The following is a 64,702-nucleotide window of genomic DNA, read 5'->3' as shown; positions in this document are numbered from 1 at the left end:
GGCCGCCTCTCCAGGGACTGGGCCCAATCCCCGAGCAGCTCCAAGGCCTAGACCTTCTCTAGAAGAAGCTCACAACAGTACACCAGCCCCTTCAGGATGAGTGAGAGACAACACAGGGAGAAATGCTTTCCCAGGGCAAACTCCCAGCCCAGGAGGAGGTGTTACAAGCTCCTCTCTTTTCAGGCGGGATGGGCGAAGCCGACTACAGCTGCGCTGACTTCCACCAGAGCCCGGACCGACCCAGATCGGACTCCCTCAGCCCACCCTGGCCCGCTGGAACCCCGCGGCTGGAATGTGCCCCCACCGCGCAGACCACTCAGGCGACTTCTGCCGGGGACCCTCACCCACAAGGCGTGGGATCTTGGGCCTCCGGGGGACTATAGGGACCTTGGGGTCCTTCGCATACACTTTGGTGTCCTATCTAGGCAGCTCAGAGAACTGACTCGGTGACGGGTTCTGAAGTAGCCAGTGTGGAATCCAGTTCAAAGCGAGGTGCAGTGGGGGCTCCTTCCCCAAGGGGAGATTCAGGGAAGGTGGAAAGAATTTCTGTACCTGCCCTCCATCGCCTAAGTGGACTTAGACGTTAGTTCGCTTGCTGTTGGCTTTCTCGCCAACACTACCAAGTCTTCAGCCTGTCTCTCCTCCCTGGGGTCCTGTCACCTTCTTTCCTAGAGGCCAGGATTCTGCCCCTCATCCAGCCCCTCCCTGCTTTCCCTGGAGTATATAAACAAGCAGGAGGACTGGCCTCTACCAGATTGCTGATACAGGAAGAAAAGCCTTAAGAGAAGGAGCCAAAATTCAAACAGCCTACAGGGCCAGCAGTAGAGGCTTGCCAGAGGCCTGTTTGTTTTCTGTTTGTGAGAAGGTCTTGCTATGTAGTTCAGGCTGGCCTTGAACTCACTATGCAGCCCAGGCTGGCCTCAAACTCATGGTGATATTCCTGCCTCACCTTCCCAAGTGCTGGGATTACAGGTGTGTGCCACCAGATATTTTACATGTTGAAGCAGGGAAAGGAAGGGGAGGGGAAGGGATATACTGAAAGAGGATTGTTCATAAGGGATTTCCTGTTATATTTAGTAAAGCAGTCACCAGTTAAAGTACAATTAAGCTGACATTTTGTCATATTCATGAGACTAGAAGTTGGTATTTTTTACTGTCTTACATGCCAGCAGTGAAGAGTGAGTACCAAAGGCAGCATTTGAACCCTGGCCTGCTCAAATCTTAACTACATCCAAGAAGGTCAATTGAAGAAGACAGTGTGGAAACTTGTAACATGAACAAATGGGGGAAAGACAAGACACAAGCTTGTAATCGTGCCCTAAGCTGTAAATTTCTAAACATGAATGAAATAAATATAAGGATAACTATTGTCTAAAAGTGAAGACAGTAAATAGAAAGTGTTAGCAAACTAAGAATTCTAGTACTTGTTTTCTTGTTGATTTGTACATGGCACTGTTGGAAATCATTCTTATTCTTGGGTTATTCTGAGGGGAGTACAAGATAGGATACCATATGTTATATCCTGTATCTAGATGTACCCACAAAGCCTTATGCAGTCATAGGTGGGGCTTTCTGGAGGTTGCTGGATCTAGGGTGTGATGCTGGGATCCAGGATTGATGCTGAGTGTGAGTGCTATCTGCCCTAAGGGTGGGTAGCCTGGACAGGATATAAGGCACAGAAAGAGGACTGCTGCTGTTGCTTGCTGCTCATTCCTTTTGCTGCCTTCTGCCTGCCATGAACTGTTTCTCCTCTGCGATGCCCTCTGCCATGCCACCCTGCCTTGGAGCCAGCCAATTATGGACTGAAACCTCTCTCCCTTTAACTTTGGGTGTTGGGTATTTTGTCTCAGCAACAAAAAAAGTAAGACACCATATGATACAAATAAGAGATATCAGTTTGCTGACTGGGGCTGTCAGGAGGCAATTCCTAGCATTTATGTATAAATTCTCCAAGTCCTAGGTATCTCTCCTTAGACAATGCCAGCCTTTTTCTTTGCTCATTCCCTTTTTTAGACTTAATAGTCACTCATCTAATTTATTGGTTTTTGTAACTTTTTGACCACTTAAACTTTGTAACCAGTACTCTATATTAATCATCTAATTTAACTTTCCTAGCACCATTATTATGTAGATGAGAAAATTAGAGGTTAGGGCTGGGGATGTAGCTCAGTGGCACCGCACCTGCCTGGCAAGAGCAAGGTCCTGAATTGGATCCCTGATACCAAAAAAGAGAAAGAAAATTAGAGGGTAAATGAAGTCACACGCTAATGAACAGTAAAGAAAAGCTTAGGTAAAGTATATCTAATTCCAAAGTCATTGATTTGACTAAATTAACCTGTACAACTATTCGTTTGACTATATTAACAGCACCAATTGGCTAGCATTGGTATCTTAGTATCTCGCAATTATATTACTCAATGAGTAAATGGATGAGGTTACATTTTCAGAGGTGGGAATCCCACTTTGCTGAGATGACTCTCTGGGGCCCTCCTTTGAACTTTGTCCTTAACACATTCATGATGTGGCTGTAATTTGTATGTCTCACTGCCAGGTGGCTTGAACTACTAGTGGTATATGCATAACTGTCCCATTGGGTGGCTTATTAATTTTATTAGTAAAAAGACTGATAAAAGCAATTAGATCCATTTGTACCACTACTGGTACAAGCCGCCCAGTGGCAGTCATGCATGTATCACTGGTGGTTTGACCCAGCAGGAACATGTTCAACCTGCTCAGTTGGCAGAGGGACTTAGCTTAGCTGTAGCACACTTGCCTAGTAGGCGCAAGGCCCTTAGTTCAAGCCCCAGTATGAAGCCAGGGGGATGTGAATACAACTGCTCAGTTGCCCATCTATTTCCTAGGGTAAGCCTTTTGTGTAGAGAGCTCTTCTTCCTTTCCTTGAAAACGTAATACTCTCATCTGTAAACTGGACATTCTATTCCTTTTGTTTACTCTCACTGCTCCTCTTCCAGTGCTCCCTGCCTTCCCAGTCTACCTCTTCCATCCCCTATCCCTAGGAATCAAATTTGATTCTTTCAGTTACTCACTTTGCTCCACTGCTATAATAGTAGAATGCATGCCCATCAGCAAGTTCTGGCTAGCAGAAAAAAATAACAAATTTGGGGCACTGAGAAATGGAAAAGTGTAACTAGTATGGAGCAAGGGTAACTCCATAGAAGACATGAATCTGGGAGCTTTGACCTGTTAATCTATCACTGTCAACATTGTCTAAGGAAAATTCAAAGGGGGCCCCAGGGAGTCACCTCAGCAAAGTGCAATTCCCACTTCTGAAAATGTAACCTCATCATTCACTCACTGAGTAATACAATTGCAAGATACTAAGATACCAATGCCAGCCAATGCATGCTGTTACTCTAAGAAAGTTGGACCAGCTCCTCATAAAATCCTCAAGATACTCTCTCCTAGAATCCCAGACAGCTCTGGGAGGGAGGCTTTGGGATCAGTCACAAACTGATACTGAATCACTGAGGATGTAATGTGAGTTATCGAAGAAAACTTCTTTGAGTTCTAAGATGTGTTTAATAACTAACATCATAATGATGAAGAGTTTGGGGGTCAGAGATCTAACTTTGAGCCATTAACTTGCTATGAGATCCTAACAAGTTAACATCCCTACACCTCAGACCCTCTATAATATGAACCCAACTTTCTTGCAGAATTGTGATGAGAATTAAGTTTACGTATATATGCATATGTGCATGTAGGTGGGTGGTTAAAACAATAAGTAAAATAAAATTTGGTGTCCCTCTACAGATTTCTCTTCCCTCCCTCTTAAAAGCTAAAAGGACTAACACAAACTCATGTTAATTGGATTAAATTATCTGCTTACTTGGATTATTTTGGTTTGTCATTTTAAAAATGTGTGTGGGGCTGGGGATGGAGCTCAGTGGCACCATGTCTGCCTGGCAAGTGCAAGGTCCTGAGTTCAATTCCTGATACCGAAAAATAAAAATAATAAATGTGTTTTACTTTCCAAACCATTCTTCCTAGTTCTACTGAAACGTCAAACTATTTACTCTTATTTAATATACCGAAATCCCAATTGAATAACTAAATCCTAAAATTCAACTGGGTTCCAGAGGTCTGTGGAAAAGCAAGCTTTGTAGCAATACAAAAGAAAGTGATCCATTCTTATTGTGAAGCAAGTGTCAAGCAGGAAGAGTTGTAGCCAGAAAGGTGATTCCAAGATTCCCAAATGCTTCTGACTGAGGCCTTCAGATTTTGTTTGAAACAGATTCTCAGAATATCAAGCATGTCTTTATTCAAGTAGAGGTACAAAAGCACATTCCTAAATCAAACGCATACATGTGATTTGTACATATTTTGTTATTTAGGCATTACTTAGTCCTCTGTTTCATGGTCACCAGAGGTAATTATTGATCTCTGTTAAGGGTATACATGTTTGATAGGGAAAAAAACATGCATTTTTCATTTGCTTTTTACATTTAGATTACTTAATTATATATCGATTTCATTTAGGCCCCTACCTTGCCCTGATGAGAGCCTATTCTTGCTGATGGAAAGATGTAAAATATACTGGTAGAACTATCCTAGAGGTTAGCCACAGGAGGCTTACAATGTATTTTCACATATTTTTTGCAGATCCCTAATGAATATTATAACATCTGAACTATGAAAGCCTCAATTGTTGGACTAGAATTTTAAATAACACTTGTCCTATTCACAAAATGTTATGAAGCTTAAGATGGAAAAACTATTAAAATGCTTTGACATCTAAATAATGATGAACTCTTTTTTAGGTACATGACAATAACCCTGAACTCTGGAGCCAACATTTAAGATCATTTTCATTAATCACAAAAGCCACATTCTTTCACATGTGTAAGTCCCATTAAAATACAAAATTATACAGTCCACACATGTAGTCCAAGCTACTCTGGAGGCTGAGGCAGGATCACCTGAGCCCAGAAGTTCAAGGCCAGCTTGGGCAACAAAGTGAGACCCTATCTCAAAAGCAAACAAAAACATGATGATGCACAAATAATTACACACAAAGAACCCACACTTCAAATACTGTCCTGAATTGATGGAGAGTGGGAGAGGAGTCCAAACAGATAAAGCAGCAGTCCTAATGGTTAGATTTTAGCAGGAACAGATCTGCCATTCTCCTAAAATAGTCTCTAGATATATTACATAAGAACAACATATTTTATATTTACTTTGGAAATTTTCTGGGTTTTGTATTGTGTATGTGTTTTTTGTATGAAGAGTTCTGGTATGTATATGAAGCTTTTTGAATGTGTTCTTAATGTTTTTCCTATCAAAAGCAGACCTGAGGGTTTTTCTGGACTTCAATAGCGGCATATAAGAGAACTCTAAACTTAGACATGCAGAACAGGCAAAGAACAAGTGCAGCTAGGCCACCAGGAGTCTTACTGGCTCCCTGATGTCAACATCTCTTTTAGAGGGCTACTGATGCAGACAAGGCAGCTAAAAGCTTGGATGTCACTTCAAAAAGTTTTAAAAAGTTGTGCCACAAACTCAGGAAGACTGAATCTTCCATACTTACAGATGGGCTGAAGGTGAGAATCCAATTCTTTAAAAGATGCTTCACTGTAGGAAAGATACCAGACCCAAGTAGGAATGGCATATCTGCTAGTGACAAGCTTAAAACTAGGAAACCACCAACTTAAAGTTCATAAAGGAATGTAGGAATCTAAGGTTTGTGGCTATAAAGAAATTGGGATGTAGGGTCCTCAGAAAAGAGCAGGCCTAAGAATCTGTTTTTGAGACAACTTGGGCCAAGAACGGCAGAAAAAGCTAAATGAGCTACTTTTCAGAAGTTGGTATATGCTTTAAGGTGCATTAAGAGTATCTTGGGAAGCTGTGACTAATAAGAACCAATTCCAGGATGAATACAAATGTGTATATAGGCTATATTAAAATGAAAATAGCTTAAATGAGTTCCACAAATAAAATACACATACTTAGGACATATATTAAATATTGCCATGAGCATACAGGACTGCATTCCAAATTATTTTTGAGACTAGATTCTTCCATAATGAAAGACTGGGACTAAATATTAACAATATCATACATAAGAAATAACAATTTTCTGCTACTTTAATGTTGGGTAAAGACAACTTTAAGTACTGAGACAAATTTCTCCATCTGCATTCTCATCTGGTATATTTTGATTACAACAAAGATTTGATGAATTCTTACTGAAAAGATCTGCCACATTTACTACACTCAAATGGCTTCTTTTGGGTAATTCTTTGATGTTGAATGAGCATTGGACTTTGACTGAATTTCCTCACATATGCATTTATTAAACTCATGGGCTTTCTGCATGACATGAATCTGATACTGAAGCAAGGTAGTTCCTTTGATTGCTTTTTTACATATTGGAATTTTATTCCAGTACAAATTCCCCAAATATGAATAAGGAATGAAGACAGTGTGTAATTTACCACATTCAGTATTTTCATAGCTTTTCTCACGGGAATGGATTTGCGGGAGCCAATTAAGAGTTTAACACTAACAGCTTTCCAACATTTATCACAGAGGGTTTCCCTCTTTCTCTCATGAATTGATTTTGAATACAGTCTGAGCTATGACTGAAGCTTTACCACATTCAGTACGTACATGACTTCACCCTGGTGTGAACTCTTAGATGTTGAATGAGGACTGAACTTGACTAAATGTCTTCCCATGTTCACTGCATTCATAAGGTTTCTCTTTGGTATGAATTGTTTGATGCTGAACAAGATGTGCTCTCTGACTGAAGTTCTTTTCCCATGCATGACAGTCAAAGACTTTTTCTCTGGTGAGAACTTCCTGTTGCAGGAGATCTGAGCTGTGACTGAAACTCTCCTCATGATCATTACATTCATATGATTTCTCTTTCCTATGCATTTTGTGATGTTGAATAAGACATGAGGTTTGACTGAAAGCTTTTCCACACTCATTACATTCATGTGGTTTCTCTCCTGTATGAATTCGTTGATGCTGAATAAGATGTGAATTCAATCTGAAGTCTTTTCCACATTCAATACATGTATAGGGTTTTTCTCTGAAACGAATTCCTTGATGTTTAACATAGGCCAAACCACATTCATCACACTCATAGGATTTCTCTTGGTGGTGGACCCTCTGATGTTCAACTAGATATGAAGTGTGACAGAAGTCACTGCAACATACAGTACACTTACAGGGCATCTCTCTGTGAATTCTTTGGTGTTGAGTAAGGTGTACACTACGACTGAAGACTCTTTCGCAATTGTTACACTTGTAAGATTTGGCTTTGGTGTGAATCTTCTTATGCTGAATTACATCTGAACTCTGACTACATGATTTATCAGACTTTTCACAGGATTTATCAGATGCTTCACATTTATAAGGTTTTTCTCTAGTGTGTATTCTTTTATGTCGACTAAGACTTGAGCTCTGACTGAAAGATTTCTCACATTCTTTACATTTGTAGGGTTTCTCCCTGGTATGGATTCTCTGATGTCTAGTAAGGGCTGAGCTCTGATGGAAGACTTTTCCACATGTATCACATTTATAGGATTTCTCAGTGGCAGAAATGCTCTCCCATTTACTAAAGTGGGAGAGATCCATTAGGCTTTCTTTGTATTCACTATTCTGAAAAGTCTGTTGTAGATTTATGTGTTCATGTTTATCAGCAGCTGAGTTCTGCGTGAAATTCATGTCATACTTATTGTCATCAATATTCTGTATTCTAAGAACTCTGTGGTCTGTATCAAGGGCAGAATCCAGACTGAAGCTTTTTTCAGGCTCATTACATTCATTGTTCTCACTGGTGATAGTTTTCTTGCTGATTGTTATTTGTCTAAACTCTCTTTCCAGGAAGAGAAATTTCCTTAGGATTTCCTGAAGCCTTTCTAATCTGTCCTCAGACTCATGCACTTCTCTAGTCTCAGGAACTTGGGAAATATCCTGTTTGAGTCTTCCTACTCTCACTTTGTATGAATGTACTTCTTCCAAATTTTTCTGCTTAGGAATCAACAGCTTGTTCTCTTCTCTGGTTTCTCCATCTGATACAATATATAAATAGAAAATACAAATGTAATCTATACCCTGTACTTAAAAAGAAAACTCAGATAGAAGAAAACTAAGTAATGTAGTATGTGCTAACATAAGAGAAGTTTATTTACTCTGAAAAACAAGCACAAAATCTCAACAGCAGATGTTAAGGGCATGAACAGGAGCAGCCTGGTGGGATCCAAATGGATTGCCGAGTGGCAGAAACTAGAAGTGCGTTTAGCAGAGTAAAGAGGATAACCAGTTAAGGCATTTCAAAACAGCTAATAGGGAAATAGTTCAAAAGGATTTTAGGTAAGCAACTTGAATAGGGGCCTAGTACAACTTGTGCACAGGAGCTAAATAAATACAAAGGGTCAACCTAAACTACAGGCAAAGGCAGGGGCTCTCTATTCCACAACAGACAGAGCTCTTCTTTTTGACTGCCAAAGCAGTCACAATTGACTCAACAATTCAACTTTACTTCCCTACTAATTCCATGTGATTGATTCTGCCTTACTCACCTGAGGAGTCACCTCTTAAGACTTCTCTATTCTTAGTTTCCAGATCAAAGACCTGTAGATCTTGTTCCAGCTGGGAGATCCCATCAGGCGTGGAAATTGGAAATCCTGCTCATAGAGAAGGAAATGGGATGTGGCAATTTATCCCCAGAGGCTACACAAGCCACCTTTTTCTTGTAATTAATGATTAATAAGGAAAGAAGTTAAGTTCTGAGAAGACATTAATTAGAAAGGCCTGGAGAGTGAAAAGGACAAAGATCCTCTATGAGGAGCTCAGATTTATGCTCTAGGAAGAGGTGTGTTAAGCAGTAAGATGATAACTTGCAAGCAGCAGCATTCATTTAAACATTATTCAGACAAGAAAATTTATGCATTGGTGTGTACCTGTCTTCACAGAAGTTATCCTTCACCCTCCATCTGTGACCTAAAGATAAATCCTTATATTGATCTGGCCCTCAAATATCAAATATAATTTTGCTGGACTGGAGAAAGGTGAAACTCAAGTACCTGCTACATGCAGAACTAATGGTCCAAGAATCAATCTCAAGAAACAATCAGAAGTTCATTAAGAAAAATCAAAACACCAGGGATGTAGCTCAGCGGGGCAGCGCCTACCTGGCAAGCGTGAGGCCCGAGTTTGATTCCTGGTACCAAATAAGAAAAAAAAATTCATAAGAACCAAAACACAGACTGATTGCTGGTTCCTCTTTGGCACATTTGGGTAACAGGTTAAAACAGTCTGTAATTCAAACTGATTTAGAAGAGTATGAGATTCCCAACACAGAAAAATGATTATTGTAGTTTGGCATGGCCAGCTACTCAGGAGGTTGAGGCAGGAGGATCTAAGTTTGAGGTCAACCTAGGCAACAAAGTAAGACCTTATCTCAAAATAAAAAGGGCTGGAGATGTAGCTCAAAGGTACAATGCTTGCCTAGAATGTGCGTGCACCCCTTCCCCCCCAAAATCAGATTGTTTCAAAAAAGGGAAATGATTACCTTGATTTATTACACTATGTTATTATATTTTATATATATATATATATATATATATATATATATATATACACACAGAATCACCCCAATAAATCTGATAGAGATGCACAAATAGTATGTTTCAAAAAATCTAGGGCTGGGGATTTAGCTCGGTGGCTTCACCACCTGCTGCACAAGTGCAAGGACCCGAGTTCGATCCCCGGTACCAAAAAAAGAAAAAAAAAAAAATCTCTTTACTCTCAAGAAATCAAAAAAAAATTAGTTTCTAAGCACTTGAACAAAGTCTATGACAACCTTACCATTAGCTTACACTCTGGTTTATTCAACAAACATTTATAGAGTGCCTCTTATGTATGAACAGTGGAGGGGATGGAGAGCCCAAACAAAAGTCCATACTTTCTGTAGCTTGCATACTGGACTGCTAGTTACCTCTCTTTTAATGCTTTTTTACATTTTTATTTTTTTTAATTTTTTTTTTTTTTTTGGTACCAGGGATCAAACTTGGGTCCTTGCGCTTGCCCAGCAGGCAACAAAACCACGGAGCTAAATCCCCGGCCCAGCCTCTCTTTTAATGCTAAAGCAACAGGCAGTCCTTTTTTTTTTTTTTTTTTTTTGTGGTACCGAGGACCAAATTCAGGACCTTGTGCTTGTGAGGCAGGCACAGTGCCACTGAGCTAAATCCCCCGCCCAGCAGTCTACTTTCTTTATATATTGAGCCCAGAAAGCATCTAAAAGTACACACACAAGGCCTAGCTCAAGCCATTCATCTCCAAAAAGCTTTCCCTCCACTTACTGAATGACTACAAAACGTATTTTTGTTCCCCTTATCCTACATGTCACATATAATGGCATTAACAGATTCTTAATAAGTGGTTTCAGGGCTCATCATACTCACTCAATTTATAAACTTTTTGACAGCTGGGACTATGTGTCTTTTATCTTGCACTTCTTTTGATCTGCTTAACAGCTACTTATTGAGTACCAACTCTGTGCCCAAGTGTCAACTTATTAACAGCTACTCAATTTTATAAAAACACAATGGTCCTGGAAAATGTGATGACCAATAGATGCCCCCTTGGGATTCTATTTGACAGCCTATGAGTAAGGAGATCAGAATAGATACATGAAAGGCATTTACTGGTTTCTGCACTCCAGCTGGGGATTGAGAGTCAGTTCTCCTTCCAGACACTTATTTTATTTATTTATTTATTTATTGGTACCGGAGATCGAACTCGGGTCCTTGCACTTGCAAGGCAGGCAACGGAACCACTGGGCTAAATCCCCGGCCTCAGACACTTATTTTAAAGTCTTCCATTCAAGTAAAATAGTTTTGCTAGAGTGGGAATGCAGCCCAGAAGTGGAGTGCTTGCCTAGCATGCACAAAGCCCTGGGTTGGTTCAATCCTAGGCACTGAAAAAGAAAAAGGTTTAAAAAGTAGTATAACCTAGAGATACAGGACTTGCCTTGTGCACACAATGGCTTGGGTTCAGTCCCACACCAAAACATATATATATACAACGGTACCTCAGTTCACAATCGTGGAACAAATTCTGCGACCAGAATCATGGAATTAATTTAAGTTCATAAACTGAGGCACCCCTGCATATGTGTGCACATGCAAACACACACACACATATACACATATACATGCATATACACACACATATATACATGTACACATACGTATGTAATGAGTGCTACAGCACTTGTCTAGCATGTGTGAGGGCCTAGATTCACTCCCCAGCATGGAAAAAAAAACAAAAACATAACGTGACATGAAGGAGCAAACACTGCGTTCAGAATTCTACTAACAATTTACAACTTTTAACTTTAGATATTTACTAAGGTGTTTCTCGGTATTTAATATTTAAGACAAACTGGCTATTTGCTTTATAGTTACATTTAAAATACAAATGCACAACAAAAAAAAGGTTGCATCATGTGGGATGAGGAGTTTGATATGAGACTGTATTTAAGAAAATATAAGAGAAAATGTCTAACAAGCAGTTAAGAGATAGGACTACAGCTTAGAAGAGAGAAAAGGGCTTGCAACAGACTTAAAGCCACTTGTAACATAAGTATTATCACAGTATTAAGGGTGCCATGCCAAGAGATTTACAAATTTTCACTGATTTAATACTCATTACTTTATAAGGTTGGAACATTATTGTTTTCATACAAATGGGAATTTAAGGTGTCAAAGTAGCTTCCTCAAGGTCACAATAGCTGGTGAAACTAGGAACATAGCTTTAAACACTCTACTAGCAAAAACTAATGACAGTGAAATAAAATCCATTACTTCCTTCAAAATACATACAGAAAGAGAACAGAAGACCAACATATTAACAACAGACTAAAAGGTAAAAATAACAGAGGAAAAAGTGATTAGAATAAAGCATGGAGAGCCAGGATTCTAAGAATCTCAAGCCATACAAATTTTAATTAAAAGGGATCTAAAAGATAATTTAGTATAAAAGAAATATAAATCTTTTAATAATAAAAATCCAAACCAATAGGCAATAGTTTGAGCAATATCCAATTTGAGGAAATTGTACGGTAAAGAAATAATTTTGGGCCAAGGATTTAGCTCAGTGGTGCCATGCCTACCTCACAAGCGCAAGGTCCTGAGTTTGATCCCCGGTACCAAAAATAATAATAATAATTTTAACATAATCCTTAAATTTTTATTTATTTTAGAAAATCTGATAAATATCATTTGCTGTGCTTTCCAAAATATTAACTAACTAGCATGAGCCAGGTACTCATATACATAATCTAATTTAATCATCAATACAACTGAAAAAGGCAGACATTATTTTTCATGTTTTGTAGATGAAGAAGTGTAGATTAATCTGCTTGACATATCACAGCTAAGTTTGATTCCACAGTCTTCCCACAGTCTTCCTGTCACAGAAAGGATTAACGGTAGTTTTTATTGCCAATGAGATGAATGCTTTTTTCCAAAATTTTAACTCAAAACTCTACGCTTTCAAAATATGCACTCAATTTAAATTTTTCCTCTCTAAAACTAATTTTTATTCAAATCTTTTAATTTTTTAATGTAAATCTCAATAGTTTTCTAATTAGTTTTACTGTAGTGTGGTCTTTAAGAATAACATTTGAAGCCAGGTGTGGTGGCACATGTTTGTAATCTCAGCACTCAGGAGACTGAGGCAGGAGGATCGCTGTGAGTTCGAGCCCAACCTGGGCTACATAGTGAGTTCAAGGCCAGCCTGGACTATGTGAAACCTTGTCTCAAAAAAGTGGTAGGATTCCAAGCTTAAGGCCAGCCTAGGCCACTTAGTAAGACCTTCTCTCAGAAACTGATGGGGATGTAGCTCAGTGGTAGAGTACTTGCCTAGCATGCACAAGGCCGTATGCTCAACCCTTAGCACCACAAAAATTAAATAACATTTAAATTTTACTTTATTTGGCTTGTTGCTTTTACCAGAGCTGTGCTAAAGATTTTTGCAATTTGGAAGCTTCAGGCTTCCCTTCATGGTCCTTAATAAATATGCAAATAAAATCTCTTCTTAGCAATAGCTGGGGGGCGGGGTTGGGCCTCACACACTAGCCATGCATTCTAGCACTTAGCTACACCCCCAGGCTTTTTGGATTTTTTTTTTGTTTTGGGGGGGTTTTTTTGGTACCGGGGATCGAACTCGGGTCCTTGGGTCCTTAGCTTGCGAGGCAGGCGGTGGAACCACTGAGCTACATCCCCAGCCCAACCCCAGGCTTTCAAAGAAAAATTCTCACTAAGTTGCCAAGTTGCCCTCAAACATGTGATCTTCTGCCTCAGCCTCTCCAGTGGCTGGGATTACAGGCATAGGCAACCACAATGAGCAATAGCATTCTTCTATAGCTACCTCTTGTACTAGACTACATTCCTAGATAGTTTCACTTTCTGACCCCAAACTGTATAAACTGGTCTGTCTGCCCAACTTATCATGGTCATTTTGACTTTTCTTATTATCACAGTACAGATAACCCGGTAAAAATATTTAAAATTCTGAGGCAAGAGGATCACAAGTCCAAGCCCATCCTCAGCAACTTAGTGACCTGGGGAGATCCTGCCTCAAAATAATAAACGGCTGGGGATGTAAGTCAGTGCAAAGACCCCTGGTTCAATCCCCAGCACTAAAAAAAATTTATATGCTATATATGGCTGCACTTATTATCCTAAAAGCACAAAAGAGTAGAAAAAAGTACATCCTTCAGAGACAGATCTGGATCCTAAGCCCATTAACTTCTCTGAGCCTCAATTTCCTTAGACACAAAGTAAGAATAACGTCTTCTGTTCACAGTTATCATAAGGATTAAGTGATATAAATACATACTACCTGGTACCACATTGCTCAGCAAATAGTAAATAGTAGAAAACATTCTGTGGAAAATCACGGTTGCATCCCATGACATCAACTTCAAAAAGCCATTGGTATGTATAAAACATTCCTGATTTACTGATTCATTTATCACCAACTAGAATTTTGATAAGCTTGTTTCTAATGCCATCAACTATGATACAACACCTGGCACAATGACCCACCCCTCCTTCTGGATCTGAAATCTTTGGCACTCACAAGCAATTTCCTTTTGGGTGCAAAAGCCAGGTGTGGTGGCACACACCTGTAATCCCAGCACTCAGGAGGCTGAGGCAGAAGGACCACTGCGAGTTTGAGGCCAGCCTGGGCTACATAGTGAGTTCAAGGCCAGCCTGGACCACATAGTAAGACCTGATCCCAAAAAAACCAAAAAGAAAAGCCAGTTATTTGTTCATTGTCAACAACCAAAATATGCTTCTTTTAAAATTTAATAGTGAAAATTATTTATTATACACTTTTCACTTAGTTATTCCTATTCTGCATATTCTGCATATCTTCTATTCTCCACTGTCTACTGGAAGCACTTAACTGACGTTTTGCTGTGATTGTTTTGTTGTTGTTTTGGTTTTTTGAGACAGGGTCTTGCTTTGTAGTTCAGGCTGGCCTTGAACTACGTAGCCCAGGCTGACCCTGAACTCTCAGCAATCCTCCTGCCTCAGCCTCCTGAGTGCTGGGATTACAGGCATGCTCCACCACACCTGGCTCAGCTGTGACTGTTCATACTCTGTACATTTACTAGCAGACAGTGAAAGCACTTAACCAAAGGACTAAAGTTCTAATGTCTATGGCAAATACAATTCAGAGTTACTGCTATGAGAAAACAGATGTGAACTGTAAATGGAACTGCTAAGTTAGGACTGAATTATAAACCCCTTCTGTCACAACCACAAACAGTATAACCTTAAATTTCAGGTGCAGTTCACTGAGCCCACAAATACAAAATGGCTTCCCATAAAAATAATTTCCAAAGAAATGCTGCTGACCTTGTTGCAAAAGCAGGGTGAGAAGGTAGGCTTCTTGTGTGCACCTGGTATGTCAAAGTATGCATGTGTGTCCTGTGTGTGCGCACACAGAGATGTCATGGAAAATGGAATAAAGCTCAGTCTCACTGCACTTTGTGCTACTAGATAACATTGTACTGTAGTTTACAAGTTTTGCTATGAAGTTTCTTTACTCCAAAAATTAGACAGATTAATGTTGGAAATTCTGTAATTATTAAGTAAAATTGACAATAGTTTACAATTATATATATATCATTTTACATTTTACAAAGTTATTAAATATACATTCATGTTGATGCCCTGAAAGAGAGATTTAACTTCTTTTGCCCTCCCGTTTCCCCTCCATCAAACAGTGCTAAGGAACACTTAATCAGGAAAGGTACTATAAATGCAGCAATCTGTATAGTCCCACATAGTCGGGGGGGAAGGCAGGCCTTTGACGGAAGGAGAAAACTCTGTTGTAAAAAAAAAAGACAAAAAAAAAACCCATGCCCTGTTGTTAAACATAAGGAAAGCCCAGGGGTAGCAGGAGAGTGAGGCAACACAAGGGGCAGGTCCTGCTCACTATGGAAGAGAGGGGCACACACCATATGTGCCACATTATATATAACACAAGGCCACATCTGAAGAGGTGCAGTTGAACTTTTGAACTCAGGAGTTTCTTAGAACATAAGCATCTGACCACCAAGTGTGGTTTCTGAATGAACTGGGTTCAAAATGCACCTGGTTGCAAGGAAAGGCTTCCTCAACTCCTCATATTAGAAATTTAACAAAGGTCATTTGAGAAGCTACAAGTAACACAGTGGTGGTATCCCAGGGAGCATCTATTCCGTCAACCAAGTTTAATATCTTACAATTGTGGAAAAGGAGTTTCCGAGCAGGGACGAGCACTACCGATGGGAAGCCGACACTTGGGCCATCTCTTGGAGATTCCTGCTGAAAGTACTGCAAGTGTTTCTCCAGAGAAAGCACTTGCCTGGGTATGACTCAGAGCTGGGCAGGAATTCACACAATGAATCCGGGTGGTAGGAAGGCGAAGAAGTATGCCTATAAAGATCAAAGAGCCAGGAATGGAAAACACACTAAAAACCTCTCCAGTGGGCAGACTTCCGCCCCACAGTTAAGACGACCAAGTGAATCCTAAGTGTAATCAGGGAAACAAAGAAATGTCCTGCACGCCACCCATCTAACCAGAGCCAATGAGAAATGAAAGCAAAGAGTGCGAGTAAGTACATACACATACCTGCTTACAGAAGCACAGACAGGAGAGAGACAGACAGACAGGGACAGAGGGAGAGGGAGAGGAATGATGCTCATCCCAAGGAGGCTGCCAACAATCCCCTGCTGGGGGCTGTCAAGTGTGCTATGAATGACTAACTCTAGCTGCCTATTGCACCATTCAAAATGACAAAGGACAGGCGTGGCTTAGGAATTTTTTGTTTTCCTGGTTTTCTTGAGACAGAGTCTCACTATGTTCTTCAGGCCGGCCTTGAACTCACTATGTAGCCCAGGCTGGCCTCCAACTCAGTGATCCTCCTGCTTCAGCCTCCCAAGTGCTGGGATTACAAACACACACCACTGTGTCCAGCAAGAATTTACCCTATTTTTGTACGGGGTAACTGTCTGAGACTTCCGCTACCCTGGGAGTAGTTACTTGGGATCACCACCGAGATAACGCATTGAAATGTACTCACAGTGAGTCATGCCATTAAATCAAGTCTCTCAAATTTGCCTGTGTGGAGATGAATCTGGGGATCTTAAGAGGTAGGAGACTATTCAAAAAGGATTTCAGTCGCTTTTTAAAAAGCATTTCTTCTTAGGAAAATGGGAAACTCTCAGATACAGGACAAACCTACCAGAGAAGAAAGAGCCTGGCTGAGGCGGGGAGAGTACTCTAGAGTCTCTTACAAAAAAGAAAAAGACAGAGAAGGTGAGAACTTAAGCAAAGCACAATCAAGTTTCTCTTTGGTAACAGGGAACAGATGTCCCAGAAAGCAGAAAATATGAACTTAGGACAAAGAGTAGAATGTCTCCTCTTGATACTCCCAAGCAACTTTAATTATCCTTTCCAGAGGAGATGTCCTTAAAGATATGAGGATTCAGAAGTTCTAAGACCTGAAATCTGAGCCACACTTTACTAACCCTTCTCAGAGACTTCACGTTTACTCAGAAACAAGTAAAGAAATCCAAACAGGTAAATTGAGTTATAAGAATGTCCTTACCCAGTGAGACCACGTTCCCATAATTCTCTAACATCACTTCTCTGTAGAGGTCCCTCTGAACAGGGTCCAGGCGTCCCCATTCCTCTCGAGTAAGGTACACAGCCACATCCTCGAATGTCACAAACTCCTGAAATAACACATCCTGGCTGCTCTGCGGAAATGAGGCCACTGTAGCGCCATGGCCAGGAAGCAAAGATAATGACAGAGCGGGTATCTGTCCAGTGTGTATTTATGTTGGGGAAGATGAAGAACAGATTAAAATATAGGGAGCTGATCCCACAACCCTTCAATACCTAATAAGTGCCCATCATAGCACCATGGACAAGCAAGATTTACTCTTGGTGTCAGGGAAAGTGGTTTGTGTGAAGTGCAGTTCTCTAAAGAGAATCAGTTCTGCTAGTGAAAAAAAATTCCAGAGAAGGTTTAACAGGCGGACTGAGAGGCCACACTCAATCAGCAGCAGTAGTCTCTGAAGAAAAGCAGAGAGTTCCTCAGCTCACCTGGTACCTGGCTGTCAGGGGTGCAGCTGCCTGGTCTCCTGGGCTTCCCTGGTGGGGAAGGGCAGGCACCTGGGGAACAGGTGGAGCTGAGGGGGAGAAAGGATCAAGAGTAAGAGCAGCCCTAGGGCCGGGGATTTAGCTCAGTGATTTCGCGCCTGCTGCGCAAGCGCAAGGACCCGAGTTTGATCCCCGGCACCAAAAAAAAAAAAACGAGTAAGAGCAGCCCTTCCACAGGGCTCCCTTCAAGAGGCCTCTCTAGCACAAAGGGTGTCAATGGGACCCTCTTTCACATCAATATACTACTAAAACCAAGCGATATATATCAGGTATTGGGTACCTCTACTCTGTCCCTCCTTGGTACTTGTATGTCTTACTTATGCCTGTTTAGGCCCACGATGCAGGATTTTATTAGGAAATCTCCTATTTCCCTTTATCCTTGTAAGCTGACATTCTTCTCACAGAAAGGTAAGTACTGTCCTTGCTCTGTGATGGGCAAAGCATAAAGATTTGTAGTGACTTATTGAGGCCAGAGTTAGTTACTAGGCCTCTAACAGTTTGCCAGACACAGGTCTATAAACTCCATTAAGTTTTCATCTTGCAAACGGGCACTGTCTCAGCAACCAGTGTGTAAGGCTTCCAGGAACAAGAAGCGGTCATTTGCTTCTTCACAATGCTTTCCACATTCCCGCAATGTCCTCACAGCACCCTGCCCACCGTGGCACGCCTCTTGTGGTGCTGGCACACAATTATTTCTGACACCAGAGCTGGCCACAGCAATCTAAGACACAGTTCTTAACAAATCCATAAGAACAACAACAACAACAACAAAAAAGGCCAGCCAACCTATCTATACATAGCATTAAAATGAGACTCTACAGTCAGTAGTAACAGGCACTGTGTTCAAACAAGGGATTAAATGGTTGCTTTCTTAACCAAAACTACATTAGTCACAAACACTGCAACTGCAACAGAACGGCAAGTGGCAAAGCGGCAGACATCAAGGAAGGACACTAAGTGAAGCCAAAAGGGAGCGGGAAAGGTCCTAAGTCTAAGAGGAAGTGAGAGCCAGACAAGAATTAGGAGATGGGGCCAAAGCTGCATAGCTCAGAGATTATTCTAGACGCGGTAACTGGGGTGAAGTGAAGGTTGTCTGAAAGACACAAAGCCACAGAGGGTGTGACCACCACTCTGCTTATTAAAGATGAACCATCCTGAACAGAGGGGCCCGGCCCAGTCCTCCCTCTAGGGGCCACCTTTTTCAAGTTGCTGACCTTGTCATACCAGGCAGGCCCAGGAGCCCCTCTAAGCTTCCATTCTCCTGGATACAAGTGTTGTCTCTGCCTTACCCCGGGTGAGTCCCTGCTCCATGTCCGTGTCCTGCATGAATTGAGGCTCTGGGGAAAGACACTCAGACTGGGTCTCCAAAGACTGAAACTGGACCCTTGGTGATCCTGTAGCTTCTTGGGCTGACAGTTCCTCCATCCCTGTTCTGGAGAACAATGACCATCACTGCAGGGTGAGATTAGGAAAAATGATTGGAATAAGATTTTAAAAAAAATCACATTACTTCATATCCTCAGGACTTAGGAAAATATCTTACACACTGTAAACACTCAATAAAAGTTCATTAATAATGATTAACCACCCAAAAGAAACAAGAGAAAGGAATATGGTTATTATTCAACTTCAAATACTTCAGATCCAAATCATTAGGTCCAAGTAAGCAAGTTTATTTGAACTCTACTAATTTGGAATCTGTGATATTTAAGAAAAAACTCGTAGGCATGCTGGCACACACTGCCGGTAATCCCAGCACTGGGGAGGCTGAGACAGGAGGATCACCCAAATTCGAGGCCAGTCTGAACTACATAGTGAGTTAAAAAAAGAAAAAAAAGTACTGTTGAATAGCGCAAAGCTTTCTGTGGAATGTCTAAAACAGCTGAAATCTACAACTTTCGTTAGAAGCTAAAGTTTGTACCCAGAGAAACATGCTTGGTATGATTACTCATTGTTTCTTCCAAAGAAGGCCCCTGAGGAGTTACTTGGTAACAATTTGGCAGCACACTTCAAATTACTAAATGGGGCTGGCTAACGATAAAACTCCATTTTGGGGAGTCTTGTGATACTGTCAGACTAGATGGGCAGTCTAACAGGAACACAAGGAAAAGCTGCGATTCCGATTAAGTCTGACCGGTGTCCTTCAAACCCAAGGACGTGACAGGGTTGTATCCTCCAACAACCCTCTGTAAGGGCCCTCGCCCGGCTCCGAGCGTGGCCTCCAGAGGCTCCAAACTGGGGATCTGCCCTGCTCCCACTTCCCTCTTAAGCAAAAGCAAGCTCCCAAAGTGCGCAGCAGGCGTACAGACCCAGCGCACACAGGACCGGTCACGGCGCTCGGACTGCGGGGCTCTTTATCCGCGGGGCTTCGGGGCGACCAGGACCGAAGACGAACGGGCTCCCGCGCCGGGCCTCTACGCGATCCAGAAGGTGAGGACAGCCTTCACCCAAGGCCCGGCATCGCCTCCTCCTCCTCTTCCTGGGGAGACGAACCAAGGGGCCTCTCTCACGGCGACCCGAGAACGAACGGCTTCCGGGAGACTCAACGGAGCGGAGAGGCGGGCTCAGCTACGTCCCGTCAGGGACACACTCCTTCGCAAGGCCGCGCCAGCTCTTCCGGGCCGCTCTAGATGGTCGGAGGGCGGCGCGTCTCAGTGGCATTTCCTGCAGTGGAGCGCGGGTCCCGGATGCGGCCCCGGATGCACCCCGGATGAGAGTCCTGGCTGTGGGCTCTGGATACGGGCTCTAGCGCGGGTCCCCGGATGAGGGCCCTGGACGGGGGGATCCCGAATGAGGGTGCCGAGTGAGGCCCCCCGCTTAATAGGTTAGTGTCTAGTAGGTCTTGGATGCTGACTACTACACTTGGCTTCTTCACGTTTTGCAGCAGTTGCACCGCCCTCTCTGCTGATCTGGTGGACGCTTCTAACCACACAGCGATAATGACTGCGACCAACTTCGGGGAAACTGCCCCCTAACCCTTCCCTGACGCCAGCCACCACTGCGTAGAGGGGAGGCCAGCCCAAGTGGGCACGTATTTGGGGTGAGGAGTGTCTAGCCTAATGGTCCGGCTTACCTGAGCTGGTGCAAAATGTGGAATATCACTGACTAATGGCACCTTGGTGATAGGAAGACATGAAGTTGTGGGTCAAAACCTATTAAATGTGGTGACAAAAGGGTTAAAATTCTCAACACCCAAATTTCTCTGCTGATACAATCCTGCCCAGGACATACTGGGGAGTCAGGAGGTATTCTGCTAATCCTGAGTAGATAAACATAATAAAAATAAAGATCTAGTCATCCCAGTGAGCCCTGACCCATTTTCTCTCAAAGAATTAATGTGTGGGCCGGAGATTTAGCTCCGTGGTTCCACCGCCTGCCGCCTCGCAAAATCCCGAGTTCGATCCCCGGTACCAAAAAAAAAGTGCTATCCTAAAACTAAAGGGGCTTCTGTGAGACGCAAGTAAATGACCTTGGCAATTTGCAACTTTGATGTACAACTTCAGTTACAACAAGAGTTTCTGGAAGAGTAACAGGAAACAGCGTGCTCTGGAAAATGTATCTAAGATATCTCCATTTGCCAACTCAGACCCTTTCCCACATCTTCATTTTCTTACAAAATCCATAACCTCTCACACTGAACATGCCTGCTGTCCCTCTTGACAGTGTGTTCAGATCTGAATAAACTCTTGCCTTTCCTATATTCCTTGACTCTTGGTAAATTCTTTTACCACCTGTATCACTGGCCCTCCACATACTTATCTGGCGCAGCATTAAGGATCTTGGGGAATGCAGGAGGGGATGAGGTTAAGTTGGAATGGAAGAGACAGAACTAAGACTGAAAACAATTATGCTCCTGGCTAGAAAGACTCAGCTGTGCAGATAGGCTGGGTTGGCAAAGCACTGGGGCAGGCACCCTTAGGCAGTGACTGTCTGGTATGCCTCCATCCTTACAGACTGTGATGGATTGTGGAGGAACTAGATTTGCAAGACAGTTACCCTCTTAAAGTATGAAAAGTGCAGTGTAGTGTCACATGCCTTTAATCCCAGCACTCAGAAGGCTAAGGCAGGAGGGTTGTGAGTGGGAGGCCAGCTATATACTGAGACCTTGTTGCCAGCCAGCATGGATTCTTGCTTTAGTAGAAATGGAAATTAAAGCACAAATTTACAGGAGAAAAACCTTTATTTGGAAAGTTAGAGGGAAGATAGGATTTCAGTTTAGGTAGCTGATACAGGGGTTTAGATTGACCCACCCACAAAGGCAAGCAGCCAATATTCAAGGATTATTAGTTGGTGGGCTAAGATCCAGGTGACCACAGGTTTAGAACAATGAATGGAAGGGTAATGAATGTCCCTTTAAACCTCTTATCTTGGTATCCTCTGTCTTGGATGGGTATGAGATCAGGTAAATTCAGGGCTACTCAATACTGTCTGGCCAGCTACTAGGCAGACATTCCCTAAATAACATACCCCTATGAAAATCTAAGAAGCAATTTAAACCAAGATGTATAATAATAAAGGTTACAAAATAAAAATCAGGCTTTGCTCTGCTTTTAGTTCCCCACCTGAGAACATCTCAGTTTGTACTCATTGAGTGGTAGGAAATAATTTCTGCAGCAAAGGTGAGCAAACTATGGCAGCAATGCAGTTTGTCCAAGTTATAGCTGACTCAGGCCATTTGCTCCAGTGTGAGGATCACAGGAAGCATCCAGTTAAGAGTCCAACTCCCAGCCAGGCATGGTAGCACACACCTGTAATCCCAACACCCTGGAAGGATGAGGCAGGAGAATTTCAAGTTCAAATTAAGTCTGGGAAATTTAGGATTTAACAAGATCCTGTCTCAAAATAAGGGGGTGGGGGGTAGGGTAGTTCAGTGTGAACTACATTGTGGTTTAATCCCCAGTGTGAAAAAAAAATCCACCTCCCCAGCCCACCATGGATAGGGATGAGACAGGAATACTTAGGGTCTTGTGACCCACTGGTATGCCCATCAATGGTAGTGAACCTATGGTATGCATGCCACAGATGTTTGTTATCATTGAAAGTTCTAAAATGTTCACCATCATTGGGCTAGATCCTTACAGAATGTGAAGCCTTATGGGGGAAGTAATCTGCTAGGGACAGCTAAGCTCTTAAGAGAATCAAAAAAGTAGTTCAGTAATTTGTACCAATAAATTAGAAAATGGACAAAATGGAAGTAGAAAAATATAATTTATTGAAGTTGACTAGAATAATAAAAAAAAAAGTAGTTCAGCATGGTGGTGTACACCTGTAATCTCAGCACTCAAGGGACTGAGGCAGGGGGATCATGGCTTTGAGGCCAGCCTGGGCTACATATCAAGTGTGAGGCCACCCTGGGCTACTGTTGAGGACCAGCCACCATGCGCGTAGATTGGTGAGGGGCCAGATTACAGGCCCACAGGCCCAAGGTAGGTGTTAACTTGCCTTAGGAAAAGAGAAGTATGACTTCCTGTCAGCGTGGAAAGCCATAAACATAGTACTTCTCAGACAAGATAGCTCCTACTGAGGGCAATAAATTATGCAGATATCCCAGTGTGGGGAAGGACCTTAACTTTTCCCTTTGAGATGCTAAAACTTGGTCCCTATCTGGCTATTGTAAAATTACTACAGTCTCTGTTTCTAGGATAGAATACCACACTCTCCCCTGTCCTTCTTAGTAAATAATAAGTGGGCCCACCATGGAGTTTGTGGAAGCCTATACCTAGAGACAATTTCCTCCTGGTCCCCCACTGTAAATAATATACTATATCTGTCTTTTTCCTTTACTCCCTGTTGTTCTCACTACAGGTATTCAGGAGTCTAAAGAGCTCTGGTTAGCTTATACAGTAAGACCCTATTTCCAAAAACAGAGTCTACTTCCCTCCAATATTCACCAAACCCTAACAAACAGTGGGGTTCTATAAGAAACACCAGCTACTATTTTGTTTTTTAGCACAATTTTCTTCCACAATAATTAAGATGGCACTGTAGAAACTACCAACATTAAAAGTGATCATTTTTTTAGCTTAAAGTATGTTGCTGTAAAGAAAATATGGGTTGGTGGTATAGATCATAGTGGAGCACTTGTCTAGCAAGTACAAGGCACTGGGTTTGATCCTCAGCACTGAAGAAAAGCAAATACTGACCCCCCGCAAAAGAACAAAAAATGTATGTGTAACTATTCCAAAGGGATTGATTGAGTACTTCACTCATCTTTCCCATGTGCTCACCATTGCAATCCACATGGATATGTACAAATGAAGTAAAATATCACACTCCTGCTTACACCTTTGTAGTTCAAGATTGCTTTCATGTGCAGAAGTTAAACTACTGAAGAAACACTGGGTAACTAGCATAGATTGGGACAACTCTGTGAGAGAAAATTTTGAGTTGGAACCTGAAAAAAGTAATAAACTGCTATTTTACCTGGACAACTTGCAAGTGATGACATAAAAAAGGTGCTATGGTCCTGGCAAGTGTCCTGAGAGTGTCCCCCGTGTATGAAAGGCTTGGTCACCAGCCTATGGCACCACTGGGAAGTGGTGGAATCTTTAGGAACTTAGACCACTGAGCACGTGCCTTTTAAGGGGATACTGAGACCCCAACCCCTTCCTCTTTCTCTTTACTTCCATGCCACCCTGAGGTGAGTAACTTCCTCACCAGGCACTCCCTGCCATGGTGTGCTACCTCAATGTAGGACCCAAAGCAGTAAGGCCAATAGACCACAGTCTGAAACTAACCCAAAATAAACCTTTCCTTTTATAAAATTTTATCACCTCAGGTATTTTGTGATAGTAATGTGAAACTGACTTAACACCATAGCAATTCCACTATTGTTACCCCAAAACCTTCCTGGAAAGAGCTAAACTCAGAGTCCTACCAACTACCTAGCATTACACAGATCAAGTTTTTAAAGATACTGCGGAAGATGATGGAGAGGTGAGCAACAGAGACAGAGCCTCTCTGAGGTTTTGTGTCCAGGCATGAGAATAAAGCAATGTGAGGAAGAGAAGAAGGAAGGAAGGGAGTTCTGGGACCCAGGAAGGCTCCGAAGCAAGCACTGAAGCCCACAAGGAGAGTGGAGAGAGACTCTCCAACCAAGAAGAGGGCGGCAGGCTGCACCTCAGACCTCCGCTCGCACTTGTTCCACGCGAATGGCAGCTCAGACCTACAAACTGTGACTGCTGGCAGCCCAAGAGACCTCCACAGAGAGACAGACCACTGGAACAGAGACAGTGCGTGCAGCAGACTGCAGTGGTTGCTGTGTTGCTGGGGTTTGGACGTCTCCCAGGAGAGACAAACAGCCCACAGATGTCTTGGAGAGGAGCCAACTGAGCTCAGAACTCACAACAGCTGTGGGCTGGCTCCATCTAATGGCTTCCAGTGTCAAATCGGCAGGAGGTTAGGGAGCCCAGTTTGAGCCAGTGTAGGGTGTGCAGTGTTGCAGGCTCCACAGGTCCAGGCTTGCTGGGATTAATCAACTCAGATCTGTATGCTGCCCATGTTGTCTACCAGCGACAGCAGAGACACGCCTTGAAGTAGACAGGGGTCCCCCCTGCCCCGTTTCTCTCTTATCTTGTTTTTGTTTTTCTTCTGTTTTGTTTTTTGTTGATTGGTTGCTCTTGTTTTTATGAGTGTGAACATAGTTTCTAGTGTTTTTTTCCTGTTAATTTGTTCTGTTCTTGTTTTTCTACTTCTCTTTCTCCCATCATCTTCACCAGTTTCCCAAAGTTTGCGTGATCTTCCTTTGTCATCTAGACTTGTTTCTTTCGTTTTTTTTATTTTTTATTTTTTTGGTACCAGGGATCAAACTCGGGTCCTTGTGCTTGCGCTTGCGAAGCAGGCGGCGAAACCACTGAGCTAAATCCCCGGCCCTTTGTCTTCTATTTCTTTCTCTCTCTCATTTTTTTTTTTTTTGGTACCAGGGATCAAACTTGGGACCTTGCGCTTGCAAGGCAGGCAGTGGCACCACTGAGCCAAATCCCTGGCCCTATTTCTCTATTTTTATCCTCTAGAAAAAATGAAATCAGAAATAATTTCTCACATAACAACAGAGATTGTGTCCACAGTGCAAAACATGATTAATAATGCTAGGGTAGACACAGATAAAAAAATAGAGGAGTTGAGGGCCGGGGATATAGCTCAGTGGTTTCGCTGCCTGCTGCGCAAGCACAATGACCCGAGTTCAATCCCTGGTACCAAAAAAAAAAAAAAAAAAATAGAGCAGTTGATGAACATGATGGAACAAGTGGAATCTATAAAACATGCAAACAGGAGGCCAAGGATTTAGCTCAGTGGTTCTGGCGCCTGCCTTGCAAGCACAAGGTCCTGAGTTCAATCCCCAGTACCAAAAAAATAAAAATTTTTTTTAAAAAGACAAAAAAAATCCATGCAAACAGATATCCAGATTAAAACTCCATTGAAAGTTTACGCTGCAGAATGAGTCAATGTGAGGACAGCATCTCAGATATAGAAGACAGGACTGCAATTAGTGACCAGGAAAAGAAAAATTTCTTAAAAATAGTAAGGGGCCACGAGAAATCAATCCAGCAGCTGCTAGATGATGCAAAGAAGAATAACATCAGACTGATCAGAGTCAAGGAAGAAACAGGAGAGAGTGCAAACAACATAAAAAAACTGTTCACAGAAGGATAGAAAACTTCCCAAACAGGGGAAAAGAACTTGACAGACAGATAAGTGAGGCATATAGAACTCCAACTAGCCATGATCAAAAAAAAAATCTACACCTAGGCATGTAATAGTTAAGATTCCAGAAACCCAACAAAATTCTACAAGCAGTGAAAGAAGCAAATCACAAACAAAGGAAAGCCCTTCAGAATCACAGCAGACTTTTCAACACAAACCCTCAAGGCAAGAAGAGCTTGGAGTGAAGTATTTCAAGCCCTAAAGGAAAACAACTTCCAACCCAGATTGATGTACCCTGCAAAACTATCTTTCAAAATGGATGGAGAAATAAGATACTTTCATGGCAAAGAGCACCTGAGGAACTTCATGAATACCAAACCAGCACTCCAAAAAGTTTTAGACAATACCCTAGGAAAAGACAATGAGGATCACAACCCCAGGAAACCCAGCAGAATGAACCCATCAGGTATGACAAAAAGTTAAATGCAAGGGGGTTGAATCCAACAAAAAGAAAAGGCCATGACAAGGATAACTCAGTACACATCAGTTATAACCATCAATGTTAATGGCCTCAATTCACCAATCAAAAGAAATGACTGGCAGAATAGGTCAAGAAGCAAGATCCAACAATATGCTGATACAAGAAATACACTTAATTCAAAAAGAAACTCATAGACTGAAAATTAAAGGGTGGAAAACAATACTCCATGCGACAGGAACCCGGAAAAAATCAGGAGTAGCTATCCCATGCCACTCCGGTCCATGTGAGCTTCTCACTGGGATCTGCTCACATTCACTTATGGGATGTGGGCGGGCCTTTGGCTGTTGCTGGTTGGCCTGTGCATCTCTTTTCTAAGCTGCCGGCCTTTGTCTGGGGCCTGTGGGCCCAAGCTGCTGGAGTCTACGCAGGGCCCTGGCTGGGACCTGCGCACACCCACACCGCTCTTGTCCACTCAGGGTTCTTGCTCTGTTTTGAGACAAGGTCTCACTGTGTAGTTCAGGCTGGTCCTGCACTCACTGTGTGGCCCAGGCTGGCCTTGAATTTGCCGTGACCCTCCTGCCACAGCCTCCTGAGCGCTGGGATTTCAGGTGTGTGCCATCAGGTCTCGTTAATTTTTTTCTCTTATAAACAAGATTTTACCATTCCCCTAGTGGTTAAGTTTATTTATCTAGACCTAGTGATAGGTTTGGGCTAAGACAGTCATATACTTTCCTGGTCATATATATATTGGTAATAAATACAGTACTTGTAATTTTTTTTTGTACCAGGGATCAAACTCAGAACCTCGCACTTGCGAGGCAGGCACCAGAACCACTGAGCTAAATCCCGGGCCCAGTACTTGTAATTTTCTGCCCAGGCACAGATCAAAGTAGTTGCCACATTGCATCAGACTCATGATTTATTATGCTCATCATTCTGCCATTACCAGAGGCACTAAAGAGGAGACACCTTGTGAAGAGGTAAAATCATCATTGACATCAACTCCAAACATACATGTTCTTCAATTTTGTTCACCCTTGAATAACCCTAATTTATTATCTGCTGTATTTTCAGCATTTCTGTAAGTAACTGCTGCCCAGAATTCCAGTGTACTTCTGTCATTTTCCCCTTTTTACATCATTCTGGTTTCAAGAAATGTCTTAACAGTCCTACTATCCAAAGATCCAGCAATTTCAAATCTACACTCACCGATTTTTGAAGTTTCCTTTCTCTGGAACTCCCCTAGAGCTTGTTTTTTTTCTCATGTCCACCTACTAGGCTTGCACTTTCTGGTGAAGCCATGTCCATGGTTTTTCACAAGGACAGAAAACTGCTAACATCTTTGCTTTATCTTAAGTCAAAAGAGCAAAGCTGGGCTGTGCTCAAGGAAAAGAACTCAAAGAGGGGCTTCTTGACACATTCTGTTGGGGCTAAATGCCAGGAGCAGTAACTAAGCATCTCAGCACCCTAGAGCCCTTCACACCACCACTCCCTACCCATAACCCAGAGCCCAGGGTGGGCACAGAGGACAGATGAGAAGAGCACAATTCTTGACCCTCAAAACACACTGACCAATCAAAGAGCCCACTGGAAGTGAGTCACTGTCCTGCCTTCCTCAATGAATGCTACCCTCCATGGGAGTTCTCTAGGAACCCAATAGGTCTCATCTCAGTGGCTCCCTAAGTCATCCTCTATAAAACAAAGAATTTAAGGGGCCAGGCATTTAGCTCAGTGGTTCTGGCACCTGCCTTGCAAGTGCAAGGTCCCAAGTTCGATCCCAGGTACCAAAAAAAAAAAAAAAACCCAAACAACAAAGAATTTAAGCTCCTCCTCAGCCTGGGGGAAAAGACCAAGTTCTAAAAGAAGGTTCTCATCAACCAAAAGGAAATAAAAGGACTAATGGGAATCTAGCCTCCTGGGTGGAAAGTGCAGGTCACCTCATATAGTACAGAAGCTTAATTTGGGCTAATTCTTGGCCAAGTTTGTAGTAGTCCACTGTGATCTGCCATGATTCCTATTATCTGCCCTGATTCATGATCCTGCTTTTACAAGGTCCAGCCTGGTGAATCAAATGCAGATATGAAAGGGGCTGTTACTCCTATATCTATTAAATATGCAAGGGTAGCACTAATCTCTGCCATTCCCAAGAAAACAATATCCTTGCTTAACTACCTTGACAGAATTGGAGTATTTTCAAGAGCTCCCACCGTATTTCATTATATTCATAGCCTCTCTCTTGTGTAGATTTTCAAGCATGAAGATGCCAGCTAAAACATTTTTCTATTACAACAGATCTCAATCTACAGGTAAAGAAACCAAGGTGACAGTTCTACCAATTAAGTATGTCCAGTCTAATCACACACTGAGGAACCAGGAAACTGACCAAGTGGGCCCACGCAACCAGTGGATCCATAGGGGTATGGACCTCAGTTAAGATTCCATTTACCTGACTCCCATACGCTTCTGGAGGAGGAGAAAAGAGTCTTGGGTATTCTTTGTTTCTAACACAGAACTACCTCAGTAAAAGGCTATGGGTCTCTTTAGAATAAGTAGGGAAATCACTCTATATGCACTTGCCATCCATCACATTGTAGGATCCTTCCTCAAGGCAGCTAAAATCAATGGGCTCTTATGAATACTGGAACTGAGCCAGGGATTGTGATTTCTCATTGGGGTAGTTGACTCCACACTTCTGTTCATTTGTTCTGATTAACTATATTAAGCAAAACTCTTATTAGACATTTCTATATATCCCAAAGTCAGCCTCTAATCTGCCCATTCAGGCATTGCTGCCCATCACAGTAATTGTACCCACTTTGTTGCTGATAGTTATATTCTGCTACATAGATTCTGCTATTCCAACATCTACCATTACCTTTGCTATTGGGAAGCCCAGTTGTCTAAGAGCATCTCTTACTATCTATCAGTCCAGCAAGTGAGGATAGTCAACAAGCTTTTTAGAGATGCTTATGCTCCCATCCCAACCAGTGCAGTCCTTATTATCTTAGTAAAGAGTGCTCTCCAGAACCTCCTAAGAAACATAGTTGGTGGTAGCTTGCTTGGCCTTATATAATAATTTCAACCAAGTTTCTCTATTTATGAACTTCTTGATACTGTTGTCCAGCCTGCCACAGCAGTTCTGGTATCTCTACATCATTTAATATGGGTCTTGTCTTTCCTACCTTTTCTCTTTTTTTTCGACAGTCCTATTATTTTCTCAGGTTGGTTCAGAACTTCAGGGCTCCAGCAATCCTGCCTCAGTCTCCCAAGGAGATGGGATCATATACAGGCATGTGCCACCATGCCTGGCTTTTCTGACCTTTCAAGAATCATCCCAACAGTTTATTAGACTCATTTACCACTTGTCATTTTGTTGAATTCTGTCACACAGAGTGGCCTCAAGTTTTCCAAATTTAATTAAGTCCCTGGTCACCACTCTTAGGATCCACTATTAGGAAGTCTCCAGTCCTGCCAGTACCTCCTAACCAAGACCTGCAACTCCTTTGATGTAGAATCACTGTCCTTCCTTTAGCAGGCCTAGCCCTTGTAAAGTCAGGTTATGGTGAGACCTAATCCTCCTAACATGTCTGGTAGACAGGTAGGGAGGTGGGAGCAGGTTCTGAGGGTCAGCATTGTCTTATACATCACCTGTTTCATTCCGGGCACCTACACTGTTTCAGATAGTGAAAGCTTCTATTTTCCAACAAGATGGACCACTTATACAGGATGAGTTCAAGGGACTTTAGGGATTCAAAAGTGCTCAAGTAGGGTTATTCACATAGTCCTATCTTTTCCACCTCTTCCCTGCCAGAGCCCTGACTTTAACTAGAGCCATCTTGGTTGTGAATTCAAGCTACTATAAAGTTCAGTCATTTTCAGTTAAATCTCATAGGTGAACTTTAGTTATGGGGTTATGTCTGTAGATGAGAGTGTCTCTCACACTCTTTAGCTTGTTAGCTATTCCCTCTCATTTTCTATCTTCAAGGAGTCAGTGGCTTTCAGCAGAAACACTGATCCCATAATCATATTATACTCCTGTTTGACCCAAACCTTACATAAATCAGTTCATCTTTTCCACCTGTATTCCATGCCAGTTTACAAGTCAGTATCTAGTGATTAAACAGGTACCATATGAAAAGACTAGCAATATTCCACTCTACCAGTGATGGGGTTATCATGGCCTAATGAGTGACCAACTCCACAAGCCACTCTTACAGTCATCTTCCTAGGACCACTTAGGGCACCAAGTGTCTTATGTGAGGTTCTCTAGAGTACAGCCTAGGATAGAGACTCAGTGCTACATAGATTACTGAGTGTGCTCCTCAGGAAAAGCCTTGGAGGGAGGGAATGAAAGACAACAATGAAAGGAAAAAGCCAAGCTTGGAAGTGGCCTGATAAAATCTAGCCTTGGCCCAATCCCCAGAGGGTTCTAGCACACAAACTGAGCTAGTTTCCCCCATCAAGGTAAGTGAATCAGCTTTTTTTTTTTTTAAATCCCTGTCAATCATGTCAACCAGTTATTGGATGAAGACACAGAGGAGAAAACTCCTGGGCTGCGGCAGCTCCCATCTTCTAAGAACAATCCCCAAGTCTCTGAAGAAAGACAGCTGTGTGCACTTAGCAGGCAAAACACATGAGGGGTGGGTGCAACACCTTAGTAAAGGAGTCCGGAGAGGGCGACACCATGAGTCACACATACAATCAACAAACACTTCATGGGGACCAAAGTCAGCAGAAGCAGGACTTCAGCAGTACCCCTGAAGCATTCTCATTCTCCACAGCAAACACTCTTGAGTCAATGCTCTTACCCATGTTATCTTTCCCCTGAAAAATTCCTACCAAGACCTTCCCACATGGCAGGTGGTACTGGACTGCATCTATGTCAGCTTCTTGTTAGCAATTCTAGTTGCAACACAAACTGAAACTCATTCTACGCACCATCACCCTATAAGGGAGGTCTATCCTCAGGGTCCTTGGGAACTGGTGCACATACTGCTTAGACTAAGATCTATAATTTAAGGGACATGTGGTGGTACACATCTATAATATTCCAGCCCAGCCGGGGTAACTTAGCAAGACCCGATCTCAAAATTAAAATAAATAAATAAAAAGCAGAAAAAAAAGCCCTGGGTTCAATCCTCAGTACCACACACACACACACAAATCCTTATCTGACTTGGTCCAATTCCCTCTACGGATTTGTGTGTACTGTCATACAGACCACCAGCAGCTTTGCCTTTCTTCTCTGTCTCCCTAAGGTCCTTCTCACATACCTTAGGGTGGGATTCAGTTTCTCATAGATTTACAAATTTAACTTTTTACTAGGTAACCTTGCCACTAGTATAATTAAAATGAAAGTGAGGTAGAGTATTTCATAGATAATTTGTAGATTGAATATGGCAGTAGGAACATGTCTCATCAAGCCTCTTGAACACGAATTTTGCCAAAATATAGATGCCTAAGTCAATTGCTTTTCAAAGGGTTTAATACTCAAGATGGGAACAATAATTGGAGTGTTTTAGTGGTTGGGATAATTGTTTCTAGAAAAGTTCATTGCCGAGGTATCAAAACAGGTATCATGCTGAAGAGTTCTTTCACTGCACTCTTCCCTGAATCAATATGCTGTCAAACAAGGCAGACACTACAAATAAAGATTATTTCTATTGTATTCAAGAAGCTTCTCTTTTTTTTGTTGTTTTTGGTACCGGAGATCGAACTCGGGACCTTGCACTTTCGAGGCAGGCACCGGAACCACTGAGCTAAATCCCCGGCCCTCATGAAGCTTTTCTCAGTGTCAATTTTCTGAAATTCTAATAAAGAATGAGTGTCGTCAGAAGGCTTTCCTGCATCTGCCATATCCAGGGTTCTCCTTTTATCTAGATTTCTAAGCATAAAGATGCTACCCAAAGCACTTCTCAAAAGGGAAAGCAAACAGGCATTTACTCATTGTGGATGCTCCAGTGTTCCTTTAGGATGAATTCTAACTGAGAGTTCAATATATCTGTAGGTTTAATGGTTAAGGTGGAAAAATCCTTCATATTGTTATTACACTCATTATAGGAATAAGGTCTCTTTAGGAAGGCTTCTCTAACATTGGGCTGTTTTTCAATAGAAACACCTATGCACATAAGGTGTTTATGGTATCTGTCCTCTCATGGCTTCTCAGATGCTTAAAGAGGCTACAACTCCAGCTGAAACTCATTCCACATTCTTTACACTGAAAAGGTTTCTCACCAGTGTGGATTCTCTGATGCTGACTAAGATGTGACTTCAGAGTGAAGCCTCTTCCACATTCATTACACTGATGGGGCTTTGCACTGGGACAGATTTTTTGATGTTGTTTTATGTGGGAACACTGGCCAATATTTCCTCTACATATATCACATTTATGGGTTTTCTCTGCAGTGTGAGTTCTATAATGTTGAATAAGGTCTGAACTGTAATTAAAGGCTCTTCCACATATGTCACATTTATAAGGCTGCTCTTGTAACTCAATCTTTTTGTCTTCAATCACAGTCAAGTTCCAACTGTATGCTTCTTCACAAATGCCATTTTTCTCATTTTTCTGACCCACATGGAGCACCTGATGCTCGATTAGGCTGACATACTGAAAGAAGATTTCTCCACATTCATGACATTGATGGGACTTCTCACGGGAGTGGAGTCGCAGATGTCCAGCAAGGTGTGAACGCCTTCCAAAGCCTTTCCCACATTCATTACACTTAAAAGGCCTCTCCCCACTGTGCACACTCTGGTGCTGAACGAGATGGGACCTCACTCGAAATGCTTTCCCACATAAATGACAGGTGTAGGGCTTCTCACCTGTGTGAACTCGCTGATGCTGAGTGAGGTGCACACGTTGGTTGTAGCTTTTCCCACACTCATCACACCGAAATGGCTTCTCCCCAGTGTGAATTCGTTGATGTTGAACAAGATGTGCACTCTGAATAAAACTCTTTCCACATTCATTGCATTTATGTGGTCTCTCTCCTGTGGAGGGTTTTTTGTGGATGTAAGTGACTTCACTGCAATTAATCCTCTTTGAAGAGGGCTGTCCTAGTATCTCCTTCATAGGAAGTCCCTGCTTTCTGTCAGCCTTGCCTTGGTGTTCATAGCCTTCTTGAAAACCTTGAACTTCAGATGCATTCCTTTGGATTTTTTCTGGTACTTCCATGTCTGCTTCTGAAAATTCTGAAATTTTGTTCTTAACATTCAGTTTTGTATTCCTACTTCTTCTGTCACTGCCTAAAAAAGTTAAGAGCAAAAATGCAAATATCAGTTATTTTGCAGAAGAAAAATAAAGTGTCGGGGTTGGGGGAAGAAGAGGATAATTAAATGAAACTATAACAGAAGTAACAAAAGGGAATACATGTAGGTATTTGATACTAAAAAGGAAGAAAAAGAAAAAATTGGGGGTATTTGTCCAGTGAAGAGAGCAAGACAAAAAAGAGATCTATTTAATGGGTAGCAGTAATGCAAGGAGTAAAAGGAATTCTGAAAAGGGAGGGGAGACAGGAATGAGGACAGATTTAGTACCCCAAAAGGAGTTAGCACACTGAATGAGGTGGAACAAAAACACATAATAGGATGGTGAGAACTGACAAAAATTGGAAGAACTAAAAGACAAAGGGTTAAAAAGTGTTTGGAATTAGGAAATATCTGACTAGGAGCCATGAAACAGAGAAGTGAGCCAACAAAAAAATACTATCAGGATGGCAGGTGATACATCAATCCCTGTCCTCCTCACCTGAGCTGACCCTCTGGCTTCAGTTTCTCTTATATGGAACCTCATACATCTCCCATCCTTTTTTATGTTTTCTTTTTTTTGGTTTTTTTGAGACAGGGTCTCACTATGTACTTCAGACTGGCCTTGGACTATGTAGCCCAGGTTGGTCTCGAACTCACGGTGATCCTCCTGCCTCAGCCTCCCAAGTGCTGGGATTACAGGCATGTACCATCACACCTGGTATGCTTCTCTCGTCTTTAACTGCCACACCACCAGACCACAGCTCCATGAGAACTCCAATGGGATCTGTTCTATTCCCTGCCAGATCCTGAGCACTTAGCACTAGGGGCTCTCAAAACAAGTGGCTGGATGAACACATCAAAGCACTCCTCCTCTAGTCCAAAACAGTAGGAGAAGGTTGAGAGTAATGACTGGGGAATAAGTCTGAGGAACAACTCCAAGTGGGATGTGAAAGATACTTGAGAAGCAACTGCTATCAGATGGTCTGTTCAAATGGGGTAGTCACCAAGAACAGGATGAAACTAGCTGAGACAGGTCGGCTCAACACAAAATTCTAAAGACATTATCAACTTCATAAATGTCTATACCATGAAGGAAGACATGGCAGTGATGTTAATGTGAATCACAAGTAGCTGAGCTTGAGGACATTAAGAGCATCAATTTAAAAATTAAAAGATAAAAACATTCACTAGGTGTGGTTGCGTACACCTCTAATCTCAGCAGTCAGAGACTGAGGCAAGAGGACTGCAAGTTCCAACCCAGCCTAATGATTTTGCAAGACTGTCTTAAGGCAGGGTGGGGGTTGCAGCTCAGTGCTCAGTGTGAAGGCCCTGGGTTCAATCCCCAGTACCACAAATAATTAATTTTGGGGGGAGGGGGACCAGGGATCGAACTCAGGACCTTGCGCCTGCAAGGCAGGTGGCAGAACCACTGAGCTAAATCCTGGCCCAATAATTAATTAATTTAATTTAATCAAAAACTGGCCAGTCTTAGTTGGCTGAAGAATACTAATAAAAGTCTTAAAATTCACAGTTCAGGTAATAGTAATCTCACCCATAGTTAATGTTATTTGAAAAGATTTTTACAAAGTAAACAAACAGGATACTCAACCTTATTCATAACCAAATTAATGAAAACAAACAACACAAAAACAAATTCTCTTCTGGCTACACAAATGGTTAAAAAATTTTAATAACTCTAGCAAAATTTTATTTAAACTGATACTTTCACGTGCAGTGCAATTGTTTTAAAAAGCAATGTAAGGGCTGGGGATTTAGCTCAGTGGTGCCAGCGCCTGCAAGGTCCTGAGTTTGATGCCTGGTACCAAAAAAAAAAAGCAATGTAGTCATAAGTGTTGAGTCACAAAAATGTTTTTTATTTTTTCACCTACTAATCCCACACCTAGGAATCTATTATAAAGAAGTAATCCTAGGGCCAGGGATTTAGCTCAGTGGTTCTGCCGCCTGCTGCACAACCGCAAGGACCCAAGTTCAATCCCTGGTACCAAAAACAAAACAAAACAAAACAAAGCAATAATCCTAAATATAGGAAAATGTAAAGGGGTAATATGGTTGTCAGAACAATAGCTAAAAAATTAGAATTGAACAACCAAAGAATAGTTGAGTAAAGTTAAGTAAATTACAATATCATTAATGATGGGAGGTTGTCCAAAATAACCAACAGGAGGACTGAAACACTGAAAAGTGCACATGTCACACTTAACTGTATTCTGTGGGTACAACTATGTGACATAGGTTTAAAAAAGTATAGGAAAACACACTAAATAATCATAGCTTTGCTCCTTAGGATGGTAGGATTCTGTGTGGTTACTTTCTTTCTTCCTTTCTTTCCTCCAAACTTGATGTACCACTGTTATCATTTAAAAATAAATGAAATAACTAAATTAAAAGAGCAGGGAACAAAGAAAGATGGATGTACAGGAGCCAAATTGTCAATTACTACAGAAAACTGGGCACAGTGGCACAAGCCTGTAATTGTAGCCTGTAATTGTGAGATGCTGAGGCAGGAGGCTCACAAGTTTAAGTCCAGCCCAAGCAAGTTAGCAACTTTGCCAGACCCTGGCTAAAGAAAAAGAATAAAAATGGCTGGCCTTGTGAGGCCAAATGCTTAAGTGACATAAATAGGACACACGTGTGTAAATACTGAACAGCTTCTCTGGTGTGAAAAATCTAAGTTTACATAAGGATCAAAATGTATAATTGATAATGTGAAATAGAAAGAAAAGGTCTAAAGGACTAGGAATAGTGGGAGGGGTAGGGGAAAGGAAAGAAGGGAAAAGAAAAAATATGAGAAAAGGAAAAAATGGAAACAAAGTCTTTGTAATAGGGAAGGGTGGAGGGGGTGAAGGGAGGGCAGGGAATGGGGAAAAAATAAGAACCAAGATGCATCATGAAAGGCACAAATTCCCAGTGATGAATGTAATTGTATGGTATACCTCAAATGTATCAATAAACTTAATAGGAAAAAAATGCCTGGGGATATAGCTCTGTGTAAAGGCTCTGGGCCTCACTTCCCAGGAAATCCCAAAAAAGAATGTCTAAAATGTATGAATCAAGCAACAGCAGTATTAGGTTAAAATATGGAATTACCAGAAGAAACGGGTAAGTGATAAAAGCAAGTACAGTTGGGGGGAAAAGGAAGGTTGAGGGTAAGGGATAGAAAGGAATAGGGTTTTGCCCATTCATTTGGCAATTAAGTATAACTAAGAATACAGTAAACTGTGGTTTTTGTTCCTTCCTATTGCTCCCAGTATTACAACCCATTTGTCTTGTGCCACTAAGCTCATAAAGCAAATGCTTGCCCTCAGGTAATTCCTGAATACAAACTCCTCCCACGTACATATCTGGGACTTCTCCCGGAAATGCCGTTTCAGATGCTCAATCAGGTGTGAGTGGCGACCAAAGCTCTTCCCGCACTCGTTGCACCCGTAGGGCCTCTCCCCGCTGTGGACACTGTGGTGCTGCACGAGGTGGGAGCTCACCCGGAAAGCTTTCCCGCACACCTGGCACTTGTAGGGCTTCTCACCGGTGTGGACTCTCTGGTGCTGAGTGAGGTGCACACGCTGATTATAGCTCTTCCCACATTCACCACACTGAAATGGTTTCTCTCCAGTGTGGATTCGCCGATGCTGAATAAAGTTGGAGGCTTGAAGAAAAAATTTCCCACAGTCGTTACATCTGTGCCCTCTCTCACCATTTGTGCTCTGCTTACGGTTAGTATCTTTGCTAGTGTTAAGATCTCTCTTCTGGGAAGGATTCTGCTTCAGTTTCCCCATGGTGGGATTTACCTGCCACCTTTGTACCATGCCCTTAAAGTCACTAACTTCTGCAAACTCTTGACTCTGGGAAATATTTCTTTCAGTGCTTCCTACTGCCACCCAATGTGAGTTGGGTGAACTGGCTTCATTAGAAATCTGCTTTGCTGTGAGCTCCATATTGTTGTCCTTGGACTCATAATCTGAAATAAGAGAAGGAAAAATGGGGAAATTAGCCATTCCCTGCCTTTGAGGAGAAGATGCAGTGATACAGGATAATTAAGTGAAACCAACATTTGCTAGGAACTTTGTAAAAATGACTTGAAAATGAGGATGCGATAAACACTAAGCAGAAAACCAGACAGAGTAAGGGAAAAAATGCCGGCAAGAATGGGCCAAAGAAATGAAACTGGAGAGCAGTCATCCCACTTAATGAAGAAGGTGCCTGGTATTCTCTTGCTATAATACTTAAAGAATACCTGTGAACACATGTGCAGTACTAAATACAATATTCATCTCCCTTTCTCTCTTTTCCTTTTTCTCTTTTTTTTTCCTGGAAATCAAACCCAGAGCCTTGTACATGCTTGGGAAGTGCTCTACCACTGAGATACATCCCCAGCCTATAAATAAAATATTCTTAAAAAGATGACTTTGGGTTATGCAGCTAACCCTGGTGTTCACTTTCTTCTTCCTGTAAATTCAGAGTTTGAAGAAGAAAGATGATCTTTCTGGTTTTTCCAATCCCAAAAGGATATGAATATGGTACGAACTTGTCTAAATGAAGGGAAAAAAAGGATGTTATTTCTACACTGAGAGAAGTCCCTACTGCTTCAAAGAGCTAGGTTAACATGCAATAGTGATTTATTGATAGATGAATTTTTAAATGCCCGAGATCAGTTCAACAATCAGCACAAGTATTAGAAACTGCTATTTTACTCAAAACACTGAAGTTCAATATGACTTGCTGAGAAAAATCTTCAATAATTAACAATAGGCAATATTATTTTTTAAATGCTAAAGAGATCATGGCCTATAAAGAATTTCCTAGTAAGAGTTCTGTGCTACATCCTGTGGCATATACCTGTAATCATAGCTACTTGGGAGACACAGTCAAGCAGATCCCAAGTTTGAGACTGGCCTTGGAAACTTAATGAGTCCATGTCACAAAATAAAATTCTATAAAAGGCCCAGAGATATAGTGGTACGGTCTTGTGTATAGTGTTTTCCAGACAAATGGGAGACCCTGGGTTAAATTCACAATATCACAAGAGAAAAAAAAAATACTTTAAAAAAAAAAAAAGAATTTTCAATATGTAATAATGGCAATAAGAACTAAATTTGCTGGGTGCTTACTCTAGGCCAGGAATTATACCAACTGCTTTACAATTTTATGACATATGTAATTCTCACAATTAGCTGTTGAGGTACGTACTATTTCATCCTTTTTTGACATAGTCCTAAGTTATAATTTTTGTAGCATGAAGACAATTTTGGTTTTTATTTTATCTTGTGGTGCTGAGCACAAACCCAGACCTCACACATGTAAAGAATACACTGTCCAACTGATCTACATCACCAGCCCTCCATGAAGACAATTTTAATTTACTACATAGCTATTTTATTGCTATTATGATTTTATTTTCTACATTTTAACAGTGGAAACTAATACGTAAAAAACAAAAAAACATACCATAAAACCAGACTTGTATATGCTTTTCTTCTCCCCCATTTAACAAGGTAGATAATCCCAACTACTACAGTACAAAGTATAAACAGAACATACGTGAATGTTTAAATTTTTTAAAATTTATTACACTAAAAGACACATTGTCATCAGTTCCCCTCAAAATATTCAAAGGTTCTCCCTCACTTCAAACACATTCCGTCATTCTTGGCAATGTGTAATAAGGTTTTTAAAACTTAAACATTCACCATAATTTTCAGTCACTACTTGTATCTCTCTTGATTTATCTACCTGTGCTCACACATTTTATTCTTACTAGAATTCTCTTCCATTCAACAAGTCAAACAAGCCTTACTTTTTCCAAGGATGAATTCAAAAAATATCACACCTCAATGTACATCTGATATTAACAGTTAACAATTAGGATATTAACTCCAATTATTAGGATTGGGATATTAACAATTATCCTTTTCCAAGGAGAGGGAGCATATATATTGTGATACCAGTCAACTTATAGACTGGCTTCCTGCCTCTTCATGGTGTAAATGACAAGCTTTCTGATGAGTCTTGGTTTATCTGTATATTCAACTGTCCTTGCTCAATGCTGTGCCAGGCTGCTGAACAATGGGGGGGGGGGGTATACAAAAAAGCTCAATCAGGCTTCAAAATCATGACCTTCAATTTCACTGGTTCCCTGGGTTATCTATCTTTCTAAGTTTGGCTCTTTTTCTTACTCATTTTTTTCAGCACCTATATCAAAATGTTCCCACTGCTATATTTTAAAAGTGGACTAATATATATGGTATGGTATTAGTTTCTCATGAACTTATATCCATGAAGAACATGTCTAGAGCTGGGAGGGGCAGCATACCCCTGTAATCCCAGCACTCTGTGAGACAAGAGGATCCCAGGTTCAAGCCCAGCATGGGCAGCCGGAAGACTTAGCAAGGCCTTGTGCCTAAAACTAAAAGAGGGGCAGGGAGGACATAGCTCCGTATAGAGGCCCCTGGGTTTGATCCCCAGTACCACACAACAAACAAACACGCAGACATGTCCAGAGATATAACAACACCCTAGCCATAATCACTGCCTTGCTGGCTAAGGTGACGCACACTTGTAATCCCCGCGTTCAGGAAGGTGAGGCAGGAGGATTTCCACAGTCCAAGGCCAGCATGGGCTACGTAGTGAGTTCAAGGCCAGCCTAAAAATCTCAAGGTAGGTGCCTTATTTTTCACGTTATACCCATTTATACTATTTGAATTTTTACTATGCGCACATATGAACCTTTTAAAGCCACAGTTCTCCACTGCGCTGCATTAAAACCACTACTGCATCATCTCCTACTCACTCCACTGCCTGCTGAATCACCTGCTCCCTCTCGACAGGTGACTTTCCTATTTCACAGAAAGTCAAAGCTATCCAGCCAAGAGCTCCCTGAATGTCTTACAGCCCCATCTTTAAACTTACTAACAGCCTACTTTTCATCCTCTCTTTGCTCACAATAGAGCATATCTTTCTCGTTAACCAAGATCAATCCTTCCTGCCTCCCATAACCTGGATCTCCCATGCCTTCCTGCTTTCCAGGCAACTCCCCAGATCACTTATTTGTTCTACCTTACTTCCATCTTCTACTTTGTAAGTTCTTTTTGAGTAGCATGTTTTTTTTGGTACAGGGGATCGAACTCAGGACCTTGCGCTTGTGAGGCAGGTGCCAGAACCACTGAGCTAAATCCCCGGCCCAATAAGTACATTTTTTTTTTTTGGTACCAGGATTGAACTTGGGACCTTGCACTGCTTACAAGGCAGGTGGCGGAACCACTGAGGTAAATCCCTAGCCAGTATGGGTGTATAGGTGTATATCACCATGCCCGGCATTCTCTTTTTTTTTTTGGTACTGGGGATCAAACTTGGGACCTTGCGCTTGTGGGGCAGGCAGTGGCACCACTGAACTAAATCCCTGGTCCTTGAGTAGCATTTAAATATGCTTAAAACTTCTCCCCTTTAGAAAAAGGAGCATTCAGTTAGGCATGGCGGTGCACACCTGTAATCCCAATATTCAGGAAGCTGAGGCAGGAGATCACAAGACTGAGGCCAGTCTGAACTGGTCAGCCTGAACTAAATAGCAAGACTCTGCATCAAAAAAAAGTATACAAAAACAATCCATCCATTCAACCCATATACTCCAGTGATCAAGCCTCTCTCTTTCACTTTAGAGACAAAGTTCTTGAAAGTTATCTAGAATACTTTCCTCAAGTCCCTCCTCTTTGCAGTTTTGAAAGACACTGTCTCATGTTCCCCCATATTCCAGCCAATCCATCTTGGAGAAGATACATTTATTTATTTTTTAAAATCTCATTTCCAAATATGATGGATATTTTTTAAAATTCTAACCTACGATGCTGCTAGAAATCCACAAGCATAAAAATAATCAAATGTGGCCTAAGGAGGTAGAAACCACTGAACATGATCTCAATGTAGAAGAGCAGACTGACGTTGTAAAGATGTGGCAATGAAGATAATGAGAAAAATAAACAAAGTAAGAATTGAGAACAGCTGTGAGAGTGACCTAGGAAAGAACTATCCCAAGAACCTCCAACTCTGAATGAAGCCACCAAGTCCCTGTGTAGTGCCTGGAAATACACAGCAATACTAACAGGTTCAGAGTTGCTTTTAGAAATTAAAAGGAAGAGAGTAAAGAAACATTTTCATTAAATATCCTTTTTTTTTCCTTAGACAAAGTCTCTCCATGTAATTCAGGCTGGCCTTGAACTCGCTATGTAGCCCAGGCTAGCCTTGAACTCACAGCAATACTCCTACCTCTGTTTTCCAGGTACTGGGACTACAGATGTGCACCACCACACACCCGGCTCAGTGTAACATTGTTACAATATTAATAATTCATTGAGATAAAAGACTACCCCTAAGATCCCAATAGATCAATGAACAGAGGACATAAAAGGAAATTCTTGAAAATATTAATAGCAACCAAAATACAAAATTTGAAAGAACAAGAGTCATTTTTATACCTTTTAAGTAAAAGCCTGTGAATGAACTGAAATCGTGAACCAATGGCCCCTGCCATGCTTTTCAAAAGAAATCTGGCATTGTGTATGTATTTCACTTGAAGCCCACCAGTGTGCCTGATATGAAGTGGTTGGTTCTTCTATAAGAATGATTAAAAAGCTAAAGGCCACAATCCCCAAAGTGTCTGCAATAATGCTGAGCTTTTTATCATCACTCTAGGCAGCATACAGGACCATTAACTTTCAGGATCGGGGCCAAGGATTTAGCTTAGTGGTTCCACCACCTGCCTCACAAGTGCAAGGACCCGAGTTCGATCCCCAGTACCAAAAAAAAAAGATTTCAACTTTCAAGATCGTAACTTAGTTAGATGTAAGTGTACAAATTCAAGAAGTGATGTAACATGTGAAATGTAGATACCAACACGAACGTCATAAAGTAGCGACCTGTGATCTGGAATGGTGTTGAAGTGTACTAACCACCCATGCACGAGAAGAAAGGAGACAATGCCACTGAGCTGGGCACTACAGTACAAGCCCATAAACTCCACACTCTGAGAGGCTGGTGCAGGAGGATCATAAGCCAAGTCCAGGCAACTCGGCAAGACCCCATCTCAAAATAAAAAATAAAAAAAGGGTTGGGCCAGGGATTTAGCTCAGTGGTTTTGCCGCCTGCCTCACAAGTGCAAGGACCCAAGTTCAATCCCCGGTACCAAAAAAAAAAAAAAAAGGGCTGAGGATGCAGCTCAGTGTTAAGGCCCTGGGTGCAACCTCCAGTACAACCCCCCCCCACACACACACAAAGGGTCTGAGAAGTTTTATAAACCAGAATTATTCTGTTAAGAATTACACAATTTGCCAAGGAATACAATAACCACTTAAAATTTATTAGAATCTAAACCCATTAGTTTTAAGTGTGCTCTTATTTAAGAAAGTTAAAAGCATTTGATGGATTATAAAACCTATCCACCTCAAGTACAGTACTATCAGTCTTCAATCATACCTTTATTAAGGTAGATAATCAGAATAATTTAAATGAGTAAAAAAGAGGTTGACTTACAGGAAAAAAATGTCAAAAACATAACAATTAAAACATGTATGTTTTTTGACTTCGATCCCTGGTATCAAAAAAAATATGTTTTTTTATATGATGTGTTACAAATACTCCTTACAAAATACCAAAATTAAGATGTCCTAATCCATGCAGGTGAAATAATTCTTACCCAGGGAAGTAATACTCCCATAATTCTCCTTCCTGCCATCCCTATAAAGAGACTTCTGGGACTGGTCCAAATGTTCCCACTCCTCCAGGATGAAGGATACAGCCATATCAGCCACATCTTCAATTTTCACCAACTTCTGAAACAGGAGATCTCTGCTAAATTCCCACTCCCTGTGATCAAATCTGGAGCGAGGGGAAGAACTGGGAGCATTACAGCAGGAAATCAGTGACGAGAGGGACTTTGCCTCAAAGAGAAGTGGGAAGTATTGGGCAGAAAGGAAAAAGATAAAAGGTAATGAAGTTAATAACCCAAGATGGGCCTGGTGATTGGTCAAAGAAACAGACTTCCTAATAAAAACTTACAATCAAGGCAGCTACCTGTCAGAGAAGGGATGCAGGTCCTCACAAAGGCCAAAGAGGTACCAGCTCACCTGGGACCCAGCTGAGGGAAGTGAAGCTGTCAGCTCCTGGCTGTCCTTCAGAGGAAGGGAAGGAGCTTGGAGAACAGGAAGGGCTGAGGGAGGAGAAAAAGGTGTGAGTGTGAGTATCTCCATTTGGTTCTCAGTGCTGTCATAGGCCTCCTCTGCACGCAAATCTACAATGACCCCTGCCAAATTCCTCTGGTTGGCTCTCAAGACTCTCTGCATCCTGGCCCCACCCACACTTATCCTTTTATTCCTCCTTCTCCCCAAAAAACCAGACTTGCTGCTTTGGTCACTAATTCCTGCTGGACCATTCTCCTAGAAAGGATTCATTGCATTCCACTCTGCCTGCATCAACTCTACTGGCCTCCAAGAACAGAGTCTCCCACCTTCCATGAAGCTGAAGCATTGCCTAGAGTGCAGGGGTTCACAAGCTTTAATGCAGGGATCTTGGCACACAGCAGATTCTGACTCAGAAGGCCTGAGTGGACCGAAGGCTGCATTTCTATCAAGCTTGAGCAAGTGAACTGGTCTGGCTGGTCCTTGGACCACACCTGGATTACCAAAGGCTCCAGTCCAAAGGCTTCAAGGAATTTCCATAGTTCATATTCAGGCAAGAAGTCAAGAGATATACATTAGGTCTACTCTATTAGAGGAATAGTCAGATAAAACTACTCTTGTCCTGAAAAACTCCAATGGAGAGAACAGATATGTAGGCCTGCTTGCCTTACCACAGTGTGAAAAGTTCTAGAACTGATGTTCCTGACTTTCCACAGGGGCAGAAGCACCTGCAGACTGCACGAGAGAAGCAGGAGTAGCAGAAAGGCCTTTTCTTGGAGGGTGGCGCTAGGCGGTCGGGGGAAGAGGTAGGAGAAGGCAAGCTTTCCTGGGCAAAGGGCGGGCATGTGTGTTGCCTTAAAGGGTCCCATCTCCAGAGGCTGGAAACCATATCAGCTTTTGCTGTCACCTCTACTGGCTCTGTCTCAAGACCATGGCACAGCGGACCTTCCCGTCTGTGTGCCCTGTGATTTAAGGATGGCCATCAGTACATGGGAAAATATGGTGGAGAAAGCAAAGGTGAGATGGCTCAGAATAGGGCAGAAGTCTAAACTGAGGTGGGCATCTGAAATGAACAGACACTTTTCAGATAAAGTAGAACAGGCAAATAAGTATACGAAGAAATGCTCAATATCACTTGTCATTCAAGAGATGCAAATTAAAGCAATGATGAGATTCCAGCTCACTCCAGAAAGAATGGCTATTATCAAGACATCAACTAATAACAAATGCTGGCAGAGACAAGGGAAAAAGGAGCCCTGCTCCACTCTTGCTGGGAGTGTAGATTGGTGCAACCACTGTGGAAATCAGTGTGGAGATCTCTCAAGGAACTAAAACTAGAGGTTCCATTTGACTCAGCTATTCCCCTTCTTGGTAACTTCCCAAATGAATTAAAAGCATCTCACCACAGTGATATATGCACACCCATGTTTATAGCACCACATTTTGTAATAGCTAAAACTTGGAACAGCCCAAATGCCCATTAACCAATGAATGGATAAAGAAGATGTGGTCTTTTTATACAAGGGAGTACTACTCTGCCATAAACAAGGATAAGATTGAGACATTTCTAGCTAAATGGATGCACCTTGAGACTATACTCTTAAGTGAAATAAATTGGACACAAATGTTTATAAATACTTCATTGTTTCTCTGGTGTGAGAAACTGAAACTGTAAATAAGGACCAAAATGTATAACAGATATTGGGAAACAGGAAGAAAATGTTCAAATGAGAAGGGGAACAAGGGAGGGGAGAGGGGGAAAGGAAGGGAGGGACAAGAAAACCGTAAGAGAATAGAAGGAAAAATGGAAACAAAGCCTTTGTAAATGAGGGGAAAAGGGTCAAAGGGAGTGGAGGGGAATGGGAAAAAAGAAGCAAGATCTATCCTGTACAGGTACAAATTCCCTAAGATGAATGTGATCATTACGTGTATCTAAAATGTACCGATAAAATTTTTAAAAAAGAAGTCTAGACTTAGGGCCCGACCACTCAGGTTAAACCTTGGCTCTGTTACTTACCAGCTTTGTGACCTTGGACAAGTTACTCAAACTCTTAGGCCTAATTTTTTTTTCATGTCTGTGTGGGGAGAGGGGAATTGAACCCAAGACCTTCACACTGAGCTACATCCCCATCCCTTTTTGATACGGAATCACTGGTTTTTGTTTGTTTTATTTGGGAGACAGGGTCTTGCCATGTTGCCCGGACTAGCTTCAAACTCCTGGGTTCAAGCAATCCTCCTGTCTCAGCCTCTCAAGTAGCTGGGCTTACAGGCATGCACCAGTAGTAAGAATTATGTGTATACCAACAAAGTCTACTGCACATTTAGTTTTTGAGCTTCTTTTATGAACAGTTTTAAATGTTTTGTTTCATTTTATTTTGTTTGAGATAGGGTCTTGCTATGCAGTTCAGGCTGGCTTTGAACTCACTATGTAGCTGAGGTTGGCCTTGAACTTGTGGCAATCTTCTTGTCTCAGCCTCCCAAGTGCTGGGATTGCAGGAGGGTACCACCATGCCCAGCTTTTATATTTGTTAAGGTTAGTATTATATAGTATTTATTGTTTTTGAAGTCTTCTCAAGAACAAAAAGGAAATTTATTTTACAAACAGACTAAATTCTATATGGATCAATTGGACCTGTGTACAAATCTAAGATACAGTTTGGCATCTACATGATCTTAGTTTTCCTATGCGTTGAAATATTTTTCCATTTCATCCTAAAAATTATTTCACTGTACTAATCACAATTTATTAATTATTCCCAACAATGCCACAGAAGACTAAAGTGACAAGCATGGAAGAATAAAGGAAACATATGGGTGACAGAAGAGTGAAATAAATCATCATTCTTTACCCTTCTCAAAATACTACATACGTTGCCCAAAGCACCACTTCATTCTTCAAGCAGGTAGAAAAGAAAGCTGTTGACACTTGTTTAGTTTTCACTCAACACAACTGAGAATGCACAATTTTTCATCTGCTGCTCAAATTGCCAAAACTTAAATGTACAGAAAAAGACATTTACTACGCAATTCAGAAGATGACAGAGACAAATAACAGCACTCTCTAATAATAACAATAATGATGACAATAAGGAAAATATCAGCATAAGTCTTTAAATGCTAACATCCTACATAAATTTTCTCAAATTCAAGAATCAACAATGCTGCCTTGCACAGTGCCACACACCTGTAATCCCAGCACTCAGGAGGCTGAAGCAGGAGGATCACTGCCAGTTCAAGGCCAGCTTGGGATACACAGTGAGTTCAAGGCTGGCCTGAATTGCATAGTAAAACCCTATCTCAAAAATAACAACAAAGAATCTACAATGAACAACCTATTTTTAATTTCAAAAAACTATAGCACTCTCATCCAGTGAGTGACTGAACAGAAAGGACTGTCCCATATGACATTTCACAAGAGTCTTGACCATCCCATTTTGCTGAAAGGAGAGAACTCCATGACAGTATTCTTTCACCACGTCTGTGTGTCAAAACATACTTGATGCAAAGAAGTTTAGTGCTTATTAGAATTTCTTTAAAAATTGTTTTTCACTCTTTTGAATTCTTTTATAATTATTCATAAAATTACTTAAAATACAAAAAACAAAAAGGATCCACTGGACCCAGGTGATAAAAGGTAAGGACCATTTTTCCTAGTACTGTGAGGCATAAATGAATTCCAACAGGTAAAATGCTTAGAACAGTTCCTACACAAAGTATGCACTACATAAGTAATAGCTGCTGTTGCAGCTGCTATTTTTACCATGGTGGAAGGACAGCTGGAGGAGATGAGGACAATGGAGTATGTCAAGGAGAAATTTGAACACTCAAGAAAGACTGAAAGAGCCAAGTGTGGTGGCCCATGCCCATAATCCTAGCATTCAGAGGCTGAGGCAGGAGGATCACAAGTTTGAGGCCAGCCTCGACCCCACAGTGAGTTCAAGGCCAGCCTGAACTATGAACTATATAGTAAGACTGTCTCAAAAAGCAAACAAACCAAGAACTATAAGAAAGTCTGAGGCCGAACAGAGGAAATATAGTCCTTTATCCACCAACTCTTATCCACAATTCTGAAAACAAAGCTGTAAATAGCAGAGGAACCCCCACCCCGCCACGAGGTCTCACTATGTTGCTTAGGCTGGATTGAAACTCCTGAGCTCCAATGATCCTTCTGCCTCAGCCTCTGGAATAGCTGTGACTACAGATCTTTGCCACCGTGCATGACCCCAAAGGATTTTTTTTCCATTAAATTAGGCACTGAAATAATTTGACAGCAGAATCTGACCTGAATTTTTTTTTTTGAGACTGGGTTTTACTACATAGTTCAGGTTGGCCTTGAATTCACTATGTAGCCCAGGCTGGTCTCAAACTCAAGGCAATCCTCCTGCCTCAGCCTCCCAAGTGCTGGGATTACAGACATGCACCACCACACCCAAGCCGGACCTGAATTATTATAAAGCCATTTAAAGCTTTTATTTAGGCTAGGGATTTAGCTCAGTGGTTCAGCCACCTGCCTCGCAAGTGCAAGGTCCCAAGTTTGATCCCTGGTACCAAACCAAAAAAACAAAACAAAATAAAGCTTTTATTTAATCAACTTACTCCAATATATATACATTTCAGCACACAAATATTAATATGTGTACCACTTCAAACAGTGCTGCTAATGTAATAAATAGTATAAATTATATCACCTTACTAAATCTGCAAAACTCAGGGATTATGGATTGGTGGACATATGACATAATTAATTTGATACTCAGCTGATCTTCCTTGATGTAGCTAATACAGGTAAATAAAACTGAGACAGGGAGGGAGGGAGTGGAAGAGAGAAACAGGGAAGGAAAGAAGAGAGGTCAAATGTTCTAAGGTCAGTGGGAAAACTGCTTCAAATAAGATTTCAAAGTGAATGGCTGAGCAGCCAGAAATAAATGCAAGTAAAAACTGGAGTGTCTTTTTAATATAATCATTAAGACAATAAAATTCATGAGACAGAGGTGAAAAACTGCTCCAAAACAATTTGTTTTTAATTTTTTACTTTTTTTGGTTTTTCTGAGACAGGATCTTGCTATGCAGTTCAGGCTAGCCTTGAATTAACTATGAAGCCCAGGCTGGCCTGGAATTCAAGGTGATCCTCCTGCCTTAGCCTCCTGAGTGCTAAGATACAGGTGTGTGCCACCTTGCCGGGCTTGCAGAACAATTTCGAAATATGTGTAAGAGACATCTATAGATCTCTGAACAATACCTGTACTTCAACCTGTCAATATAATCATCTGTTATAGTGTCTGTCTTTTTTTTTGGTGCTAGTGATCGAATCAAGGGCCATGCAGATGCTGAGCACCACTGAGCTACACCCCAGCCTCTATTCAAGTTTTGGTGTTTGTGTATGTGTATGTGCTTCTTTGAGACAGGGTCTCACCGTGTAGTTCAGGCTGGCCTCACATTCACAGTGATCCTTCTGCCTCAGCTTCCCAAGTGCTAGGATTACAGGCATGTGCCACCACATCTAGCTCCATTATATCTTTTGAATACAGCTCCAGTCATCCTAGAAGCTGCCCTCTATTTTGACACCAGAGAGTACACCCCAGATTTCCAACCCTTCCCAACCTCCCGAGCCTGCTGGTTTCAGACAGGCTGCTGAGCCTCCCTTCCCTCTCTTCCAATACTCCCTGGCCATGGGCCAGAGTACCCGGCTCTACCATGTCTGTTATGCTGAAACATGGTGCCTCACCATTTTCCTCCAGAACATGAGGTTTCCGTGGCTCTTGTTCAGGCTGGGCATCCATGGACAGGAACTGGTGACCAAAGGTCTCCTGCACTGCTCCAGGTGACACCATCTTCTGAGGAAGCACTTCAGGACACGCCACAATCTAACAACCACAACCACAACCAATCAATGCAGTTACAGAGATGGCTATGAAAGAACCCAGTAGGGTCCACTGGACTTTCATTAGTTCCTCCACCAAATATTTAATGTACATCTACAATGAGCCAGGAACTATTATACAGTGGTTTAAGAAATATGATTTACTTCTAGTTGGAGAAGATGTTCATGGAACACAGCAATACACACATACTAATTACAAACTGTTGTAAGTTAGAAGAAACATAGCATTGTGAGTTAAAAACAGATGAGATCCATTTTAGACTGGGCAGCCACTGAAAGCTTTTCTAAGGAAGTGTCACTGAACACCTAAAGGATCAGAAGAAAGCAACCAAGGAAAAAGTACTGTATCGAGAAGAGACCCAGGCAGAGAGAACATCAGCAAAATCCTCAAGCAGAAAGAGTGTGCTCAGTACAATACAGGAACCTTAAGAAGACCAGTGTGGGTAAAGGTTAGTGAAGGGAAGAATGAGAAAGGGGGTTGAAAAGGCTGTTACACAACTTAGGAAGTCACACATGGACAGACAGACAAACACGAACACATAAGCTAGTTCATATCCACAGTGCTACTGGCCCCCATCTTTCTGCTCTTGGCCCTTTGTCAACCCTAGAGTACAATTACTCTGCTACAATCCCCCTAGATTATGCCTATTGTGGAAAGTAGCAGTTCAGTCCTAGCACAGGGTAAGATAAAATCCTACACTAAGATAAAGCTGCTATTTCCTTTCCTCCCTCCTCAGGTTTCAAAGCACTTTAAAATGTAACTCTTCTAGTACAGGTACTATATTAAGAGCTGTAAAATAGTTGTGGCAAATACCACTCTGAAAGCTTCTGTGTCCCAGTGGGCCTGCCCAGAACAAGAGTTCAGATTTCAATATGTCATCCAGTACCCAGGCTCCAAACAACTAAAGCAGCACTTGAGGTCCACTGAGACAAAGATAAAGGAACCATGAAAAATTACAGATGGCATAAACAACATTGCCAAGAACACCAGAAGACAGGGAGGAGAGCCAAACAAAATAAGCTATGAAGATCTTTGGGAAATCCCTCCAGATGGGCCTCACAGCTCTGACTATGCCTCACAGCTCTGACTACCACAAATGAATGATTTTCCTGCATGTATGAGCTGCGTGCATATCATAGTAAAGAGAGTAGATGTGCAATATCTGCTCTAAGTTCTGCATTTTAAAAATCCTTTCGGTTTTACATTATGATTTTGGATATTTATTTCTGCAAAACAGTAGGAAAGTTTCCATTACTATCCCATGTTAGGTTAAAAAAAAGAAAAACTGGACTTCACCATGAGCCTTTACTTCTTGTTCTGACTGAGCAACAAAAAGGTTGAAACATTCCCATCTCCAGGACAATCCTTCAGGACAGCAACAGGGTCCTGCTGCAGGTCAACAGCCACTCCTCTACTGCTACCTGCATCACAGGGTTCAGCCCAACTCAAGAGCTTGGATCTTCTGGAGCTCTGAAGTACCCCTCATCCAGAGGAGAAGACTGATGAGACTGGTAACTTAAACTGAAATGCAGTAGCTCTAAAGAATGAGAATTCTGTAGCTACTTTCAAACTCTTACAAACTTGTGGTCCCATAGTTTTTGTTTCTTTGCCATTAAAAGAAAAGAAATTAAAGCTTAAAAGAGCATTAGCATAGGAGCAAGAGAAGGAAGGGAGTCAGTTTACAAATAAGTATAGGGAAGGCTGGGGATTTAGCTCAGTGGTTTCGCCACCTGCTGCGCAAGCGCAGGACCCAAGTTCGATCCCCGGTACCAAAAATAAAAAGTACAGGGAAAAATAAGAAGTGAAAGGAAGTTATGAATCCTCCCTAAATTAACATGCAATTTTATAGAATCCCAATAATAATATCAACAGGACTTTTAGTGGCGGTGGAAACTAAGTAACTCTGAAGTTTACAAGAGCAAAAGAAAACACAAATTTTTTTTTTTATTTTTTAAGAGAGTAAGGGCAACTCTACTAGATACCAAAACATTTTATACAGCTCAAATAATTAAAAATATTGATATTGAACAGCCAAGAAAATCAATAAAAAATAAGAAACTAGACATGAACCTCAAATACAAGCAGAAATATGATACCTGATAAAAGTGCCATATAAATAAGAGAAGATAAAGGGGATCACTATGTTACTGAGGCAACTAGATAAATATCTGGGAAAAAAATAAGTGTAACCACACTAAATACCTTGCACCAAAATAAATTCCAGGTGGAACTATCATTTAAAAGCACTAAAAAACAATGGAAAAGAAACTATAAGGAAAATGCTTTCATAATATTATAGTGAGGACCTTTTTAACTATGGTACGAAATCTAAAAAACATCAAGAGTGGGCCAGGGATTTAGCTCAGTGGTTTCACCACCTGCCTCGCGAACGCAAGGTCCCGAGTTTGATCCACAGTACCAAAAAATTAAAAATAAAAAAATAACAAAATAAAATTAAAAAATCAAGAGTTAAACTGACTGCATAAAAATTTAAAAATCTCCATAAGCAATGACAAACAACAGACTAGAAAAATAATACATGGAAATCATACAACAGGCACAACTGTAATAGGTACAGATTACAGGTAAGAAATATATGCAAATAATTTGCCCAAAATACACAAAAAAGATAAATAGCCTTTAAAAATATGTTCTGTGACTCACTGAGACAGAAATAGGGCAAACAATTCCTTTCATAATAGCATTCAAAAAACTGAAATACCTAGGAATCAACCTAACAAAAGAAATCAAAGACTTTTTCTCTGAAAACTATAGCACTCTGAAAAGAGAGATTGAAGATGATATCAGGGCCTGGGGATTTAGCTCAGTGGTTCCCCCACCTGCCCCACATGCAGAAAGACCCAAGTTCAATCCCCAGTACCAAAAAAAAAAAAAAAAATGAAGATGGTATCAGAAAATGGAAAGACATCCCCTGCTCCTGGGTAAGGAAGATCAAAATAGTGAAAATGGCCATACTTCCAAAACTGCTATATAGATTCAATGCAATCCCAATTGAAATTTCAGCAGCATACTTCACAGACCTTGAGAAAACAATCCAAAAATTCATTTGGAACAAGAAGAGACCCAGAGGGGCCAGGATTTAGCTCAGTGGTTCCTCTGTCTGCAAGCCCAAGCAGAAGGTCCTGAGTTCAATCCCCCGTACCAAAAAAAAAAGTGCCTTAGAAGAGACCCAGAATAGCAAAAGCAATTCTAGGTAACAGAGACATGGCATGGGGTATCACAAACCCCAAATGGAAACTATACTACAAAGCCACTGTGATAACAGCATGGTAGTGGCAAAGAAACAAACCTGAAGATCAGTGGAATAGATTAGAAGATGCAGAAACAATTCCAGACATACTCAGCCATCTCATCTTCAACAAAAGAACCAAACACCCTCACTGGAGGAAAGATAGCCTCTTTAATAAATGGTGCTGGAAAAATTGGGTTTCAACTTGCCAAAGATTAAAACTAGGGCCGGGAATTTAGCTCAGTGGTTTTGCCGCCTGCTTCGCAAGTGCAAGGACCCAAGTTCAATCCCCAGTACCAAAAAAAAAAAAAAAAAAAAAAAAAAAAAAACTAGCCCCAACTATAAAATAGAAACGCTGAACCAGCTGGAACAGAGGTTAGGTAGAACTCTTGAAGCCACTGGTGTAGGAAAAGATTTTATGAACAAAACCTCCGTTGCCCGTAAACTAGCACAAACAATCAACAAGTGGGATCTCTTCTTAATAAAAAGCTTCTGCACAGCAAGAGAAACCACCAGCAGTGTGAAGAGACAACACACAATGTGGGAAAAAATCTTCACCTGCTTTTCCTCAGACAAAGGTCTACTATCTGGAATCTATAAAGAACTTAAAAAGATCAGACCTCCCAAATTTAAAGACCCAGTCAAAAAATGGGCATCTGAAATGAACAGACATTTCTCAGGCAAAGAAGTAGAAATAGCAAATAAACACATGAAAAAATGTTCCACATTACTGGTCATTCGAGAGATGCAAATGAAAACGACGCTGAGATTCCACCTCACTCCAGAAAGAATGGCTGCTATCAAGAAATCAACCAATAACAAATGCTGGCGGGGCTGTGGGGAAAGAGGAACCCTGCTCCACTGCTGGTGGGAGTGTAGACTGGTGCAAGCACTGTGGAAATCAGTATGGAGATACCTCAAAGAACTAGGACTGGAAGTCCCATTTGACCCCGCTATTCCACTGCTGGGGATCTTCCCCAAAGAATTAAAAGAATCACACCACAGTGATATATGTGCGCCCATGTTCATAGAGGCACAGTTTGTGATAGCTAAAACTTAGAAACAGCCCAAATGCCCATCAACTGGAGACGGGATAAAGAAAATGTGGTTTTTTAAATAAAATGGAGTACTACTCAGCCATAAAAAATGAGAAATTAGAGACATTATAGCTAAATGGGTGCACTCTGAGTAAAATAAATAGGACACACATGTGTAAATACTGAATAGTTTCTCTAGTGTGAGAAACTGAAAGTGTAAATAAGGACTAAAAGGTATAATAGATAATGTGAAATAGGAAGAAAAGGGGCAAAGGGGAAGTGGGAGGGGTAGGGGAAAGGAAAGAAGGGAATGCAATTAATATGAGAAAATGGAAACAAAGTCTTTGTAAATAGGGAGGGATGGAGGGGTTGAAGGGAGGGCAGGGGAAGGGTGAAAAATAAGAACCAAGAGAGATTATGTAAAGGTGCAAATTTCCAACGATGAATGTCATTATATTGTATACCTAAAATGTACCAATAAAATAAAATTTAAAAAAAAATATGTTCTTTGGTCAAACTCACAAAACAAATGCAAATTAAAATGGCACAGAAATGAACAAAGATATAGGTCTTTTGCAAATGGGAAGAAAACCAAGAGATGGAGGGAGGAGGGATGAAAGGAAAAATTAAGATGTGTTACGTACATGCACTAACTCCTCACACTGAAGACAATCATTGTATACTGCAAACACACACGGTAAAAATAAAAAAATTTTTAAATAGCACAGAAATGGAAGGAATACTGGATGTTCCACGTTGATAACAATGAAAACGTTTGATAACATTGATGTTACCAGGCCGTAACAAAAAAATTCTTTTATACATTGCTGGTGGGAATATAAATTGAGATAACCTCTATGGGAGACAAAATATAACAGTTATCAAAACTGCAAATGTAGGCCTGGGATTTAGCTCACTGGTTCCACTGCCTGCCTCGAAATCGCAAGGTCCTGAGTTCAATCCCCGGTACCAAAAAAAAAAATTGCAAATGTACCTCTGAGCCAATAATTTGATTTCAAAGAATCCATTCTACAACTTCCTCTGTGTGTGCGTGTGCGTGTGTGGGTGCGCGCGCATGTACATATACGGAATAGTCGTTATCTACAGCATTTTTTGGTTTTGTTTGTTTGATTTTTTTTTGAGACAAGGTCTCGCTTTTTAGTTTAGGCTGGCAATGAACTCACTATGTAGCCCAGGCTGGCCTCAAACTTGCAGCAATCCTCCTGCCTCTGCCTCCTAAGTGCTGGGATCCCAGGTGTGCGCCACCACGCCCGGGTTTCTTTCTTTTTTTTTTTTTTTTGTAGCACTGGGGAAAAAACCCGGGGCCTCTGCTGCACCCGCTAGTCTTTTTCTTTTTTTCGTTTGAAACAGGACCTTGTTAAATCATTAAATTGCCCAGGCTGGGCTAGAATTTGTGATGCTCCTGCCTCAGACTCCCAGAGTGTTGGGATTACCGGCATCCACCATCACGCCCACCTACCAAAGTGTGTTATAGTAAACATTTGGAAACAATCTAAAGAACAACTAGGGCTGGGGATTTAGCTCAGTGGTTCTGCCGCCTGTCTCGCAAGTGCAAGGACCCAAGTTTGATCCCCGGTACCAAAAAAAAAAAAGCATCGTTAAAGAACAACTAAAACTAACAAGAGTTAAATAAATTACGGTACATCCATACCTAAATATAATGCAGTTGCAAAGAGAGCCAGTTTTACTTGCACGAAGATGGAACAAAATAAGATATAAGAAAAGAGTAGGGCAGGCCATACTTTTGAGTGAAATAAATAGGACACACGTGTGAGTATCGAACAGCTTCTCTGGTGTGACAAACTGAAAGTGTAAATGAGGATCAAAATGTATAATAGATAATGTGAAATAGGAAAAAAAGAGTCCAAAGGGGAAGGGGACATAGGAGGGGTAGGGGAAAGGAAAGAAGGGAATGGAATTAATATGAGAAAAGGAAAAAAAATGGAAACAAAGTCTTTGTAAATAGGGAGGGGTGGAGGGGTTGAAGGCAGGGCAGGGGAAGGGGGAAAAATAAAAACCAAGATACATCATGAAAGGTACAAATTCCCAATGATTATATTATTACTAGGTGGAATATTTTTTAGATATCTATTAAGTTTATTTGTTGGAAGGGGTTTTTTTTTTGGAACCGGGGATCAAACTCGGGTCCTTGCGCTTGCCGGGCAGGCGGCAAAACCACTGCGCTAAATCCCCAGCCCCCAAATTCCCAATGATGAATGTCATATTGCATACCTAAAATGTACCAAAAAACGTAAAAAAAAAAATTTATATATAGATAAAATCAAAGGCATTACTAAACTGTAAAAAAAATAAAGAGCAAGGCAGAAGCGCACAGAGACTTAGAAGCATTTGTGTGCTTTTTAAGCACGTCATACACATATATGCTAATCTATAAATGAATGTGGTATATTTCTGTAAACATATACAAGTACCATGTAATGGTGGCTGCCTCTGGAGAGGAGAATTAGGCAGTTAGGAAATCAGGGGTGGAAGGGAAACTTACTTTTAATTATAATCTTATGTCCCTTTTTGGATTTTGTACCATGTCATTCAAAATATAAATACAATCCTAAAAGTCAACAAAATTGCAAACAGTCTTCTACAGGTTAACACACTGGATATTGCTTCTCCTTGCTGGAGTGGTAAATCTCCACAGTGCACCTAATCCCAGAACAAAAGAATCTGAATGAAGCACCAGAGGGCTAAGGATCTCACCGATGCTTAGCAGCTCCTTAGCTCTTCCCTCTCCCTCTTCATCGCCCGTCTCCTCGTCCACTCACCTGTTGTCTTGGTTCCTCAAGTTCTCTCTGCATATTTTCTATCACAGCCACAGCCTCTTCTCCGCTTTCAGGGTGGTGTTCTCTCACCCAGGCCCGGAACTCTTCAGGCAGGATGCTCAGGAACTGTTGCAGCACCAGAAGCTCCAGGATCTGCTCCTTGGTGTGCAGCTCAGGCCTCAGCCACTCACAGCAGAGCACCCGGAGCTGGCTCAGGGCCTCCCGGGGTCCTGATGCCTCATGGTACTGGAAATGCTTGAAGCGCTGATAAAAAGTCTCAAACGTTGGCGGATTGTACTCCTGCATCCAAGTACAGTCTTCTTCTTCCACCTTCACTATTAGAAGATCTTCCTGCTCTTGCGAAGGCTCAACTGGAGGGTCCAAGTCTGTAACTTCCCGGGAGTCTGTCATTATCATTCCAACTCGGAGGGAGGTCCCTCGAGGCTGGTTATTACTCTGACCCAATTTATTTTCTGCTCTTTAAGATCCTCCGAAGGGCACTTTCAGTAATGTACAGCCTACTGATACATAGGGAATCATTATTAACAAACAGATGGCAAAGACGTCATCGCGACTAAAAATGACCATTCAACAAAGTAATTTACTGGAAAACATGCACTGTAAGGCAGTCGTCACTCCGTTCACTAATTATTAACAGAACACATACAAGATTTTTTAAAAGGCATAAAAATTTGACCTCAGGCCCAATCTAAAACATCGTTTTAGAAGTGACAAACTTCACATTTCATGTAAGTAATGGGACAAGACTTACTAATCCAGACGGAGTCGCTTCTTCTCTGTACCATAAACCAAACTTAAGTCAGAATAGGGGTGGAAAACATTAAAATGGTCATAACTGGCCCTGTTCGTCAAGCCATAAGAGCTTGACAGACCAATAGGAAACTTCATTGGTCCCTAAGAGAAGCAGAGTTATCACAGTTAAAGAGATCTGGATCCCTCGGAATCGTTCCTGACCCTGAGACAGACGGGCCTGGTGAAGGTGAGGGACAGGACTCCCTTTCGACACAAATCCCTACCCTCTGGCCCTCAAGTTTCCAGTCTAGGAGAGCTCTCTGAAAGATAATGCTCCCCGTAGACAAAGCGTGGAAGATAGGATTCTTCTTATAAACGGAGAGAACACTGACGCAGACACTTCCTAACACTTCCTCGCCGGAAGTAAGCGGGTCCAAGATTAAGCCTCAAATCCCACCCCCGAGAGCACTTCCGAGTCCTCTCTAGGAATCCCGGAGGTCCCAGCCTCACAACGGGCTGGGGTGCCGCCCCCAACCCCGCCCCGGCTAGAGAGCCTACCAATCGGTGTGGAGACGGGAGGCGTGCCCGGACCTCGGCCCGCCTTCCCCAACCCGGCCTCCTCCAGCTTCCTAAACTCCAAACCCACCCGGAGACACCGCCACCCTCTTCCCCAACCCAAGCCAGGGTACCTTGGAGGGAGAGAGGGCGGGGCCTTAGGGGGGCGGGCGAGATGTGCGAGTGTCTCATTGGCTGTAGCCCTTTGCACCTCCCCACCCCAAATGCTCTGCGCCTCTGTTCGAAAAAGATTTGTACCTGTCTTTATACAAGTCTCATCCCTCACTCGTTCTAAACTGTGGACTCTTCAGAATTTTTTCACCTAGATCCTCGCCATTTCTCTAACCCCCTTTCCAAACACAACCACCTTAGCCGGGCGTGGTGGCACATGCCTGTAATCGCAGCACTCGGGAGGCTGAGATAAAAGGATTGCCGCAAGTTCGAGGTCAGCCTGCCCTACATAGTGAATTCAAGGCCAGCCTGGACTGCACGGAGAGACCCTGACTCAAAAAAAGGGGGGGGGGGCGCGAGGATTTAACTCAGTGGCGCCGCGCCTGCCTTGCAAGCGCAGAGTCCTGAGTTCGATCCCCGGTACCAAAACAAAAACAAAGACAAAAACAAAAAACCACCTGGACCGTCGCTGTCGGGTCACTGAGCCAAAATCTACGTCATCCCCTTCCCTACCCCGCCCCGGCCACGTCGCGGGCGCCAGTGGCTCCTGGGACTACATCTCCCAGAAAGAACCGCGCGAGCGACGCCGACTGACCAATAGGGTCGCGGCTCTCCTTGACTCCTTGGTTTTGCAGGCCTATCAGAGTGCGTCAGGCCTGTCAGAGTGCGTCAGGCCTAGGGGCATGTGTCCGGGCGCTCGCCGGGTGAGCCGACTTCACTGCTGTGGGCTCCTAGCTGGAGCAGGAGGTCCCTGTGAGGACAGGCTAGCGGTACGCAGGGCATAATCTCTCACTTGGGTATCGTATCTTAGGTTTTCCACGCCCTTCGCAGTTTATAAAGCTTTCAGACAGGCAGGACAAGAGTTCCACACTTTAAGGGCACATAGAAACACACTGTGGTGCAACTGCAGACTCTCAAATACATTCGGTATGAGGAGGTTAGAAGACACTCCAGGGAGCCTAAAGTCATGCGTGATAGGTAGCTTCCCATCTAGGACCAAGCCGCTGGTGAAAGTCTGCATGGTAGAGTTGCATGTGTGAGTTGCCATTTAAACATAAAAACAGAAGAATATGTAATATAGAATTTTGCAGCTGTGGCTTAATCTTGCTTCTACTGAATTAGCTTAGTATGTACATAAAAGTTATCTAAGGTCCATAGCGACTTTTTCTAATATATTTACCTCCATTTAGATGGTTTACAAATGTTCCTTAAATTTTTGTTTTGAGACGGGGTCTCACTATGTAGTTCAGGCTGACCTTGAAATCAATACGTAGCCCAGGCTGGCCTCGAACTCGTGGTGATCTTCCTGCTTCAGCCTCCCTAGTGCTGGAATTATAGGTGTGTGCCACCACGCCCAGCTAAGTGTTCTTTACATTTTAATATTTACTTATAAAATAGATAATACACAGCTCATTCCCTATAGCACTGCATACTCACTCTCTTACTGTATGAATAGCATTGCATTCTTCAGGTATACTATTCTCTAATCCTTACTGGTGGGCACTGAATTTATCCCCATTTTTTCTATAGTAAACAGTGGTCTTCTATATACATATCCTTGTCTGTGTTTGTTGTTTTAAACGTCAAACATGCAAATATAACCATAGGATACATTCTTTTTTTATATAGGATACATTCTTACATGTGAAATTGAGTCAAAAGATCAGTTTCTTATATATTTGTATCTATATCTAAATATCTGATCTGTAGATAAATACTCTTATGAGAGAGTAGATAAATGCTCTCTTAGCAAAAAGACATCTGGAGGGATTATATTAGGTACAAATGTGTAGTGCAACTTTATTTTTCTCTTTTCTGCCCAGGAATGTCTAACAACTAAACACTGCTTTCCAAAACTCTAGGACAAGTTTTCATGTCTCACTACCTCAGGTAACAACGAACATTTTATAAAAGACCTTGCTAGGTAGCTGCCTTGATCTTTCCTGGATATTTCCCCTTTGACATTTTTAGCAACTCAAAAAACTACTATTACGTGACGAAATGTTATGCCAACCTAGTCGAAAGGAAGGACACACGTACTGTACAATTCATGAATCCCCACTTCACCCTCTCTTCTGACACCTGCTGGAAGTCCCGGAGAAAGACCATCCTCAGGATTGATAATTTTCTGGAAGAAATCAACTCACTGAAAGCCGTTAAACTCACACCGTGAAAAGATAAAAATTTAAATCAGGCCAGAGAAGCCAGATCCTCTGGCCCGTGCCTGTACTTCTATAACTGAGCCTGAGGCAAGAGGATTGCAAGTTTGGTCAGCTTAGTGACTTACTGAAATTTTTGTCTCTAAATTTAAAAAAATTTAAAAAGTGCTGGGATGTAGCCCAGTGGTAATGCTCTCTGGGCTGCATCCCCACAATCATGTTAAAAATAAAATCAGTTGCTGGGGATGTAGCTCAGTGGTTCCGCTGCCTGCCTCAAAAGCGCAAGGACCCAAGTTCGATCCATGGTACAAAAAATAAAAATAAATAAATAAAATCAGTTAAGAGAAGAGGCTTGTAGGATAGGATCTAAGTGTTCCAAGCTTGAAGCTTCCAGGTGTCTTTTCCTTGTGGATTGGTGAAGAAGTGCTAACATCCAGCAATGACATGTGATAGATAATACACATGCAGCATTGTCAACCAGAGAAGCTCACTTGAGTCTTAATGTCATAAGATTTTTTTGAAACAGTCACATGGGCATGGTTTACTGCTCTTATGGCTGATCTTAGACTCTAGCCCTCCAAAGGTCAAGCTGATATGCCATGGCCCAAGATATTGCCACCATAAATTACACTGTTAACATAGATTATCTGGCATAGACCAGTACCCTAAAGTAAATAAAGACATTTATCAAGCAGGGTACTCCAAGGGTTTAGAGAGTACTTCCCATTAACTGAAGTTAAAGATCAGACAGCTCTTTGGGCAAGGTTAATCGTTTACTGTATGTGTGGTTTTGCTTTTTGGTTTCTTTTTCTATGACTAATCTTAATATACTTTTATATCTGACTATAGAACAATTTGTAAAACTATGGACAACAGCTAAAATAGCTTTTTTTGTTTGGTTAGTTTTGTTTTTTTGTGTGTGTGTGTACCGGGGATCGAACTCAGGGACCTTGTGCTTGCAGGGCAGGCAGCGGCACCACTGAGCTAAATCCCCGGCCCTGGTTTTGGTTTTTTGAGACAAGGTCTCACTATGTCGTTCAGGCTGGACTTTAACCCATGACGTAGCCCAGGCTGGCCTCAACCCATGGCAATCCTCCTATCTCAGCCTCCCAAGTGTTGGGATTACAGGCATGTACCACCAAAACAGGTTTAAAATAGCATTTTTACAGTCAATTCTTACAAGACATTTTTAGGTCTGTTTATCACAGTAAACATGCCTGGGATTGACCTTAGACATATTAAAAAAAGGATGATACTTAGTTTTGGAGGTCTTGCCACCTAAATGTGACCTTCAATCATGCCCATTTCTGATTCCTTACCACTCTTACCCTGTGCTTTAATATTTCTTCTTGCACACCCTCTTGAAACCAACAGAATATGACTGAGTCCCCACTGTGTTCTAGGCACTGAGTATTCAGGAGTAACTAAGAGAGTAACTTTAAAAATCTCAGAATTTTTAAAAATATCCATCATATTTGGAAATGAGGTTTTTAAAAATAAATGTATCTTGGAGACATGGAGTAGCAGAATATTAGGGAACTTGAGACAGTGTCATTGAAAACTCCAAAGGGGAGGGACTTCAGAGTATTCTAGATAAACTTTCAAGAACTTTGTCTCTAAAGGGGAAGAGAGAGAGGCTTGCTCACTTAGAGGATTGTTTTTGTATGCTTATTTGTTTAAATAGGAGAAGTTTAAGCGTATTTAAATGATAGTGAAAAAGAACTAAGAGAGTGGAATATGGAATAAAGGAAGAGCAAATAAGTGATCTAGGGAGTTTCCTGGAAAACAAGAAGGCATAGGAGATCCATGGGAGATCCATGTGAAGCAGGAAAGATTGATCTTGGTTAGAGAGAGATGTATGGCTCTATTGTGAGCAAGGGGAGGATGAAAAATAGGCTGCTAGTAAGTGTAGGGGCATAACATTGGGTTACATAAACACCTACTATATTTTCCTAATAAAAATTTGTACTTGGGCCAGGGATTTAGCTCAGTGGTTCCACTGCCTGCCTCGCAAGCACAAGGTCCCAAGTTGGATCCCCAGTACCAAAAAAAAAATTGCACTTTTGCATTATAGTAGCCAGCCATGCATCTCAATAGCTGCACCTGAGGGATACAGGAAGCAATCTTTGTGTTTACCCACTTAATACAACAAACAGCTTGTGTGCAAAAGTGTAAAACCAAGATTTTTACCCACATAATGCTCCATGTAACATTTTTATGTTTCCTAGAGCATCATGGAGAGTAAAATACACCCACACCATTCATCTGTTATGTAAATATGTACTGTACCATAATGGAATGTGAGTGTGGGTCACAATGGCTGGACCTGGGGAATGAAAAAACCCACCTGTGCATTCATCTACTTGGCAGATGACTAGCAAAGTGTATACAGGAGCTCCAAAGCAGTAACAGGTATGCATTTAGGATTTTTTGTTTGTTTGTTTTCTTTGGATTTTCCTGGTAGAAGTAGCCCAATCCAGTACAACGGCACATGAAAAGCCAGATTTGCAAATTTTGGAAGAGGTCAAAAGTGAATCATCAGGTGACTTGTGCACAGATGATGATTATGATGACTTTGATGTTGCACATGTGACCCAAACTTCCTCTGACAGTGAAATGGAACAAGAATTAACTGACACAGATCCAGGGAATGAAGACCTCCCTGATTCAGCTGATAAGGAAAACAGCAATAGTAGTACAATATTTGAACCAAGTTGAATGATGCAATGTTAGAACTAGGTCCAAAAATATAGTGAAGATCTTGGCAGGGTGAAATCTATTGGACAGAATGCCAGAACTGCCATTCAATGTTGGAAATTGTAACAGATGAAATACTACAAAATGTTGTAAAAACATAAATGATGAAATGCAAGTAAAACACTCTGTATGCACTGTTAGCCATACTCAAAAATGTATTTATTATGACACTTCATTAGCTGAACTGAAAGCATTCATAGGTCTGAGGTATATAGCAGGGCTTTCTCATGGTCATCACAGGAATGTAAAAGACTTGTGGATGTTAAAAGGTTTGATGACAAAACCACCCACCAAGAAAGAAAAAGAACTAATCATCTAACTGCTATCAGCTCACTGTGTAAGAGTTTTGTTTCAAAATGTCAAGCAACTTACATATCATCTAAATACATGACCACTGATGAACATCTTGCAGCATTTCATGGTCACTGTAACTTTAGGCAATATATGCCCCCAAAGCCTTCCAAACATGGTATAAAAATATATTTATACTAGAACTTCTTTGAGGATTGGGACTGGAACTCATAGGAGATCATGTACAGCAGAGTAAGAACAAAATGTTCCTGCCCAGAAAACTATGGAAAAAAATGTGGTGCACACTGGTGAGCTGACAGTTGAACAGGCAGGTGCAACATCACAAAGACCACTACAACCACAGGAAAAACAAAAAGATGTCAACTACAAAAAAGACAGGAAAACAAAACATACATGCTATCAGTGTAAGTGATACTTGTGCATGGAACATGTAGTTGTTATGTGTGAAGACTGCCTTTGGTGTGACAGTTGAAGCAAAGATTATTTTTGTGGTAGACTTTTTTTTCTTTTTTGATACTGGGAATCAAACTCAGGACCTTGTGCTTGCCAGGCACTGAGCTATATCCCTGATCCTGTGGTAGACTTTTGTTTGTATTTACATTATAGTTCACATAGGTTTTTATTTTATTTTGGTACTGGGGATCGAACTCGGGTCCTTGCACTTGCGAGGCAGGCGGCAGAACCACTGAGCTAAATCCCTGGCCCTACATAGGTTTTTATTTCTGATGTCATCTTTTAGGTTTTGTAAGCAAGTACACAGCTGATGTGA

General features: G+C 41.6%; 2 protein-coding genes, 1 long non-coding RNA gene and 1 pseudogene across 34 annotated transcripts; 1 reads left to right on the top strand and 3 right to left on the bottom strand.

The window, feature by feature from the left end:
• Positions 1-4,256: 4,256 nt before the first annotated feature.
• On the bottom strand, positions 4,257-22,714 carry Znf655 (zinc finger protein 655). 20 transcript variants are annotated; one of them, XM_087195886.1, is made up of 8 exons: positions 20,016-20,818; positions 18,996-19,138; positions 17,650-17,735; positions 17,150-17,276; positions 15,782-15,974; positions 9,168-9,196; positions 8,556-8,660; positions 4,257-8,045 (listed from the first exon to the last, which is right to left on the bottom strand). In XM_087195886.1, the coding sequence occupies exons 2-8, from the start codon at positions 19,129-19,131 to the stop codon at positions 6,658-6,660; spliced, it is 2,064 nt and encodes a 687-aa protein (XP_087052012.1). In that variant the 5' UTR covers positions 19,132-19,138; positions 20,016-20,818; the 3' UTR covers positions 4,257-6,657. The 20 variants fall into 20 exon arrangements, 19 of the variants coding, with proteins under 19 accessions (XP_087052012.1, XP_012926101.1, XP_087052020.1 ...); XM_013070647.3 differs by having other exon boundaries at positions 18,996-19,158; positions 20,016-20,810; XR_015445337.1 differs by lacking the exon at positions 9,168-9,196 and having other exon boundaries at positions 18,996-19,158; positions 20,016-22,714.
• On the top strand, positions 14,077-15,431 carry LOC147822721 (uncharacterized). Its single transcript, XR_015445339.1, has 2 exons — positions 14,077-14,154; positions 14,634-15,431. It is a non-coding gene; the product is annotated as an uncharacterized LOC147822721 (long non-coding RNA).
• On the bottom strand, positions 14,496-14,629 carry LOC147822722 (signal recognition particle RNA; annotated as a pseudogene).
• Positions 22,715-32,297: 9,583 nt separating the features above from the next.
• On the bottom strand, positions 32,298-58,444 carry Zkscan5 (zinc finger with KRAB and SCAN domains 5). 13 transcript variants are annotated; one of them, XM_004840522.3, is made up of 7 exons: positions 57,999-58,439; positions 57,230-57,747; positions 49,985-50,123; positions 44,209-44,291; positions 43,779-43,914; positions 37,437-38,054; positions 32,298-34,075 (listed from the first exon to the last, which is right to left on the bottom strand). In XM_004840522.3, the coding sequence occupies exons 2-7, from the start codon at positions 57,641-57,643 to the stop codon at positions 32,949-32,951; spliced, it is 2,517 nt and encodes an 838-aa protein (XP_004840579.2). In that variant the 5' UTR covers positions 57,644-57,747; positions 57,999-58,439; the 3' UTR covers positions 32,298-32,948. The 13 variants fall into 13 exon arrangements, with proteins under 13 accessions (XP_004840579.2, XP_004840578.2, XP_021110463.2 ...); XM_004840521.3 differs by having other exon boundaries at positions 57,230-57,744; XM_021254804.2 differs by having other exon boundaries at positions 37,579-38,054; positions 57,230-58,444.
• Between the last annotated feature and the right edge of the window lie 6,258 nt (positions 58,445-64,702).

This window comes from Heterocephalus glaber, unplaced genomic scaffold (genome assembly GCF_053883595.1).
Source record: "Heterocephalus glaber isolate CG9 unplaced genomic scaffold, H.glaber_assembly_v1.0 deba00001610, whole genome shotgun sequence".
NCBI classification, from domain to species: Eukaryota; Metazoa; Chordata; class Mammalia; order Rodentia; family Bathyergidae; genus Heterocephalus; species Heterocephalus glaber.
Note: the sequence above shows the minus strand (reverse complement) of the source record. Positions and strands in the feature narration are given on the sequence as shown.

Coding starts and splice junctions, on each gene's coding strand:
- Znf655 (XM_087195886.1), bottom strand. CDS start 19,131: ATGGAGGAACTGTCAGCCCAAGAAGCTACAGGATCACCAAGGGTCCAG. Junction 9,197..15,781: donor GAAACTCCTTTTCCACAATT/GTAAGATATTAA, acceptor ATTTGGTACCAG/GAATCAAACTCGGGCCTCAC. Junction 8,046..8,555: donor CTTAAGAGGTGACTCCTCAG/GTGAGTAAGGCA, acceptor ATATTGTATCAG/ATGGAGAAACCAGAGAAGAG.
- Zkscan5 (XM_087195878.1), bottom strand. CDS start 57,643: ATGATAATGACAGACTCCCGGGAAGTTACAGACTTGGACCCTCCAGTT. Junction 50,124..57,229: donor TTGAGGAACCAAGACAACAG/GTGAGTGGACGA, acceptor TGTGGTTGTTAG/ATTGTGGCGTGTCCTGAAGT. Junction 44,292..49,984: donor TCATGTTCTGGAGGAAAATG/GTGAGGCACCAT, acceptor CTCCTCCCTCAG/CCCTTCCTGTTCTCCAAGCT.